At 33.4% G+C, this 72,089-nt stretch overlaps 5 protein-coding genes across 7 annotated transcripts; 3 read left to right on the forward strand and 2 right to left on the reverse strand.

Annotated features, from left to right (window-relative positions):
- Positions 1-1,253: 1,253 nt before the first annotated feature.
- LOC133289311 (heat stress transcription factor B-4-like) lies at positions 1,254-2,510 on the forward strand. Its single transcript, XM_061487226.1, has 2 exons — positions 1,254-1,502; positions 1,649-2,510. The coding sequence occupies exons 1-2, from the start codon at positions 1,254-1,256 to the stop codon at positions 2,501-2,503; spliced, it is 1,104 nt and encodes a 367-aa protein (XP_061343210.1). The 3' UTR covers positions 2,504-2,510.
- A 16,711-nt stretch (positions 2,511-19,221) lies between these two features.
- On the forward strand, positions 19,222-19,998 carry LOC133289328 (transcription factor HEC2-like). The gene has a single exon (XM_061487244.1). It carries the CDS (start codon positions 19,222-19,224, stop codon positions 19,996-19,998), a length of 777 nt encoding a protein of 258 aa, XP_061343228.1.
- Positions 19,999-39,528: 19,530 nt separating this feature from the next.
- On the reverse strand, positions 39,529-44,269 carry LOC133289309 (uncharacterized). 2 transcript variants are annotated; one of them, XR_009748474.1, is made up of 9 exons: positions 43,912-44,269; positions 43,588-43,726; positions 43,396-43,488; positions 42,657-43,304; positions 41,823-42,186; positions 41,206-41,287; positions 40,486-40,720; positions 39,950-40,083; positions 39,529-39,659 (listed from the first exon to the last, which is right to left on the reverse strand). XR_009748474.1 is itself a non-coding variant. In XM_061487224.1 (8 exons), the coding sequence occupies exons 1-7, from the start codon at positions 44,092-44,094 to the stop codon at positions 40,514-40,516; spliced, it is 1,716 nt and encodes a 571-aa protein (XP_061343208.1). In that variant the 5' UTR covers positions 44,095-44,269; the 3' UTR covers positions 39,746-40,083; positions 40,486-40,513. The 2 variants fall into 2 exon arrangements, 1 of the variants encoding a protein (XP_061343208.1); XM_061487224.1 differs by lacking the exon at positions 39,529-39,659 and having other exon boundaries at positions 39,746-40,083.
- Positions 44,270-50,819: 6,550 nt separating this feature from the next.
- Positions 50,820-56,255, forward strand: LOC133289289 (THO complex subunit 5B). Its single transcript, XM_061487191.1, has 8 exons — positions 50,820-51,117; positions 51,304-51,594; positions 52,571-52,907; positions 53,372-53,709; positions 53,822-54,072; positions 54,398-54,971; positions 55,054-55,188; positions 55,522-56,255. The coding sequence occupies exons 1-8, from the start codon at positions 50,875-50,877 to the stop codon at positions 55,783-55,785; spliced, it is 2,433 nt and encodes an 810-aa protein (XP_061343175.1). The 5' UTR covers positions 50,820-50,874; the 3' UTR covers positions 55,786-56,255.
- A 524-nt stretch (positions 56,256-56,779) lies between these two features.
- On the reverse strand, positions 56,780-62,159 carry LOC133289327 (bZIP transcription factor 46-like). 2 transcript variants are annotated; one of them, XR_009748477.1, is made up of 5 exons: positions 60,370-62,159; positions 59,756-59,852; positions 59,435-59,506; positions 59,276-59,305; positions 57,188-57,223 (listed from the first exon to the last, which is right to left on the reverse strand). XR_009748477.1 is itself a non-coding variant. In XM_061487243.1 (4 exons), exons 1-4 carry the CDS (start codon positions 61,507-61,509, stop codon positions 57,149-57,151), a joined length of 1,317 nt encoding a protein of 438 aa, XP_061343227.1. In that variant the 5' UTR covers positions 61,510-62,159; the 3' UTR covers positions 56,780-57,148. The 2 variants fall into 2 exon arrangements, 1 of the variants encoding a protein (XP_061343227.1); XM_061487243.1 differs by lacking the exon at positions 59,756-59,852 and having other exon boundaries at positions 56,780-57,223.
- Between the last annotated feature and the right edge of the window lie 9,930 nt (positions 62,160-72,089).

The raw sequence follows: 72,089 nt of genomic DNA on the forward strand, positions 1-72,089 counted from the left end.
ACCTTCTTCACATTTCTCTTCTCACTTCAATCCAATAATTTATTAGGAGAAGAAGAAAAATGAAACGTCAATACCCAAAATCCTTATTGTAACGGCCGATTAATTATTTTAAACATTTAAACAGTTGAGCAAAAAAATAAATTTTATATTTAACATTTTTTTACGTAAAATTTGTTAAAGCTTATAACGTGAATAATATATAAAATCACCTTATCTTATACTAATAAGAATCAAATTTTATATCGCATAATCATAAATCATATGATATTCTACCGTTAACCAATTATGTCAAAATCTTAAAGTCGTGATACAAATCACACGAATTTTGTATTTAAAAACAGTTTCTGAGAAATCAGATCAATTATCCCATTTAACTAGATTTCTTTACCTTTTTGAATTGGAAATAGAAATAACTTTGATGGCATAATCATTAATTCCAATCTAATGACCATATAACCACTTCGCATATTATCCTCAGAGGCACTGAAAATGGAATTATTACAATCCCGTTAACACAAAAATATTAAAACTTTTTTAATCTGCCCACAAAATTTAAAATGCATGGGGAAATAATGATAATTGGAAAAGAGTCTAAGATTGGACATGTTTGACTGATTGCTACTAATGGAATCGGTATAAGTAAAAGAAATATAAAAAGGGTTGAGTTGAGGAAGGGTTGAACGGTCAATTTGCAAAAGATGACAGCACCGCTCTGCGCTTTCTTCCTCTTGTGCGTGATTTTAAGTGGGTGTGCGCGGGATCAATGTCAGAAACTCAGAAGGCTCTCTGTATCAAAAACATATACGCACACACGTAGAAGGTCAGAGAGAGAGTCACGGGTTTGTCTTGAAAGGCCCTTATTTCACAGTCCTAGACAGACAGACACATATTCTCTCTCACTACATAACCGATGAGGGAAACAAAAATATAATGCCCCCTACCAGACACTATCCTTTCAACTAAAACAACACCTGAATTATTTTAATTTTAAACACACATATATAACAAAAAATAAAATAAAAAATAAGAAAGACATAAGTATAAACAAACCGCATTACACAGTAACAAACGCTAGTACTACAGTACATATTCTATGCCCCCTCACTTTCTCTCTCTCTCTCTCTCTCCTCTCCTCTAAACATTTTTATCCCTCATCACCATTCTTCATCCTCACTCACTTCCACATTTTTACACTCATAGACTCTCTCTCTCTCTCTCTCTCTATCTCTCTCTGTTTCTGATCTTACTGTGAAATGGCTCTTCTGCTAGACAACTGTGAAGGCATTTTACTCTCTTTAGAGTCGCATAAATCGGTGCCGGCACCGTTCCTCACGAAGACATACCAACTGGTAGATGATCCCAACACAGATCACATAGTATCTTGGGGCGAAGATGACAGCACCTTTGTTGTTTGGCGTCCTCCCGAGTTTGCTAGGGATCTTCTCCCTAATTACTTCAAGCACAACAATTTCTCAAGCTTCGTTCGCCAGCTCAACACTTATGTACATTTTCGATACACACGCCATCTCTAGTGAAATTAATTTCTATTTATATTTTATATATTCGTCAAGTTGTTGTCTTTTTTTATATTCTTCTAACTTTGTGTTTTTTTTTTTTATTGTGGATGCTTTTCAAACACATAAACTAGGGTTTTAGAAAGATTGTGCCAGAAAGATGGGAGTTTGCTAATGAATTCTTCAAGAAGGGAGAGAAACACTTGTTGTGCGAGATCCATAGAAGAAAAACGGCACATCCTCAACAAATAGGGATGAATCATCATCATCACCACCACCATTCTCCAATGGGAGTCAACGTTCCAAGTTTCTTTCCGTTCTCCAGTACTAGCAGCAGAGTCAGCATCTCTCCGCCCAATGACTCTGACGAACAAGCCAATTGGTGTGACTCTCCGCCACTCACTTCACCAATTAGAGGAGCCACTTCCGTCATGAACAACGGAGCCAACTACAACAGTTCCGTCACTGCGCTTTCTGAGGACAACGAAAGACTCAGGCGAAGCAACAACATGCTCATGTCCGAGCTTGCCCACATGAAGAAGCTATATAACGACATAATCTACTTCGTTCAGAACCACGTCAAGCCAGTGGCTCCAAGCAACTCTTACTCTTCTTCTTTGCTACTCTGCAATACGCCACAAGCGTCCACTGCAACTCCCATAAGTACTAGTAATGTTTCAACGATGCAAAGGCCAATGAACCAGCTTCTGGGGTATTATTCTAATAACCCTAAGCAAGCCACTCAACCTCAACCTCAAACCCATGCTGTGAACTCTCCCACCAACACATCAAGGAGCTCTATAACGTTTGTTGAAGGACCAAGCAGTAACAGCAGCAAGACTAAGCTTTTTGGGGTCTCGCTACAGTCCAAGAAAAGGGTGCACCCTGAGTACGGATCTAATCCCACGAATTTGGAGATGAATAAGGCTCGTTTGGTTTTGGAAAAGGATGACTTGGGCTTGAATCTAATGCCTCCTTCCAGTTGTTAGTTCCACTGTTTCTCTGAAAATCCCAAACTTGTTAGCTACTTTCTTTTACTTGCTTGATTTCTTTTCTTTTTTTCTATTATTATTATTATTTTTAAAATTTTTAAATCCCTCAAGTTTTGAGTACTCTTCGAGAAGGTAGATGATATTGATGGAAACATGTTATGCGTGCGTGAGTGCGTGACTGTTTGTGATTCTGTGTACATACAACTTAGTGCCGATATTATCTTTGTTCTCCCCCACCCCATCATGTATTGATGTAGGTGAGTTTTGGTTAGATTAAAGACCAAATTAAAGCAAACTATTAAATGTTCAACGCCTCTTTCGGGTTGAGTTTTTATCATTTTCATTGGTGCAATTTATTGCCCTCGATTGTGTGGGATCGTTTTCTTTTCGTCCTGTTCATCATCTCTTTTGCTGATTTTGATATCTGTCTGCATGCTTGACTTACATTAATGCCTGCTCAAGAGAGAGAGAGAGAGAGAGAGAGTTAATGATAAAGAATTCCTTACAGTTTCATTGGCTAAAAAGCTGAGGAACTGAGAATGTAACAGGCTGGCTGGCCTAAAGACAAATTTCTAAGTCTTTCTTGATGAAGCCCCATTAATGGTTTCCATGTACGAAGCAAAGAACACAAAATACTTTGCATCTCAATTCAAAAACCGATGCAAAGTCGAGCCATATTACAAAAGATTCATACTAATAAAGGAGCTGACAGCAAATGACAGATTCGTTCATCAAAAACTTATTATTACAAGTACGATTTTTCGTTTAATTAAATAATATATGGTGATTAATAATTATTAATCTTATTATTTTATTTTATTTTTTGTGGAGATAGAGTATAGTACTATGACTTATGGAAAAAGAAGGTTATCATAGCGTCTCATCGAGCGAGGTATATAATTCTACTTCTCGTATTTATGACTTGTCAGTTGAGCAGAGAAGGAAACCCGCTCTAAGGAGAAATAGAGAGATATGATAATGGGAATAAAATATTCAAAATCGTGTTGAAGATTTATAAGAAAAGAACAAGGAAGTGAATTGTTCAATGAAAGGGAAATGTCAGGGAAACTTGACTAAAAATGTTATTTGAAATGTTTCTATCAAAGCTTCTTCTATACTTCTTAGGACCAGAAACCTTTGCCTTTCCCCACTTTTAAGTAGTCATCTGATTAACGTTTTCACGGCACTCTTCGGATTCCACTTTCTTCTTATTCCCCCAATTTCACTCTGGGGTCTTTTTATTTTTCACGCTTTTGCTTCTTACAGAGAGAAGAACACGAGCACGGTGAAAGAGAGTAGTGCCTTGACCGGTGAATAAACATTGAATAATATATGATGCGCCTTTGCCCCAAGTTCATGACTCTTGCTCTTTTGAGTTGAGTCTTCATTTCTTAACGCATTGTCCTACTCCTACATTACTATACGGGTAAAGTGTCCCATAAAGTTTAATTTGTCTTTGCATTTTAACAGGCTATTGCTTTCTTTGACTCCAGAGTTGAGTCTTTTCATAAATATACCACATATTATATTCCTAGGCATTCTTTAATTTCATATACATATATATAGTATATTCCTGCGGACTGCGGAGTATTAAAATCTCAAACAGAGAAACTCTGAGAGATATCAGAGAAAGCATGATAAGAAATATCTAAACATATGGTTGAAGTTAAGAAGAATATAAATTTTCCACCAAAAGAAAAAAAAATATAAAATAATATAAAACCGGTATGATTTCATCTCATAAGAACCAAAAAGTGTAAAAATAATAAAAAGACCGAATCGAAAGATGAAAAACCCTAACCCTAGTTCAGATAAGTCTATGTTTCCTTGTATCTTTAATTTAATTTTTGGGTTCCTTTTAGGTGAGTGTCGCACGTGATAAATGTTTGCACGCGTAGAAGCAAGCAGGTAGGACTAGAGAATGCAGATTAGTGAGATGGAGTCGGACTTTGAAGAAGATAAAAGTGGGTGACGGGTTTCAAAAGTGGATACCGATGAAGAGGGTAAAGAAGCTTTGGATTTAAGACTTTTTAAGTGCATTTGAGCTGTTCGAACCACTCACTAAAAGGAGTATTCATAGCATTATAAAACCCAAAATTAATAAATAAAAACTTAAAAAGAACATTTGTGGTTATGACAAAAAATAATTATACACACGTTGAGTTACGCTTTGCTTTGTCACCAGCTTGTCCCCTTGATATGCACCTAGTTTTTTATACATCCCTCCAATCAAAATCAAACAACAAATATCAATGCTGACATGTAATAAAAAAAGTGAGGTTTCAAATACATATATTAGATTTTAAATGAAAGTAATATGTATTACTGATGTGGTACAATAATGAGGCAAAGGCCCCAGGAACAGCAAAAACAAAAAGAAAAACAGCAGAAAAAACAGAAACCAGAGAATCAGAAAAGAAAAACAGCAGCAGCTCCCAATCAGTCAGGGTTCCTCTCGAAAGAACTGCTGGGCTGCACATAGAAAAGTACCAAAATCCGGGTTAGCATATATTTACATGGGCCAAGAAGAACCATCACAATCATGCATGCAGCCCAGTTGTATCTAAACTAACCTGGAATATTGGGCCTGCTTCAACCAGTTCTCTCTTAGTTCCACTCAAAACGATTCCTCTGGCAACAGACCAAAAACCAATATGATAAGTAAGCCCGCTATTTTTCAGGCCCATAACATCTAACAACCCGAATTTGTTTGCAAATAATGAGTCATAAAGTTTGTGTAACTATAGCTAACCCGGTTTGACTTATCAAGTTGAGAATCACTTTGCCCCCTATAATTTCCATATTTAGCATAAAACTATCCTGTTGTTTTATTTATCTAGTTTTTAAAGAAATACACATATTAGAGTTTAGAAATTTGTTATCAACCAAACCTCAATCTGTGATTGTGCATGTTTTGTAAAAAAAAGTGAACCTCAATCTGTAATTTATTTATTAATTTTTCCACAATTCCTTGTTATGGGAATTTATTTATTTTCTATATTTTCTGCTAATGGAACGTTTAATATTCTCTACATAAGTTTCTAAGTCATTTATGAAGTTATTTTAATTACTCTAACATATGTTTTTCCGTTAAAAATTGAAGAAATTTTTTGTAGAGTACTTGTATGATGACAGAAAAAATTATAAACATACAAAGTTGCACTGTTTGAATCACAAAGCAAAATAATTTTCAGTCAAACGGGGTAAAATGTAGAGGTGGGTAACGGTAACTTGCCCTACATTAGTCCGGCCCATAATTAGATGATAACAAACTCAGTTAGATTGGGTTGGCCTACGTTTTGAATAGGTTACCAAAAATGTCAACCGAGACCCAACTAGCTTTTTTTCTAGAATTTTGTTTACTCTATTTAAATACTTTGGCTATTGGATTTTTTTGAACTTAGATGTTTTTTTATTTCTTTTATTGAGAAAGCAAATATTTAAAATTATTAAAATAATATTTCTAAGAAAGAAACATTTAATAATTACTCACGGGTTAAACAAATCAATAGGTACAATTAAATGCATCTCTGAAAATCATGATTTAATACTAACCAACAAAAATTACACGTTCAATTGGTTGGTGATGTGCCTCTAGCAGATGTGATTTTTCAAGTTGAAATTGATAAGACATGAGTCATTAAAGAGCAATTTAAATACATATTTGCTAATTATATTGATTCTTTCTATGTCAAAGATATTTCTCACCTATTGTCGTGTTTATATAGGTAAAAGAAGAAAAAAAAATATGGAAATTATGGAAGCCTTATGATCTACACCACTCTACTAGAATTTCAATGATGCATAAAAGTCGTGAGCCAAATGGCAGAGAATTGGCGCGTACTAGCGCCAAAATGGCGCAAACTGGCGCTGGAATTTCACGCACGAGGCAGTGGCACGGCGCCTAGTGGCGCCAACTAGCGCCAAACTCATGGCCAAACCATGGCGCCTAGTGGCGCCAAAGATTAGAGGAAGAATGGCGCCAAGTGGCGCCCAAAAAGTAGAAGGATGGCGCCAACCGGCGCCAGTTTACGTATAACCGGTTTCGACTTTTCAATTCTAACAGAAGCGTGGCGCGAAGTGGCGCCGGTTTGCGGGAAGGAGTACCGTGTTTTCTCAAGGGTATTTTTGGAAGAAAGAAGCGAGATTATAAATAGGATCCTTATGACAGATTAGGGATCCAGACCTATTCTATTGAAGTGAGACGACGGTGGAGCTCCGAGAGGATTCTGAAGAGCAAGTTCTTCTTCTTCATCTTCTCTTTTACTTTATGTTTTTATGAATATTGGATTTTTAGCCATGATTATGCTTGGCTAGTTTACTTTTTATTGTAGTTAGGGTCACAAACCCTATGTGAACCCTTGTTACGACGGATTGGTTTATTTTTACTTGTTTATATAAATTGTCTTTATCTCTATCCTGTGCGTATTTATATTCTCTTTATTAGAATTGATCAATCTGATAGTTGAGGATAGTTTGAGGGTTAGAACCCTAGATAGGAATATTGGGGTTTTCATCCTGAAAGGGGGTAGGATAACGGTTCGTATGCATGCTAGGAATAGATGTGTATTGAATTGCAGATGCTTGAATTATCGTGTTCATTGCTTAATTCTCATGAGGGGTTACTAAGGGATTAGGGTTAAATTGCCAAGGAATTGAAATTTAATTAATTAATTCTAGAAGATAATTATCTGAGCATTTATATAAATAAGTATTTTTAAATCAATCCAAAGTAAGAAGTGAGGATCATAAGATGAGTGCGCTCTAGCTACAATGCTTTTCTCACATTTACAAAAATCAATTCTCAGTTTATTGTTCTATTTCTTATAAACAAAATTACAAAAACAAGTCTTTATTTTTAGTTCTCACTTTTACACAAATCGACAATATTTGTCACAAACCTTTTTGAACTCTTTCATTCTTAAAAGGAACAATTAATTGCTATACGATCACAATCCCTGTGGAGACGATACTCTACTTACTTTCTATATTACTTGTGCGATTGGTATACTTGCCGGAGAGCATCAATTTGTTGTCAAGGAAGCACAAGTTGCAAGAATATCAAACGGTGACACTCACTGAGGAGTGTAGTGTTATTATTACAAAGAAGTTCCCGCCTAAGCGTCATAATCCAGGGAGCTTCAATATTTCTGTTGAAATTGGTAACACAAAAATTGGCAGGGCATTATGTGATCTAGGGGCTAGCATTAATTTGATGCCCCTTTCTGTTTGTAATTCCTTGGGGATCACCGAGTTGAAGCCTACTTTGGCATCTCTTCAACTTGCTAATAACTCTGTAAGGAAGCCTAGTGGAATAATAGAAGATGTTCTTGTGAAGGTGGACAAGTTCATCTTCCCTGCTGATTTTGTGGTGTTGGACATGGAAGGGGGAGCTGAGATGCCTCTTTTGCTGGGTAGACTTTTCTTAGCTACATCTCGTGCACTGATTGATGTTGAAAGCGGGAAGCTCCAGCTAAGAATTAATGATGAAACCGTTACTACTCATGTCTTTGATTCTTTAAAACAGTCTTCTCACAAAGACGATTGTTTTAGTCTTGAAGTCTTAAAGGAAGAAAAAGATGTAGCGGTTGAGGTTACTGAAAAAGCAGATGATTATAAAGAAGATGGAACCTCAAAAGTGGAATTGAAGGACCTTCCTCAAACTCTAAAAGATGATGTCAAAGAGGTGAGGACGCTTCAAAGGAGGCGTAATCCTACAAAGAAGAAGGCAATGAGAAAGGAAGTGGTGAAACTCTTTGATACGAGTTGGAAGAGACACCGGGAGCTGAAGTTTGACAAGAGACACCGAGACTCCATCTCTCGGAAAATCAATGCTTCAAAAAGTTCTTAACATGGCTTCATGGTTTGGAACAAATCTGGAAATGGTGGTCTCATACACCAAGGCATCTAGTACCACCAGACCCTCCATTTGCTGAGTCATCCCACACTGCTGAGAGGGATGACATGAAGGGTTGATTATATCTCCTTGCTGACGGAGATTTTGTATATTAGTTTTTCTGTCTCGTATTATTTTTTTTAGTTACTTTATGTTGGTAGATCTCTCTCTGATGTTTTAATGTGCGCATTATAGTTTATTCTATATGCCACTGTTTGTTCCGTTGTGCAGGTTTTTCTTCCTTCTTGTGGTTTAATTATAGCTGAGAACAACAATTCTCTAAATCTGGGAATGGTAGGCTTGCATCTTAGAACTGCTGCAATTCTTCTATCAAGGGAGGTATTCTAACTCTTTTAATTTTCTTAGTTATTTTTATAGTTATTTTGTGTGCTTTATATCTTAAAAAAAATGATTGATCTGTTTTTCAAGAAATTCTCAGGTTTAAATGTGTTTATCTAGTTAATGTGCTTGACTGAATTCTTAGAAGTATATTGTATGACTTTCTGGCATAACTTTGCATAGGTATAATTAGATTACATGATTGCTCGTTTGTCTGAACTGATGTTGTGAAATTCTGATAATGTCTGAGGTCAATTTTCTTGAGTCTATATTGATACCATAGCTGTGAGGTTTGAGCTTAAACACTGAATTTTCTTGTTGAGAGACCTCACTATTGTAACATTCTAGAACTTGATCTGTTTCTCTGTTATGCATGCATTGGTTGAAGTGATAAAGGCATTTTGTTCTTGTTAGCTTTTGGCAAAAAATAATCCACCTGTATGAAATTTTTCCATTGCTAGCCTCCTTGAGCCTGAACTTATTTTGTTGATAAATGACCTGTGGCCTGATTGATGGCTTAGCCTATATTCAAGTGTCTTACCTTAATTGAGATTGGATTACTGATGTGTTGAAAATAAAACAAAGAAATTGAGGTAAGCTCCACAGAGGTCAAGTAATTAGGGGAGGTAAAATTTCATTTGTGACCTTAAAACAAAGAGAGAAAAAAAAGAAAAAAAGCAAGAAAAAGAAAAAGGGTGAATGTAAATAAAAGGTGGCTGAAAAGACTTAATTCCTGAAATTTTGTGGGAATGTTAGTGGAGCAAAACCATTGAGTTGAATGTGTTAAAGAGAAATAATATCAGTTTTCAACCTCATTGTTGTTTGAGCTACTATCCATATATTCCTACCCCTCAATTCAGCCAAGTTACAACCTATGAAGTCCTTTTGATCAACTGGTGCGTGTGTTTGATTCTTCATTTTTAAGAATTTATGAGAATATGATCAAGCCTATGGTAGTGTTATAGCTGTGATTGATTGAGTGCTCATGATACCCTTAAACACTGAGTGTTGAGTGGACATTATTTATCTGTGTAAGGGGTAATCAATGTAGACTTATATGTTTAAGAAGCTGATGACATTGTTGGAAGCTTATGATATTAGGTCAGTCATGCATGGCATAGTGTGTCTGAGAGTGTCTATGAATTGTTATGTTGGATTAATTGTATATTTCCTGGATTTAGTCTTGTACATTGCTGGGGACAACAACGTTTAAATCTGGGAATGATTTGATGTGCCTCTAGCCGATGTGGTTTTTCAAGTTGAAATTGATAAGAATTAAGTCATTAAAGAGCAATTTAAATACATATTTGCTAATTATATTAATTCTTTCTATGTCAAAGATATTTCTCACCTATTGTTGTGTTTATATAGGTAAAAGAAGAAAAAATATGGAAATTATGGAAGCCTTATGATCTACACCACTCTGCTAGAATTTCAATGATGCATAAAAGTCGTGAGCCAAATGGCAGAGAATTGGCGCGTACTAGCGCCAAAATGGCGCAAACTGGCGCCAAAATTTCACGCACAAGGCAGTTGCACGGCGCCTAGTGGCGCCAAAATGGCGCCAACTAGCGCCAAACTCATGGCCAAACCATGGCGCCTAGTGGCGCCCAAGATGAGAGGAAGAATGACGCCAAGTGGCGCCCAAAAAGTAGAAGGATGGCGCCAACTGGCGCCAGTTTACTTATAACCGGTTCTGACTTTTCAACTCTAACAGAAGCGTGGCGCGAAGTGGCTCTGGTTTGCGGGAAGGAGTACCGTGTTTTCTCAAGGGTATTTTTGGAAGAAAGAAGTGAGATTATAAATAGGATCCTTATGACAGAATTAGGGATCCAGACCTATTCTATTGAAGTGAGACGACAGTGGAGCTCCGAGAGGATTCTGAAAAGCAAGTTCTTCTTCTTCATCTTTTCTTTTACTTTATGTTTTTATGAATATTGGATTTTTAGCCATGATTATGCTTGGCTAGTTTACTTTTTATTGTAGTTAGGGTCACAAACCCTATGTGAACCCTTGTTACGACGGATTGGTTTATTTTTACTCGTTTATATAAATTGTCTTTATCTCTATCCTGTGCGTATTTATATTCTCTTTATTAAAATTAATCAATCTGATAGTTGAGGATAGTTTGAGGGTTAGAACCCTAGATAAAATTATTGGGGTTTTCATCCTGAAAGGGGGTAGGATAACGGTTCGTATGCATGCTAGGAATAGATGTGTATTGAATTGCAGATGCTTGAATTATCGTGTTCATTGCTTAATTCTCATTAGGGGTTACTAAGGGATTAGGATTCCAATTGAGAATAAAGGGTTAAATTGCCAAGGGATTGGAATTTAAATAATTAATTCTAGAAGATAATTATCTGAGTATTTATATAAATAAGTATTTTTAAATCAATCCAAAGTAAGAAGTGGGGATCATAAGGTGAGTGCGCTCTAGCTACAATGCCTTTTCTCACATTTACAAAAATCAATTCTCAGTTTATTGTTCTATTTCTTATAAACAAAATTACAAAAACAAGTCTTTATTTTTAGTTCTCACTTTTACACAAATCGACAATATTTGTCACAAACTTTTTGAACTCTTTCATTCTTAAAAGGAACAATTAATTGATATACGATCACAATCCCTGTGGAGACGATACTCTACTTACTTTCTATATTACTTGTGCGATCGGTATACTTGCCGGAGAGCATCAGTTCATCTGCATTCTACAACATATTACAATCCATTTATCAATCTCTAATAATATGTAACTTATACTTGTTCAACAATAGCAATTTATTTCATTCACACACACACACAAAATTCTAGTCTTTTTCTAATGTAGCTCTAAGAAAACTTTATAACTTTTCATAAACAAGATCATCTGAAAATTTGGAAGGTTATATATTGGGACTGAACACAAACTCATAAACAATCCCAAAGTAAAAGAGAGAAATGGAAGAAAACACAGACACATCTCCTGATTCATCCAATGTGAGTTACATCCAACAATATTCATTCTAATCTACTCACCACACTCGTTACAAGTCACTCAATTTAAAACGAAAAATAAATAGGCTTAGAACCAAAAGCAACAATAATTATTCATGATTTTAAGCCCAAATTACTAAAAAAGAAAAATAAAATAAATACTAGAACCACAATAGTATCTCGTCTCCGTTGACTTTCTCTGTATTCTACCAATAAGAGCATGGATACAAAATATAATTCATTTAACTATAAACATGTGATGCGATGTGTTAGTAAATACTACATGAGGTTAGATTTTATATGGATCTAATTAATGAATCCTATGTTCATGAGAATGAATCCTCTATATCTTTCTAATATTTTCACGTCATATGTGAAATCTCTATCATTTATTAAATTATCAAAGCTTAACAATTAAAATGATAATTTTTATTTTTTCGTAATGCAAGTTTTGTCATTAAAATAAAGGAAAAAGTGTTTGTCATTTTTTATGTCCTTTTTAATGAAACTACATCGTTTTGGTGTATATTTACATTTTCTTTTCTCCACTTTTTTTTATTCCTAATTTTATAAAAAAGAGAAAATGTAAAAAAACACATGCAAAAATGACGTAGTTTTATTAAAAATGACACAAAGTTGTGTCATTTAAAATGACAAATATTTCCTCCTAAAATTATAATTGTTAATCTGTAAATGAATATCTGAGATTTAACTGGTAATATTATCATATTATAAAGATACTTGAAAAAATTCATTCTCCATATATCATAGTTATACCAAAAAATAAAATAAAAAAGTGAAAATTCACTACTCGTCCATGTTAGACTTCAAAAAAAATAAAAATAACGTAATAAATCTCCTAGTCATACCTAAAAAAGAAAAATAAATTGCTACAGATCTTAGTTCTACCTAAATTATAAAATAGAGTTATCAGGTTTCCATTAATCATCATTTGCATATATATTGTTTTGTGCTCCTTTGACGAGAACTCGTGAAACATCATCGTTTAGCCAACAAAAACAACTTTCGTGCGCCCTAAATTTTATTCCCCACTACAAGTCCCTGTTGTTTGCCTAAATTCTTCTGAATAAGCTTGGCTTTAATCTCTGCTAACCACTAAATAGTAGATTGTGACAACGTTGCGGTCTTTGCTGTGTTTGCTCAAATATTTCGGTCTTTCACTTCAAGATAAAGGATGTTGCCATTTATTTCATATCTCCGTGTCTAGAAAAGATCTAATTGTAGGTATGCAGCGTATGCTTGCAGCTTACCAAACGTTTCTCTAATGCTCAACATAAAAGAACATGGTCCAACATTATATTGTTAGAGAAATATAATATAAAATTATTAAAGACTTGTTATTTGCAAGTTTCAGTTTTTGGGTTGAGATAGTTATTTATTATAGTATCATTAAGTTAGTGTAAAGTAGAACAAAAAAATAGGTCTGTGAAAAATTCATGCTTCAAATCCAAATAACTCTTGCGTGAGGGGGGTATTAGAGAGATATAATATAAAAATCTATCACTTACTATCTTAAGTTTTTGAGTTGAAATGGTTAATTATCAAACATCATCATATATATTATATTTAAAGGAGGTGTACGAGGAGGGGAAAGGTAGGCTAAAAGGAAGACAAAGTAGCCTCAATGAAATTTAAACCAGTTATTATCAAGAAAGCACATGATATTGAAGTAATAACAAATAATCGTAATACTAATACATATATATAAGGGAAAAACATCTATCCTTTTAATGGATATAAGTTTATATCTTTTTAGATCCTAACCGTTGATTTCCATCCATCAACGGTTATAATCTATTGGGTCAAACTTAATGGGCCAAATTTATTATTAATTAATTAATAATTTTAATCCAATAAATTATAACCGTTGATGGACGGAAATCAACGATTAGGATCTAAAAGGATATAAATTTATATCCTTTAAAAGGATAGATGTTATTCCCTATATGGGTAATAATGACTAGGCTACAAGAGACGACATAATTCATGACCTATATGCATACACTTGGGGGCAGCAATAAGTTGTTGCGGCTGGAGGGTAGGTTTCTTTTGATTGAATTCTGAACGTAAGGGATAATAATTCAATTTCGTCACGTGATTGGATCAAGTTAGTGCATTTAGCTTGCAGCACAACAGCAGAAAAATGTTAAGACTCAAGAACTAATCACTGCTCTTATTGCTCAGCAAAGCAATTTTCCATTGGTGGGGGGGAAAAAAAGATAAATAAAGGGAATGCTTTATTACCTCTTTTGTATTTCGAAAAATACTAATTAAAATGACATAAGTATAGATGGAATGGGAACAGTAAACTTTCCATTGGTTGTATGGGTGAAACAACTTGTCAATTTTGTTTATTTAAAATTGTCGCTGTAATCGGCTAAGGAAGTTATTTGAGCTAGTTGCAGCTTTAAGAAGAAAGATGCTGAATTGGGGAATGGGGAATTCCTGTCAACAACCAACTTGTGAGATCAGCATGACATTATGACACAAACCACCATACACATGCAGCGAAGAAAGCAATAAACTCTCTTCTACCAAACTCCATTGTATATATATGTAAACGCACTTTCTTTTTCTTTCTTTTCTTTTTCCCCCCGTCTTACAGTACTGGACTTGATGTACCATGAAAATGAGCTAACAGAATGTTGAATCCAAACAACTGTTGGATTCTTGGAGTGTATGATTTGCGTAATTGGGCAACCAGAAAATGATCCACATCTTGCGAGTGATGAAAATCATGCACCCTCAAACGCGCATGCTTATACTGTTGCAGCAGGCACACTGTTTTACAGTGATACAGACCTGGGACCATTAAAGATTGTGTATAACCATATCATTAGTGTTCCTTTTTCTTTCTTTTCCCCCCTGCTTAAATATTATATAAATAATATAGTCTGATAGGAGCCAGCCTGCGTTTCCCGATAGAAGGGAGAGATTGAAGAGTGAGAAAAAATATTAAATAAAAGGAGAGAATTGATGATGTAGTATGTATCATGCATAATGTTATGTTTGTTTAAATGTCCTTTAATAATAATAATAATAATAACATATTCCTTCAGTATCATTGTTAAACAAATGGGATGTGGGGGAGAGAAGATAAGTTGGTGACGGGGTGATAGTGCAAAAGCAAAGTAAAAATAGCACACACCAACAACAAAATCTTTCCCCTTTGGATTCATTTTATCCTATCGAACTTATCATGGCAGAGAATTGTCTCCCTTCCCTTATTATATTCATGTCTTTTTTATTTTTAAATCCCATATTGTGTTCTATATATCTGTGTAGGGGCCTGAATGATTTAGGTTTTCACTTAAACAGATCAGGTTTTTTTAAAATATTTTGAGATTAGTCTAGTCTATTAGTCAAAGATAGGTTAATTCATAACCCTAATTTGGTCTGTTTTCTTAAAATACAAGGTTTAAGCTAATTTATTAATCTGTTTAAGTCTTCTACGCAGGTGTTCAAATGGATATTTTTTTATTTTAATATTTAAAAAACAATATAATATAATAAAAAAGTTATAAAATAGCATTAATATAAGTATTAATATCAGAGTTCAGATGGGATTAAAACCGGGGAGATAAAGATATAGTTGCTATCATGAATTGAGAGTTTAGCCAAGATGCTGCTTTCTGCGTAAGACTTCAGACTAGTGGTTCCTCCATTATTATACAGGCTTCCAATCCACGAATAATTTGCTCGCCTAGTAGTCCTAATTTAATTTATTCTGTTTAACACAAATTATTTCAGAATATAATAAATTTTGGATAGATTAATCTTTATTTCGTAATTTTTCCAATTGCTTAAAGAGAAAATCATTAACAAGCATTAGTAATCAGAAAGCTTTACAATAGTTAACAATTAACAGGGCTACCTGTGATAAAAGTAATTAAATGTGCAACAAAAGTACTAATATTAGGTTTGCCAGACCAATGAAAACAAATGGTCTGGTACGATATTGAATCGTGTCCCTTCAGGACTGATTATGCTAACATGTCCCCTTATCAACGTCTACATCACATTATTATGTGCCGTGATCGGTCCACACATACGGGTCGGAGCGCAAATAATGGCCAATAAATATCCAAATCTAAAACACGCAAGCACACGTTCATGCATCATTGTTTTTCCTTCGACTTGTGGAATCTTGTGATTTGATTTCTTATCTTTATCCTGCAAGTACTGAGTAATTAAGGCTAATGCATTAAGTCAGTTATATATATAACTGTAGATGCTATACTATATAAATGAAGTATTTTATAATTCTCATTCAACAAGAGAATTGAAATCTTCCTACACATCTTTTGATTTTCGTGCTGACATGAGTCCTACGTATAATTTTTTTTAACATATAAGTCCCACATAATTTTTGTCTCTACAATATAAAATTTTAATTCTTATACAACTTGAGAATTATAAAACCCATAAAAGAATAATGCTAATATAAACTCGAGTTAAAAACTTTGTACTGTTTTTGGGGTTACCACTGATTTTACATTTTAAGAGACAAAATGATTAATTAACAATGACTTACAGTTTACAAAGAGAAATGAGAATGATTTCAAATTGTCGATGCGGTTCATTAGAAAAAAATATAAAAACAGTGGAAGCTTGAGAGGGCAACAATGTTATTGCTTGAATTAATTCAACCTAAAAATTTATTAAGTGAGGTTACCTTATGATTTACACTTCTCTAACACGTTATTTCACAAGAGAATCCATTAGGCTTGAAATGCACAAGCCCATCTACCTGTGCTAAGAAACTCCACAAGACTTAATTAATTATTAATTAAATGAGGACGGTGATGATCGAATCCATGACACTGAGACTCTGATACCATGTAAAGAGTCAATTCAACCAAAAAATTTAAGCTATTGCATGAGGTTACCTTAACGGTTTTATACTTCTCTAACACTTTCTTTAAAAAATTTAAAATTAAAAAATTACCTAGTACCAACTTAAAAAAGTTCACATATGCAACTCTGCGCACAGTAGTTTCAAGGCTTGCAATCACAAGGTGTGTGCATGATAATATTTTTAAAAATATTTTTTGGGAATTGAAGTCATTAAGAATTACGTTGGATAAAATCGATTCATTTTTCTATTTCAAGAATAAACAAAAATTAAAAACAAACTATCTTCTTCGTTCAAAAAAAAGTTATTTATCTCGCAAATTAAGGCCGTAAAACATATATTGATACACACCAAAAGCAACCATAACGCAATTACTTGGGTAACCCTTTATGAAATATATTTAGACATAGGTAAATCAATTGTTTTCAGCTATAATTTTCCAGTTAACGGCACATTTACCATGTGTATTATATGCAATGCATGCATTATATTGTCTAGAATGAATATATATTATGAATTGACAAGCTATAGAATCTTCATTCTATAAAGAAGGAAGCTTTGAGAACTGAAACGTGTACAACTAAGTACTATGCAAACTTTACAAAATGAGTTATAATATATATATTAAGGTATAATGAGTGTTCTTCTAAAGGATACAAGTTATATCCATTTAACAATTTTAATTATGCATTTCATGTCTGCTGACGTGAAAAATGAAAAAAAAAATACAAATTTATTATTTTATGTATTTCCAGAAATGCATAATTAAAATTTGTTAAAGAATATAAATTTGTGTTCTTTAAAAGTCACTCATTTTTTTTCCAATATATTATTATAATAATATGTGAAACCTGGACGGTGAATTAAAATTAAACTCTTCTTTCAACAAAAAATAAAAAATAAACTCTTCGTAAATCTACCCAACGAGGAAGGCAAATCAAGTTGGTGAATGGTGAATGGTAAAAGTGAAAACTATAACAATTCACTGGCTTTCCCGCAAAGGGCTGGGACTCAAAAATAAAGCAAGGTATTTCAGTGTGGCTGCATGGTAAGTTCGTTAACAAATCCGGCACATGAAGCAGGTTTCCATCAGAGCCTGATCCATCTCGAAAAGCGTTCCGTTTTCAATGAGAGGGGTAAGATATTTTACTCTGTAGCTGCGGGACATAAGGGACAATAGAGTGCACTGAATCATTTAGCGAAAAATGAATAATGCACTACCCTTTCCCATCTGATGGCAGCCACGTGTTCAACTCATTTGCATCCGACGGCAAGGCATTTCCCACCCTCAACTAGGAAGCTATATTCCGACCTAGTCATTTAAAAGAGTCTGGTAAGATTTCTGACACCAGGCACGTGCGTGGGGCTTCAGGGTTCTTAAAATCAAAGTAATTTTAGGGCAAAGTTAGCCTTCTCACACTTCCACTCAATGTATTCTAACCTAAAAAAATTTGCAAAGGAAAATGATTCATGCACCGAAGAAAAGGCACTTATTCCAGCAATTCATTCAATTTTAGGTGTGCATCTAAACCCCTTAATGGGTGGAGCCTCTTACATCTCATAAACCCAAATTCTCACGCTTAAACCCCCCTAGGCGACACGTTTGTTTCTTTAAGCAATCATTGCTTATAAATAATATATATTATTTTGGTAAAGGCCTTATAATTGATAATATTGTTTAGAGGAAGTAAGTATTCTTTTTATATAGTTCTAGCTAGTACCACTAATAAAAACAAAATTTTCATAAAACTTGCAAGAAGTAATGATAGAGCTTGCTTGATTAAATCCAGAGAAGACTAACGCATCCCAACAACATTTAATGTATATATGCCAACAAAAGATAATGATAATCTTTTTATATAAATATATTTTATAGTTGATATACTCATCAATCAAACATATGGCCTTCAAGGTCAATGGCACATAGCATCTGCCTAATGCTCTTTGACATGTGTCAATTATCATTCAATACCATAATTTTTTCAATTTCAAATCTGTACTCTTTCCTAAATAGGAAATCTAAACTAATAACAAGAAGTTAAAAGCTCAACAACTTTGTGGAATGATCATAAAGGAAACGAAAGAATAATTGAAGCTTTTCACTAATAGCTTCTTCTTTTTTCTACTATTTAGGGGGTGTTTCAATTAGTTTTCGTGTTTTCAATTATTCTACTCACCTAATTTAGTCAAAAGGTAAACCATGTACGTTAGGTCAATGAAGTTTACAAAGATATTCTTAATTGATTGACATAATTATGATTACGCTTGATTAATAATTTATACCAATAATATAATATAGCTATTACTGAACCACCTGTTATATATATGAGAGGTATAAACGTATAGGGAGTCACCGCCTCTAAGGTGTTAATACTTTGCTGAAGTGTGTTCCCGATATCACTATTTTATTGATTTTTCACTATTGTTCCTTCTTTCTCGCCAGTCTAACAGGCCTTCACACACTGCACATTCTGAAAGTACTCCTATTTCACCACTATTCTCTTTTCCCTTTCCTTTTCCCTTTCCCATCCCTCTGCCCATCCTTTTCTCTTTTCCCTCTCACGTTTTTTTGTTTCTCTGATTTTAACTTTACTTTTCTTCCCCCTCTCCCATCCAACAACCCATAAATGGACACTATTGACCAGTTAAAGTCGTCGTCCCCTTCATCGGAGGATCAGATGGACATGATGACTATGATGATGATGCACCTCCCTGAATATTCTGCATCTTACGGTGACGACGCCGTGGAGGGATTTCCACCGCCGGAGGAGTTACATGGCGCTTCTAACAACATACGCAGATCTATGCCACTAACAGATTTAATTGGTAACCCTCCTATGCCTTGGTCATCGACGTCATTCACACAGTTACCATCAACAACAATCTCTTTCGGTAATAACCCTACACCGATCCTTCAAGAACAAGAACAAACCTTTTTGTCAAACCCTCAAGCTACGTATACGGCTCCCTCAGAGAAGCGGAACTCGATGGCGGCGATGAGGGAGATGATATTCAGGATAGCGGCGATGCAACCAATACACATAGACCCTGAATCAGTGAAGCCACCAAAGAGAAGGAACGTGAAGATTTCAAAGGATCCTCAGAGTGTGGCTGCTCGGCACCGTAGAGAAAGGATAAGCGAGAGAATAAGGATACTGCAGAGATTGGTGCCAGGAGGAACTAAGATGGACACTGCTTCCATGTTAGATGAAGCCATTCACTATGTCAAGTTTCTCAAGACACAGGTTCAGTCACTTGAACGTGCTTCAGTTAACAATACTAGGCCAGGGATAGGGTTCCCTGTTGCAATGTCTAGTCGGAGTACTCCTGTCACTGTCACACCTCATCTTCCTCTTCCTAAACCTTACCAAGCTCGAAATGTTGAGTATTATGGAGACGCATGATAAATAAATATGATTAAGGTTTAGCATGTATAACTAGCTAGCTTATCAATTTAATACTCCTATATTTTTAGGGATAATATATTGATTATATATATATATATATATATATATATATATATATATATTTATATATATATATATATGTATGGTGTTTTTCATGCATGGCTATCATTCATTAACCCTGTTCATCTTGATTCAATTCAGGCTTCTAGTTTGAAATCCCAGCTGTATTAATGTGTTATCAATAAAATAAATTATGGCGAGAAATTTCAATTGTTATTTCCCGACCTAAGTACTGTCGTTCGTATGGAATCTCTAATATTTCTCTCCTTCCTCTTTGGGAAGTGTGAATTTTTTGTCGTCCAATTTCATACTCATTTTAAGGGCAATTAAAACTTGGCCAATTAGTTGTTTGCAGATTAGAATATGGGAGCAAATGTGGGCGTATGCGTAGACGGGGACAAAATAAATAAATAAGGACAGAGGAATAGAGGATAGCTCGATCTTGTTGATATTAATTAATTATATTGAGCGTAAGTGTTTTAAAACCTCACTCCGTCTCTGGGTTAACTCAGATCAACCCTGACCCCTCTCCTCTGAGGGTTGGGGTCACAAGTTGAACCCTATATGCATATCAACCACACCGACTCCCAAAACCCAGCCGAGTTTCAGTGACTCCCGGGTCAGATGGATCAAGGAGTCACTGCATGTTTTTTATTTTAAAAAAAAATACATGAAATAATATCATTTTATTCAAAAAATAAAATAAAAATGCTTGCAAACCTAAATCTAATCGTTCTCTTCTCTCCTAGCGACCTAGACGTTTTCAATATTCACCTCGCTGCCGTGAATCTTCTAGAAAATGTAAGAATTTTACCCATTCAAATGAAATTCTTACGGTCGTCGACGGAAATTAAACAAAATCTCATTCTTATTATTTCCTTTAATTTTTTTTTGTCAGGGAACTTCTCAAAAGAGATAGAACCGGGTCAACGTAATGACCCCATTAGAATATAAGTTTTGTATTTTGGTATCTTGATACTTTAATAGGTTGTGTAATATTGACTTGTAGTTGTAATTGGTGAATTATGTTAAGTATATTTTGAATCTTTGATAATTGGTGTGATTTGTTTTTTAATATTTTCATATAGGATATATATATATATATATATATTTTTAATAGATAAAACCGGGTCAGCGTAGTGACCCCATGACCCCTCGATTGAATCTGTGACCCTTTGACCCTTGACTTCGGCCGGGTCGATGGCCGGGTCGGGTTTTTAAACAGGGGACAATTTTTCATATATTTTTAGACTGATGTATTTCATGATTAATTATTTTTTTATAAAATTAATCTAATGACACAAATAATTTCAATTTCACGTATTATATGTTTTGATTAACTTATTTCTTGCAGAAGAGGGTTCAGTGTGAAAGATGGATGCACCAAAAAATTATGCTCCTGCAATTTGGGACACATGTACGGCCATAATGGGAGACTCGCTGGTCTGGGTTTCCGAGGCTCGAGAAAGTTGAAGACGACAAATAGTGGACACGGTGGATATAGTTGTAAAAGAGGGTGTAACGAGCTGTAAGGTGCAGCCCTATATATTCAATCTTGTTTATAGAATTTACATTAAAAAGTTCTTATAAAAATTTAAATATACTTTATAATATTGTATTATATATTTTTATTTCCTCCAAATACAACATAATAGGCCATGACAACTTCCCTGCAAAAGTGTGAACGTGAGGTGTTTCTGCGCTAGAGATAAAGTGCATATACTTGTGTGTGAGTGTAGCAACAAGTAGCAAGAAATGGATTGAGTACAGGGATTGAGGATAGAGGATTGAGGATGCATGAGAAATCCACGTGATTATCTGACAAGATTGCGGTGGTTGCGTTTACGATCGGGCACTGTGATGACGTCGTTCCTCGTCAACACCCTGACACGTGATCTCCATCTGCTTGGTCAACCATTTCATCTTACGTGGTTCTCCACGTCGGATATTCAATACTGTTGTTTATATAGTGATGTATCGTATTATTTCTGTAGTTTTTTTAGTTATTTTTTTAAAAAAAAGAGTGTATCAGAATATGCGATTTTTTTTTTTGAAATTAAAAGTTGGTACAACTTAGTAATTTTTATTTAAATTTTAAATTATTTTAAAAAATAATTACTCATTTTTGTTGGAAATAATCAAGTATGAGTTATAAAGAAGTACCACGTAGACTAGACATAGATCAAGTGATGACCATATAAGTGTGAAAGACCCATAAACCTGCAGCCTTAAGGTTTTGGGTTAAGATGTGGTGTCGGCCCACTTATTATGGTTTGTCATTTGGCCCATTGGTGGATGTACCTTTTGCAAAGGGTTTTGGGCTCCCTCGTTCCATTCTCAACAGTGGTATCAGAGCGTTCTTTTAAGGGTTTTGGGCTCCCTCGTTCCATGTGCTGCACTAAAGTTGTTTGATGAGTCTTAACGGTATCATAATGGGTCAGTTTTGGGTAGTATAATGAGTCATTAAGTTAGAGTTTATTTGGGTGTAATGTGTCTCTTCATGTTATGTTTTTCAGTTTTAGTTTCTGATTTATATTAAGTTTGAGTCAGTTTATGAAATTTGTATTCCCTCTTCAAACATTGTGAGTTATATTTCTGCATCTTAATTTTTCTCTATCAATTTTCTCTCTTATGATTTATATTGTTTGTGTCTTTCTCTCACTTAAAATGACATAATTTTATATCATTTAAAAGGACAAACTAAACCCTTAAAAGTATAATAAAATGAAGAAAAAATAATATTGTATTATTCATTCATTAATTCTTTCTTTATTATTATGATGATGATTTTGTTAACGTGTGATTTAAGAATCATTTTAGGAAATAAAAATAGCATTTATTATTCAATCTAACTACTTAAAGAAGGTGTCAGCTGAATCTTTTGCGGATATAAGAACATGATGTCAAAGCGCACGACTTTATCCCATATTTTCTAAATCATTTATTGAGCTTAAAAAAGCTATTTAAGAATCAAATATTAATTTTTTTAAAAAAAATTAATATACTAAATATTTGTAAAAAAATTTAACCATTTTGAGATGTCGGTTTCTATGAAAATTGAACTAGGAATGACACAGTCTTTGAAAAATTTAATATAATTTGAGATCGTAGGTCCAAATCAAATTATTTATAATGGAGTAAATAGAGTAAACAGTGCATGTCCATAGTTAGTTGATTTTATTTTATTTAATTTTTTTTTTAATCAAGGAAGTAATATAATATGTTAATATATTATATGTTAATATAAGATATAATATGTTATATCTTATAATATGTTATATCTATTTTAATCAAGGATATAATATGTTAATATAAGAGTGAATCAACGAAGTAGTAGTATGAACTAAAATTCCACAACGGATTCACCGTGTGTTGGAGACACTAATGGAGATAAATTAGGGGATTTGATTTTTTGTAATCATGTGTTAAATATAATCCATAAAGAGGGTAATAAGTCATCTGATTGCTTTGATTGTAAGCAAAATAATTTGGCCCTATAATTATATATTGAAGGGAACCCCTCTTCCTTAACCATCATTGAGAAGGGGAGAACATTATCAGTATGAACGTAGGATTAATGGTTGAATCACGATAAATCATGCATCTCTTTTTTAATCTTAATACCATGTAAGATTTCATGCACGCGCTGAGAATTAGGGAGAGGTGAAGGATATAGGTAGGGGTGTGCAAAAAAACTGGTTCACTTGCCCTGCCCTTGACCCGACCTTGACCTGACCCATAAATACTTATATTTTTTGAACTGGTTTAAATACTGACCCACTTTTATTTGGTCAGTTTTAGACCCGACTTGTTTTAATATTGACCCATTGACCCAAAACTTGACTCATACCATTATGTGAAAAAAAAGAAAATAACAATTACATTAAAAGAAAAGTTTTAACGTAAAACAATTACGTCCAATTTTTTTACGAAAAATATTTCCATAAAAAATTTTCACAATTTTTTGACGAAAAATATTTTCATCAAAAATTGTGACTAAAAGCATTTCTGTAAAAAAATTTGACGGAATATTTTTTTTGTGAAATTTTTTTACGGAATTTAAATTTCGTCAAAATATTTCACAACAAAATATATTCATCAAAAATTTCGACGAAACACATTTCTATCGAAATTTTTTGACGAAAAAAATTTTCATCAAAATTCTTTACAGATTTCGAATTTCGACGAAAACATTTTCATTAAACTTTTTGACCAAAAAAATTTTTGTCGAAATTTTTAGCGAAACTCATTTCTATCGAAAATTTTCGACTAAATATTTTGTCAAGATTTTTGATAAAACATATTTCCATCAAATTTTTCAACGGAACACATTTCTGTAAAATAATTTCGTAAAAATTTTTGACAAAAAATATTTCGATAAAAGTTTTGACGGAAAAAATATTCTGTCAAAATTCTTTAGAGAATCTAAATTTCGTCGAAGGTTTCGAATGAAACATTTTCCTCAAAGCAATTTTCATCGAAAATTTGGACGAAACACATTTCCATCAAAAAAATTTCATCAAAATTCTTTACAGATTTCAAATTTCGGCGAAAGTTTTTGACGGAAAAATTTTCGTTAAACTTTTTGACAAAAAAAAAAAGTTTTCGTCGAAATTTTTAGCGAAACACATTTTCTTTGAAAATTTTCAACTAAATATTTTCGTCAAGTTTTTTGATAAAAAATATTTCCATCAAAAATTTCTATGGAACACATTTCTGTAAAAAAAAAATTCGATAAAAAATTTTGACGGAAAAAATATTCTGTCAAAATTCTTTAGATAATCTAAATTTCGTCGAAAGTTTGAATGAAACATTTTTCTCGAAACAATTTCCGTTGAAATTTTCGTCAGAACACATTCTCATCGAAATTTTGAACGAAAAACATTCCGTCAAAATTTTTGATAGAATTTTTTTTCGTTTAAAACATTTGATGGAAGAAATCATTTTCGTTAAACTTTTGACGGAAACTAAATTTCGATAGAAAATTTATTTTTGTAAAAATTTTCATTAGAGAAAAATTTTCGTTGCTTTTCGACAAAAAGTATTTCGACGAAAAAATAATTTTGTGACGAAATTCTCGTCATTTGCAATGTAGAAATTTCGACGAAATTTTGTGAGAAAACCAAGTCAAAAACGGGTCAGGTCAGATTTGACCCACTTCAGGAACCAAGTCAGACCCACTTCAAAAACCAAATCAGGTCAGATCCGATCCAGTTCTGAACTAGTTCAACAAAATCCAAACCAAGTCAGACCTGACTTGGATCAAATTAAAGCGGGTCGGGTCAAAATACCTGACCTATAAAAACCAAGTTGGGTCGAGTCTGACAAAAACCTGACCCGACCTGACCCACGCAAAGCCCTAGATATAGGGACTCTGTGAGGCTATAATCCAGCAATAGAAAGTAGTGTGTAGGAGGTGCTCTGCAATGGAGGAGTGAAGTATTCATAAGAGAATGAGATCCTCTAGTGTGAGGCATCCTTGAGCTTAACTGTTTTATACTGTGAGCCTCGTTTTGGAATGAGATAGTGCACCCTCATCTATATGTGTGGCGCATTAGCGATGGATTAAATATGATGAGAGAATATTTATCTCATTTTGAAAATACAATTGTTTGACCTCCGTATTTAGACCTGTGGCCAGTCGAGACAATTAGGCCTTGTGGAAGGCCTACAACGGTTCCTTATACAAACCGAGAATATATTAAACGTTAAGCCATAAACCAAGATCAAAGAGCTAGTCTTCCCTTTAGAAATATTCCAGCTACACCCGAAATTAATTAAGGATTCAAAGCTAGGGGAGAAGCATCCTGAAAAACTCTATTATAAGTTTGTAAATCTTTTAACTGCTACTTTACCAATGTCATCAACCGCAAAACTAGCATCTAGCCACATTGATTTTGCACTTCCACGTGGCTAAGACGCTAGAAAGTTTTTCAAGAGAAATTAGAAGAGCCCGCACACCACCTTCCTGCGGTTTATGATGCACCAATATCTATCGATCTTAGTCAATTCAACAAAGAATAAAGGGTGGGGCATATATATTGGTATCATTTATTGAAGACCTTTTGCAATGCCCATAGTTCAGCATTTTATTTTATTTTTGGTCAAGGGTTCTCCATGGAGCCTGATAAGCACAAAGAGCAATTTCTACTAAATTTTTCATAACCTATGTCCTTCGAATTAACTAATTTTCTTCGTACTTGTTGGGCATGGCCTAGACAACCCATACCCTCTGGTTTTATTGTACTATCTTGTATTGCCTTCCACGCTTTTAAGTTTAACGCAACTTTTTTTTAAAAGATTAGGCAAAAATTTCTTATATTAAACAATCATATTAACAAATTAAATCATGTAAATCATATGAAAAATACATATGTTTTTTAAATATAATTATATTTGTGTTATATATTGATTTGAATATCACGGGTAAGAAATTCTGTGGTCTTGGTACAAGAGTTTATAGTAACTTTTACTGCTCTTGTTTCTTTACATTTGATCGGCATTGTATAAAACAAAAATATTTTTTTACACATCAGAACACAAAATATGCCATGAATTAATGCATATTTTCTACTCAATAAATATGTTGGAGGAAGGGCCAGGTTATTTTCTAAGGTGTGCAGGGATAATAAGAAACTGTTTGTGCCTATACTTGAAGGGGTCGTGAACCATCCTTCTTATTGTTGAACAACATAAAAGCTCTCCGACAATATCAATGTATTATAATTAAGAGGTATCAGAGCCATTGGTACGTGGTGATAAGAGTATTTATTAGGCATAGAAGTCACTACTAGTTAATGTTAACTTTTACTGATAAGTTACTGTTAGTTTATTAGTTTACTTTACTGTCATTTCATAATTCAGTTAGTTAGTTACAGTATTAGTTAGTTATACTGTTAGCTTTCCCACTCCAATTATATCAGCTTCATATGTATAGCTGATGTATATATAAGTGAGCAATGTACATTTTCTCTTCATTGAATACAATGAGATATTCAGTTTTACTGCATTCTATGATGGTATCAGAGCTTTAATTGAGCTCTGGTATTCTGCAAACTCCCTTCTTGAATTCCTTTCTTGTTTCCTTCTTGCTTCCTTATCCTTCATCTTCTTTCTTGCTCATCTCTGTTCTTCTATTATTTCTTTTGCTATTATCATAGCAAACCCGATTCCAAATCTTCCAGAGTTCATAACAAACCCTTCCAATCACTACTACCTGCACCCAAACGAAAATCCTTCACTGATACTTGTATCTCCTTCTCTCAATGGAAGAAATTATCACACTTGGGTTAGAGGAATGAAAATGGCGCTGAAGTCTAAAAACAAGCTAACCATTGTTAATGGCAGCTTGGTAGTACCGGATGAAGAAGATCCTCTATTCCTGGCATGGGACAGGTGCAACACTATGGTCCTTTCTTGGATCCACAAATCAATAGACGAATCGATAGCTCAATCCATACTATGGATGGACAAGGCTGTTGATGTATAGAACAATCTCAAAAAAAGATTCTCACAGAATGACATATTCAGAATTTCTGATTTAAGAGATGATATCACCAAGATTCAACAGGGAGATTGATCTGTTTCTCAATACTTTACACACATCAAGACATTGTGGGATGAATTAGATAGCTTGCAACCTTTACCAGAATGTATCTGTGGTGCTGTCAATCCAGTCAAAGAAATCAGAGAACGAGACTATGTGATCAGATTCCTCAAGAGATTGAATGATCAATTTGAACATGTCAAGACACAGGTAATGCTCATAGAACCACTCCCAAATATTAACAAAACCTTTTCTTTGATAGTGCAGCAAGAAAGAAGATTAAATCTTGGAGTCACTCCAAATGAACCGATTGAAAACCAAGCTATCATTAATCTAGCTGAACAGCAAAGGCCCACATTTTGTTATCGGAATGATAGAATCAGTAATGAAAGATTCAATGGAGGTCGAGGCAGCAATGAAAGATTCAATGGAGGCAGATTCAGTAATTAAAGATTCAATGGAGGACGTGGTCGTGGTAACAAATTTTGTGTTCATTGCAAACGCACAAATCACACAGTGGACACCTGTTACATCAAGCATGGTTTTCCTCCAGGATATCAATCTTTTAGAGGACCACATGCTGGATCATATTCTGCCAATTTGATAAACCATGATTCTCAAGATGCTGACAATAGTTTCATTGAAAACCAAGAACAGTCATCTGACATAAAGATTACAAAGGAACAATATCATGATCTGATGAATTTTCTTAAAAGATCTAAAGAAGGATAGCAACCTGGCCACATGACCAATATGATACAAGCTTCAGCATTCAACACAGAAATTAAGCCAGGTAACATGACCAAAGGTTGGATTTTAGATTCGGGTGCCACAGATCATATCACTACTCTATGTCCAATATGTTTTCTATACACAAAATTGAACCAATACCTATTTCCCTACCAAATGGTACAAAAATATATGCCACTCAATCGGGTTCAGTTCTGTTATCTTCAGATATCACCTTGAAAAATGTCCTTTATGTACCTATCTTTCATGTCAACCTTATCTCTATCACTAAACTGATTCATGATTGTAATTGTGATGTTACATTTCATGAATTAACATGTTCAATTTTATAGAAACCATCCAAGAAGATGATTGGTTCAACTAGGCAATCCAATGGCTTATATGTTCTTCAAGACAATGGAAACTTTCCTAAAGACAATTCCTGCTATCACACAAAAACTGATGATTCCAAGTTATGACACTATAGACTCGGCCATCCATCCAATTCTGTAACAAAAGCTTTAGCTTCAAATTTTCCTTTCATTTCCTGTAAAGACATAAATCCATGTGATATTTGTCATTTTTCAAAACAGAAAAGACTTCCATTTCCCTCTAGTTCCTCTCAATGTAATAAACCTTTTGAAATGATACATGTTGATATTTGGGGGCCCTTTTCCATCACTTCTATTTAGGGCATCGTTATTTCCTTACTGTTGTAGATGATTATAGCAGATTTACTTGGGCCATTCTCATGAAAAATAAAAGTGAAACTCGACCCTTTATATAACAGTTTGTTCACATGGTTGAAAATCAGTTTCAAACTTCTATTAAAACAGTGAGAAATGATAAAGGTAAAGAGTTTATCATGACTGAATTCTTTAACAACAAGGGAATCATTCATCAAAGATCATGTGTAGAGTGTCCCCAACAAAATGGGAGAGTGGAAACAAAACATCAACATATCCTAAACACTGCCCGATCCTTATCCTTTCAAGCTCAATTACCTCCTAGCTTATGGTGCTATGCCATTGCCCATCTTGTCCATCTCATAAACAAAACACCTACTCCTGTCATAAATAATCAGACTCTATTTCATCTCATATACTGCAAGCCTCCCACATTTATGGACCTCAAAGTCTTTGGTTCTTTGGCATATGCAACCACTTAACCAAGTACCAGAAATAAGTTCTCTCCAAGAGCTCAAAAATGCATTTTCATTGGATACAAGAGTAATACCAAAGGTTACTTGTTATTTGATGTAAATACAAGAACCATTCTTATCTCACGAAATGTAATGTTCTATGAAAATAATTTCCCAGTTAAAAATACTGTATCATCACATTCATTACCAAATCCTCCCGTGTCCGAAACCTTATATGATTCCCCTACATTTTCTCCCTTACCATCTATCACACAGCATAATCCAGCCACAACAGAAAATAACTTAGACAATATCCAAATACAAACCAATCCTTCATCCTCACTTCCTCCTCGAAGATCAACAAGAATCTATTCTCGACCTAAGTATTTAGCATACTTCCATTGCTTGATGACAGATGCCAGCTGAACAAATCATCTTCAGGTACAACCACTCCTTACCCTTTATCCTCTGTATTGTCTTATGATAAATGCTCTCCATCTTTCAAACATTTTTGTTTAGCTGTTTCCACTCACAAAGAACCAACTAGCTATTCCCAAGCTGTCAAGCTTGAACCTTGGAAAAAAGCAATGCAGGTTCAGTTGGATGCACTCAAATCCACCAACACTTGGTCAATAGTTGATTTACCACCAGAAAAGCAAGCAATTGGATGTGAGTGAGTCTATAAAATTATATACAAAGCAGATGGATCAATTGAGAGGTACAAGGCTCGCTTGGTAGCCAAAAGGCAAAACCAACTTGAAGGTCTTGATTTCCTTGAAACCTTTTCTCTAGTTGTGAAGATTACCACTGTCAGAATACTGTTATCAATAGTTGTGGCCAAAGGCTGGTACTTAGAGCAATTTGATGTGAACAATGCATTTCTCCATGGTGACTTGGATGAAGATGTCTACATGCTTCTGCCTCCAGGAATCAATAGCAGCAAATCTAATCAAGTGTGCAAACTCAACAAATCTTTATATGGCCTTAAACAGGCTAGTAGACAATGGAATGCCAAATTGCTTTCATCTCTACATACTCTTGGCCATCATCAATCTGCAGCAGATCTATCTCTATTAATTAGGTCCTCTTCTCACTTTTTCACAGCATTGTTGATTTATGTTGATGATATTGTACTCACTGGGAATGACATCAATGAAATTGGTCGAGTAAAACACCATCTTGATGCTGCATTTCGAATAAAAGATCTGGGACATCTCAAATTCTTCCTTGGTTTTGAGGTTGCTAGATCCTCATCAGGCTTGATTATTAATCAAAGGAAGTACACATTGGAACTCATTGCTGATGTTGTCTTCTTGCTTCTAAGCCAGCTTCCACTCCTATGGATCCCTCAGTGAAGTTACAGAAAGAGCATGGTAATCCCTACTCAGACATTGTTGCATATCGAAGATTGGTTGGCAGATTGTTGCACCTCACCAATACAAGACCCGATCTCAATTTTGTTGTTCAACAGCTTACTCAATTTGTAGCTAAGCCTATGGAGACTCACTATCTGGCTGTTATTCGAATACTCAGATACCTCAAAGCTTCTCCATTGAAGGGACTATTTTTTCCTGTACAAAATGATCTCACTCCATCCGGTTTTGCTGATGCAGACTGGGCATGCTGCATTGACACAAGACGTTCTGTCTCTGGCTTAAGTGTATTCTTAGGTTCTTCTCCTGTCTCATGGAAGACTAAGAAACAAACAACAATTTCTAGATCATCCTCCAAAGCAGAATACCGAGCTTTAGCAAATTTGGCTTATGAACTTCAATGGATTTCTTTCCTTCTTCGTGACTTACAACTTCCGCTTACCAAATCAATCCCTATGTTTTGTGATAGCCAGTCAGCTATTTATCTTGCCCACAACCCCATATTCCATAAAAGAAGTAAGCATATTGACATTGATTGTCATGTCATTAGAGAACGTATTCAAGATGGCCTTATTCATCTTCTCCCAATCCGTTCTTCACTGCAAATTGCTGACTTCTTTACAAAGGCTTTGTCGATTCCCCAGTTTCAATTGTTGATTTCCAAGTTGGGTTTAAGAGATATATTACTCCCAACTTGAGGGGGGGTATTAGGCATAGAAGTAGGCATAGAAGTCACTGCTAGTTAATGTTAACTTTTACTAATAAGTTACTGTTAGTTTATTAGTTTACTTTACTGTCATTTCATAATTTAGTTAGTTAGTTACAGTATTAGTTAGTTATAATGTTAGCTTTCCCGCTCCAATTATATCAGCTTCATATGTATAGTTACTTTACTGTATTCTATGAGTATTTGAAGATATAAGAAGTCAATGTCTTAATGTGAAGCCAAACATTGATGAACCCCATGAATATTCAAAGAAGTTTCTCCTTGAGGGGGAAAGAAAGTGGGCTCTTATGCGATGACGCATGTTAAAGATATATAAAACGATTAATGTAGTCTTGCCCACTAGCTTAAACTTTTGGGCTGAATTGGTTCTTTATATGGGATAAGAGCATCATGTCATGGGTTCGATCATCACCACCTCACTTTCTCTCATGGAATTTTCTTAGCACAGGTAGGTGAGCCTATGTATTGTTCATCCTTAAAGTCCAGTGGGCTCTCATGTGTAAGAGTATTATAGAGAATGATATAAACCATTAAAAAACTTTAAATTGGTTCTTTATATATATATATATATATAAATCACTCCCCATTAAACCCGACTAGCAAGTGTAGGTGGAGCCGTGGAGGTAATCCTTGTACGCAATAATTGCAAAGATGCTGTTTTCTAAATTCGAACTCATGACCTTTCAGTTCTGGGTTGAGATGTAGTGTCATATTTATTTATTGTGAATTTGTCACCTAGACCTATTAATGCATGAATAGGATGATAGTCTTTCATATTTTGAGCTCTCCTGGTGTTAGTATTCGGGTTTGTAAATTGCTATCAAACAATCTTATCAAACCAAGATTTTCCCACTCTTAGTTGGTTTTGACTCCCCGACAGGCGTAACAATCAAAACTATCAATAAACATGCATTGAATCTCGCTCGAAGCACCTGCGGTGTGGAAAATGCCATCTGACGTACAAGAAAAATATCAGAATAGCCATGTGCACGTCTTTCCGTGAAGCCAACAACATCCCTCATCTTGTAAGGTTTTTTGTTTGCTTGATGGGAAGCCAAGTTGTCTGCAATTCTGAGGTATACAGTGTAAACCATTGCTTCTGACTCAGACATTTCTTTAATTAAATATCCAATTTCACATAAAATAAACACACGAAATCTCTGTAGTCGCTAGCCTTAGATTTCTTGGAGATAGTCTCATTTGATCCGCATAGAAGTCGCGTCGACTACTTCTATTTTTTTCCCCTGTGAAACAAGTTATACTAATTGCTCCAAAATAATCTCTGTGCCGATGAAACATGTATTTGAATTATTTGATCCATTAGTAAATTCATTTTCCAAACAGATGGATTTATTTCGCCGATGATCGTTACAATAATTGTTTTTGTGCGATTTGTTTCTGCACTCAATTAAATCACTCTGATTTTTTTATTTTTATCTCCTCGTATTCTTAAAGAATAATATAAATTATTAAAAGATTCTCATCTAACACCTTAAGGTTTTATATGTTGAAATACTTCTTTAATATGGTATCAAAGCGTGACTATCATTACCGCTCCTCATTCGTGAAATTAAATAAAAGGTAAACAAAAAAAATTAGACCTATATAATATCTATATTTTTAGTCCAAAGGGCTCTTGCATAGAAAATAATACAAACCATTAAAAAGATTTTAACCTAACACCTTAAAATTTTGTGTAGAAGTAATTCTTTACAAATATTAAGTGATGTAGGATGAAACAAATGCATATTAAATGATATACGAACAAAACAATATATTAAACAAGTACCAAATTTGACGCTAGAGGGTAATGGATTTGTTTATCGGTTGGGTCTTCATTGAATTTCTGAGGGATCACATTTTCAAAGAACTGGAATTGTAGAGAGACCAAAAATTAACTTTTTTTTGTAAAGGACAAAAGTGAAAATCGTATTTTTTGTTAGGAACCCAAGAGAAGCTTTATTCAAAAAAAAAAAATGGATTAGTGTTATCTGTAATTATTTTATGGGATAGGATATACTTATCACCAAAAAAAGTTTACCACTTTTACAACCAACCTAATCACCGTTGATTTCCGTCAATCTAACGGTTATAATTTGCTGGGAATAATAATTAATTAATAAATGTGACTCAATAATTTCTAATAAATTATAACTGTTAGATTGACGTAAATCAATGGTGATTAAGTTAGTTGTAAAGGTTATAAACTTTTTTAGTGATAAGTATATTCTTCTCCTTTATTTCATAATTGCAAAAGATCGCTTAACGTGTTTCATTATATTATTAAAAAAAATTCTAAACTGAAACTAAGTAAATTGAACATTGTTTTTTTTTTTAGTAAACCTAGGGTGTCCCCACATCCCTCTCCTATATATACATATAATGGCATTCATTTATTTGAAATTAATAATTAAATGATATAATTTAATAAAGTATAATCATTAGATAGATGAAAATCAACGAATAATACGAGGAATAAGACTTATACATACATATATATATATATATATATATATATAAAAGATAAACAAGTTTCTTATACACACAAAATAGGAGTGGGTCCCACATTTATTTTTTCTGTTTCCTCTTACATATGGATCTCACTTATAATTTTATTTCTATAACTTGAGACAACTATTTTCTTACAACATAAGATAAATATAACGCATATATATATATATATATATATGAGGTAGGATCCTTTGATACCGGTCAGTGGCGGACCCAGGAAAAAAAATTTATGTCCGCACAATCAGTGGCGGGGTTCGGGGGCAGCGCCCCCGAATTTTTTTTTTTATATAAAAGTTTAAATCAACGCTTGAACCCGCTCATAATCTAGTTGCTTCCATGACAAGCTGCAGACAATAGTTTGACCAATTATTTTCCCCCTAAATCTTATCAATCCTTCAAAACAAATATGAGAATATACTCCAGTACATCCATACATCATCATTCTATTTTGGGATATGTTATTTTACCTAATATTTTTCTGCCTACCTTTGCCTACCACTCTCCAATACCGTTAGATCAAAATCTCAAGAAGAGAGAAAAAGATAAATGTTAGTTAAGATTCTGATCTAACGGTGTTGGAGGGTGGAGGTAGGCAAAAAAATGGTAAGTAGAATAACCTATCCCTTCTATTTTATAGTGGTGAATAAAAAAGTTAACACTACCTGTACAGAAGTAAAACAAAATCACAGTGAAGGTCTCGTCTCTAGATATTAACTTATTTGAGAATGTCAGACCTACAATCAATCATCTCTTTTTATAAAAATAAAAAAGGAAACAAAGGATGAAGAGAACGTGGAAATGAGTACGTGACAAGGGAGGAAGAATAAGTTTTCTTTCTAATCAATGTGCGTTGTTGCGTTGTTTTAATCATCTTCGTACGTTGTTACGTTGCTAACTAATATAAGAATAAATATCCTTTTTAGTCCCTAAAAAAAATTTGGTCCTCACTTTAGTCCATTATAAAAAAAAAATTAGTCACCTGATCCCTATGGACCCACTTTGGTCTTTCTGTGGGACTAGTGTAGGTCTTTTTTGAATTTGTGATGGACCACGATTTTAATTAAATTGATCTACTTTAAATTTTTTAAGGACCTCGAGACTATTTTTTTTTTGTAAAGGACTAAATTGAGAATCATGTTTTTTGTTAGGGACTTAAAAAATTATTTACTCCTAATATATATATTGAATCAAGAGACAAATAACAATCTACACAAAAAAAAAAAAAAAAAAAAATTAAAATCAAAAAGTTTATGACCGCACTTGCGGGTATTTGCCCGCAAGTGGGTCCGCCAATGATACCGGTGTCAAATTTTAATTTTGACACCTCATCTGAGAGCCGTTATATCAAAAAAGATCAACGACTCTGATTTGCAAGCATGTGACGCCTTTGATCTTTTTTGATCTAACGGCTCTCAGATAAGATGTAAAAATTAAAATTTGACACCGATATCAAAAGATCCTATATATATATATACTCATGACTTGGAGGGAAAAGATTTTCACCACTAATTCTAAAATAATTCTTATAAAAATCGAACCTATGACTTTTGAGCCACCAAAGCACCAATCTTTATGAGTTGCACTTCGCTTAACAACTGGGCTACAAGTTAAGGTTATATAGATATTGGTTTAGTAACTTTAGTTCGTTACTTGGATTAGATTCTGTACCGTATCTTGGGAAAGGACATGGCACATTGACACAATCCAATCTTTTGGTCCAATGTTCATTCTTGCTTTGTCTCGTTGGATTTGTGAAATGTATTCGACCCCCAATACATTTATCCAATTTCTTTACGACGATGAAGAATTCAATGTTCACCAACAACTTATGCTCCGGAAGAAAATATGTTGTGTGGTGAAGAGAAACAGCAGAAAACATGTTCAAATCCTTAAGATAAGGTGATGACACGAGTCAAGTAAAACCAGAGCAGTATGGGAACCAGAAAATAATAATAAATCAGATCAGAAATCTTGTGGCTTATTCAACTTCTTTACCTTTCCAATCAAATGTATTCTATTTTGGCTCGCCTCGGTCTTTTCATTATATGATTCTTAAAAACAAAAAACGGCACATTGATGTGAATGATTCAATGAATACCCTTTACTTTTTTGATTGGCCTTGGCCCCCTTTACAAAAAAAAAAAAAAAAATACATTGAGAAGGTACAAGTTAACTTCCTTTGAAAATGAAATAAAAATAAAGATTGAATAGTTTTTCATTATTAGCTCATCAAATCCATCCATGGAACCAGAAGTTTCGTAAAAATTCATTTTAAAAGTATTGAAAATTATTGTTTAAATATAATATTTTTTCTGCTAAATTATGAAATTAAATTTGACTCAACATCAATATGTAATTCTAATTATTAATAAATAAAAGTACTATATCATTAGAGTAATTATAATATTTTAATTGTACAAAATGTATTTATTTTATTATTTAACATCAGATGACTTATTAATGATATGGTCATTTAATTTAAACCCATTCTATATGTAAATATGAGATATGATCATTTTATATCAAGATAAGAATATTAAGTTTTATGTTAGTCTTGATTGTAGATTTACTTATATTTAACTGTTCTAATTTATTATTCACATTAACAGTTAAGTGTATCCATAATCAACATTTAAGATTTAAATTATATGTTTACAAAAAAAATATTGAAATTATATATTACATGGGTGGGGTTAAAGGTGTCAGTTGGTCTAACAGGGGCCTACGGCTAGACCTATATCAGGGCAGATTCGGCATGTCACATAAAGTCAAGTCGAACAGGTTCAGACCTTAAAAAAAGCCTATTTAAAAAATAGGCCATAGAGTTGCTTTGATATGTCGGACCTATAAGCTTACAGGTCGACCTATATCATATTATTTATTTTAAAATAAAATAAATAAATTATTATTTTAATAATTTTGAATAATAAAATAATATTATTTTTATTATTATTAAATGTCGAATAGGATTAAATAGGCTAACAAATCTGACTCAAGACTTTTATTTTTTAAATATAAGACAAACCAGACATAATTTGAATCTCTACAAGTCTAAGAGACCATGTCAGGTTTAAAGTTTTTTACATAAATCTACCATCTATAAAACAAAGTCTAACCCATCTCAGTTTATTTATACTCCTAATTACATCAATATAAAAGATCTAACCAATATTTAAACCAAAAAAGAAAAAAATCTATCCCGTAAATATATAGTTGGTTTATCACATGGGCTGAAAATGACCAATTACTGGATTGTCATCCTTTATTGACTTCTACCCTGATGAGAGGATAAGATAAGTGGTCCACTAACTTATTTAAATCTCAGTGCATGACATCCACTGCGTTCTCTCCAACAAATACAAAATGTCATTAAACTTTTACAAATACTTAATGGGATCTATTTTGAATTTTTATTTTGGAATATTAGGACCGACTTGTTTGGATCTTCTATTTTTTAAACTAAAAATTACTTATAAGTTAAAGCTAAAAAAAAAAAGCTAAAAGCTATTTGATTACATGAAATTTTTAGTTTAAAAGTTACTTAAAAACATATATTTCAAGAAAATTATCTATCTCTATGTCTATAGCTCTTTATTTAAAAAAAAAATACACAATTCAAGAAAAGCTGATAAGAGCTTAAAAAACAGCTTTTATCTTTTAATTTTTTTCTTCATTATAAAAAAATGAGTTTTTCATTATAAGAGTTTTTCTTAAAACTTATGCTTATAAATAATTTCTAAAAAAAAGAATTCAAACAGACACTAAATTTGACGAAATATAAATTCTTGAAATGAGAGCAATCAGCTTGGTTTTAATCCATACCAGTAAAAGGTAGATAGAAATTTTGCTTGGCCTAGATTGTTAGGCTGTTAGCAACAATGTTATAAAAACTGGACTCACTCGGTCGGGTCGACCCGTAAATCGGTGAATCGATCATGTAATCGGTCTGGTTTTCATATTGAACCGGTCATGTTACAGAATCGATGTGACCCGGAGCGACCCGACCGATTTTCGTAAAAATCCGTGACCCGGTCGGTTCCATCGTTGACCCAGCCCGGTCTATAAAAAAATTAATTAATTTTCATAAATTAATGTCTTTTTTTTTTTACTCTCAAACACAAATGATTTGTTTTCTTTTGAAATATTTGAGTGATTTGTAGCTTATTAACTTACATAGATTATGTACCTACAACACTAATATTATCTTGATTGTGCAATATGCAGGAAATTTTGATCTGATTTATAGTTAGATATGTCGTTTACTGAACTGAAAGAGTAGTATCACAAATATTATATGTTTGATTGATCTTTTGTTGGACAATGATGTGTAATTTATTATTTTCATATTAAAATATTTGAAATTTGTATATTTTTTTACAAGTATTTAAGTATATTTATAGTTTTTTAATATAAATTGTAGATTTACATATACTTATCGGATCATGCGATTGAACTAGTGATCTAATACCTCAACCGAGTCCGATCGGAATTTAATAACATGGGTCAGTAACATCAATAAACATAAAGACAAAGCAGGGTTCACCATCCAAAACGCTACTGGATTCCAAATGGTGGACCGGAAAAACAAAAATAAAAACAGACGTTATAGCCCAAATCTGCTTCTTCTTCTTTTAAGAAAATAAATTGTATTTAGCTGACGAAATAAAATATGCGCAAATGATTTCCCAACTAGTCAGTAGCCTAATAGTCATGCAATGCAAAATAATTGAACCGAATTGTATTTTTTAACTAACTTTATAAATTAATTTAAAAATTAAACCAAAGAATTGGATTTGAGAAGCCAATTCAGAATAAGTTCGAAACCTATTCAGAATTGATTTGCATATCCGAACAAAGTTCTCAACAGGTTTGGAACAGATTATAACTGATAAACTGATTTTAAAATATGAATCGGTTACAAATCAATTTAGAAAAAATAAAACCAATTTGTATTAAATAAAACAAGTCGAAGCTATTTAAATTTATTCAGCTTGGTTCATGAAAGAAAACTGGTTGAAATTAAACCATACACAACCTTAGTAATAATTAGAAAATTATTGATTGGTTGCCTTGGATATCAAATTCTTTTATATTTTTTAAAAAAGTTAAAATTAACAATACTACTTCAACAATAATACCATACCAATTGTAGTTTACCAAAAAAAAAATATCATATCAATTGTGAATTTCATCTGCATTCCAATTACTCCAACATAAATATTCCTCCTTTGGCACATGTGATAAAGAACCTTTGGCACATGTAGTAAAGAACCTGCGGTCGCTTAACCAGAGATTTCAAATTAATGGAAAAAAAGGATTTAGTATAACAACCCCCAAAAGTGCTCAATGAAGATAGTTTTCGATTACAAAGGATACTCTCGCCGCCGGAGGATACGTTTGAGATTACTCAAAAAAAAAAAAAAAAAAAAAACAAATCCAGGCCATCAAATGCTCAATTTTTCCTTTCGTAACCAATGGCATGCACCCATTTACCTTGTTCATGCATCCTTCCCGTATAACACAGTTGCTCGAGCTAATAAAATAGCAGTAGTTGCACGTCCCAAACGGAAACTAGTATCAGTTAGGCAAAATTAGCAAGAAATTGGAAAAGAAAAAATTATATGAAATGAAAGGAAAACGAAATTGAAGTACTGGCTTAAATTTTACGAAAAAATAGAGGTTACTTTTATCGTTCTACTATTGATAGATTACATTTGTTTTGAATGGCATACTGTCATGTAGGGAGAAAAAAAATACAAAAAGATCTTGTTCTATAGTTTGGCCTCCTTACATATATTGTTAACCATTGGATTCCAACACCCGAGGGTGAAGGAACAAGGAACTTAGATTTTATCTGATACCTTCAAAGAAGGAGCTGGTATTTCATGGACTGCAAAACCGCGACGACACCAATCAGGGTCAACGTGGTAAGCTGCTCACTGTTGTGCACCTTTCATTCATTGATATGTGTGGCTCATTTGAATCCTTCTGAAACCTGGTCAGGGATGTAAAAGACTTTTACCAAAATGCATAAGAATGAACAAGGATAACTCGTGGAAATTTTTCCCCAGTAAGTAGTGAAGGAAAAAATAAACTTCAGCCTATCAAAACTCAAAGAGAAGAAGCTAAAGCTTGAATGTTAGAGAAGTAAGCAACAGCATACAACTGTTTAAAATACGGAGGTAATGACTGAAACTACTCCTGTATAACAAGCAATCAAACCTTTTCACTCAACAGAAATCTTAGATACATTGAGGAAAATCATAACTTTTCAAATTCCAAAACAAGTAGACAATTGACATTGAAGAGCATGTTACTTTAAAAAATTTCAAAACCAAATTAATCCAAGACTTAAGAAGTGATGTCTAAACTAGGACAAGGTTTACAGATAACTTACCCAGTTTCACTGAAATAGAAAAGATTGCTTAAAAGGCATGGCAAGTGAAACAACCACTCAAAGAACGCATCTGGCTGGTTCTAAGAAAAGATGAAGCCTTGTGGGAAGTTCTTACATCTTGCTCGACTTGGTTGGGTAAAACTGATCTTCTCATCTCCTGAGCTTTTTTCTGAGCCAATCTAAGCTTGTTCATAATCTTATCCATAGAGGATGCTCGCCTCTTTTCCAACTTCATCTGAAATAGAAAAGGTAATAATCACAATCATGATCCATTTGTTTATGCTCTCTCTCCACTCTAATTTTTCTCCTCCTTTATTTATTTTTTAAAATCCTTCGACTCCAAATACAGAGTAATCCTTAAAGCATGTATGCAGTTAAATGAATTAACAAAAAAATATGATCCACATAATGCTTGATTTGTGCATCATAACAAAAAAAGGCATTTTACTCACATAAAAATTAGAGACATTCTTTAAGACTTCATAATGGACATTCAGCTAACTAAGGACAGCCAAAAGGATACTGAGGGTAAATATTTCAGCAACTCAAATTGAGGGTAGAGAAAGAAGGGAGAACTCCAAAAACAAAACTCTCAATGATAATATTTATGATAAAGGGACAATAACTCTAAATGATGCTGGTTATTTTGCTTCATAGTAAATATTTTTAATAAATTCCTTATATGGAACTCTCCAAATAAACAAATCACTAGGAAGTAACCTCTAGTTTCCGTATTGCTGCCTCAGCTTTTGCCTTTTGCAAGTTCTCCCATGCAGTGATTTTGGCTTCCTTACTTTTAGCCCTGGACAAATAAAAATAGCTGGCATCTTAGAAACAACATAAAGTTTGTGCATAAATTTCTTTGCCAGAAAATTATCGGAGTTTCCTCCCGAGATAAAAATGGTCAGATCTTACTAATTCAAACTTTTCAACTTCCTTAATTGAATTGTTTAGTACGAGTAATTTGAATCACAGTTGAAAGGTAATAAAGAGAGATTATTGACAACTCATGCACACTTGGCATTTTAATTGAATCATTTCTCGGACAAAAACATATAGTTAATCTAGTAAATCGATCATAATAAACCTCACAAACACCAATTATTGTTGCCCTAGCATGAACTACACAGGATCAACCTCATTTTCAGCGTAGCTCATAGCAATTGGATAAGGGCGGAATAAAAACAACTCAACTTTAAAGTGAAAACTTCACTTCTTAATATAACCCATTCACCCTATTAGTTTCAGATTTTCAGTGCAAACTTGTCCTGAATTAGTTTCTCTTTATTTTAATAGATAAATTGAACCGAATTGACACAATGCCAGAGTAAACATACTTTGAGACAGTTTTTGAGGTTTCAGAAATGTCCCAAGTTGAAGATTGAGCGCTTATTTCCTTCCTTTTCCAGCTTTCAACATTTTCTGAGCCTCTGCCAAAGAATAGGGCCCTATGTTTCTTGGACCACCTTGTCATGGTTACATGTTCATCCACCTGCACATCCCTGATATCCGCCTTAGAGAAAGAAACACTCCGCAATTCTGTCACAGGCAAGGCAGATGGAGTGGAGGCAGAGAAAGAAGGCCTCAAATTGGGAGAGGAGCATGAGCTACCCTGTGGGCTCATCTGGGTTGCCATGTCCCTCCTCGAAACAGCACGAGATACATCGGTTCCCACATCTTTTAAGCCATCAAACTTATCCTCTGTGAATTAGAACAAAAAAAAAAAAGAATGCAAGATCAGATGCCTACAAGCATTGAAGCATAGTTTCTTATCATATAAGAAGACCACAGTCTATACTTGTGATGACACCGTTATGCATAAAAATTGTTTATAACCTCACTTCATTTCAACTATCAACCAATCATTAGTGTCTAAAGAAATCATTTGTTTCATTTATACGACCTTTTAACAAGGGCAGAATACATGATCATAGTATGGGTAGTTTGCAGAATACATTGGGCGAATTCAAAGTCCGACAATTATAATTCATTTAAATTTTGCCCAAGTCAATCCCTTGCGGGTCGCCCTTTAAACATGCAATCTTCCATTGTCAAGTTTGCATAGATGAAGAGACTTTTAAGCATAAGTTCATAGATGAATAAGTTAAAATTGTATGTAATGGAAATCTAAAGGGAGTCTAGGTCCAAACAATGGATATAATAATAATAACCTTGGGCAGGCTTTGATGGTTGACTCTGCATCCCAGAGCAGCATCCATGAACACTAACTGAGCGGGCCATGCAAGGTTCTGTTCTCGTGGGAAGTACTCCACCATGGCCAGTGGAACTGGTTGTGAATCCATCAGCAGAGATAACACCAGCCGAAAATGGAGAAGCTGCCATAAAATTCCCTGCATTCCCCCTTTCAAACATTGGCATTGCTGGAGAATACAAGGAATAATAAGCAATACCAGGGGGTCCAAGTGGACCACTCTTGGACTTTGGCTTCCTCTGGGGTGGGGGAAGCGAAGCCCTCCCAATGCCATCTCCTGAAACAGGACTGAGAATCCATCTCTCAGCATCTTCCCATTTGGAAGGCAATGTTCTCCCGTTGTTGAATGGCAACAAAGCCGCACCCACGTGCTTCCGGGTAGCACTTGTATGCGAAGGAACTCGCTCGGAGCTCCATCCCTTTTGCATTGCAACACGATAATTGGGTGTCACGGGACTAGGGAAAGTGGCAGTGCCAGACCTTCGAGAAGAAAACGAACTCTTTTTTACAGTTCCAAGGCGCGGCGAAGATCCGGTGGCATTGTTCAGATCTAATGGAGCAGGTTTCTTCAACAAGGCTTCAGATCTTGATCTCTTGTCTTGACATTCTTTGTTTACAAAGAAAAGCAGGGATTAAAATAAAAATAAGCCATAAAGCGGACACTTTTTTTTTCAATTATTAGAGAGTGGCAGCGATACCTTTGAGGGCCAGAGAGAAAGAGTTTCTTGCTGAGTCCAATTCCAGTAGTTGATTTTCGTCTTCAATATCAACGTCGCTGTCCTCGTTTTGAACTGCGATGTGGATACGCTACAGGGTCAATTTTGAAATCGTCGAGCCCTCGTGGCGAATTAGTAATTTTTGCAACAAAACAAAAACAAAATGGTGTATACCTTTTGCCTTTTCTCCATTTCTGGCGAAACGACCGTGCTTCTTGTTGTTGCGTACTGCAGGTTTGTTTGGATTTGGATCTGGACCTGGACCACTACAGCTATCGTCGCGAGCAAAATCACCCTCATGCCCTGCCAAATGCTGCAACAGATTCCAGAAGGATTTAACACTGGGCCAACCTCAAATCTTTTCTAGCTTAGATTCGACCTTTCAGACATGCGTCATCTTAATTAGTACACTCAAAAAACAAAGCTCATTATTCCTAAACACGGATTATCATCATTCAGTGTTTGTGGTCGAAAAAATAGAGAGTATGAAGTACGAACCAGGGAGAATTCAGAGGCAAAAGCGTCGTGATCATGAGAGTCAGATGCAAATGAGCATCGATCAACGCTGGCAGAAGCAGAGGAGAAGAGACTCAAGTTGGATTCAAGAGTGAAGACGATGGACTCGGGGCTGCTTAACCCCAGCCTCCACGAGCTTCGTTCCTGAAACCCTAACTCCGCCATTGTCGACAAACTACCTTATCTTCTCCTCACACTCACAGTAAGCAGTACATGAGATTCGGTTTTTTCATTAACAAACAAGACAGTGACAATTTGGCGGTTGTTAGAAGAAAACAACGCCGAATGAACCATTTCCATTCAGGGAGAATGGTAAAAAGAATCGTGGACTGTAGAAAAAGACAAAAGACTTTTTGGATTTTAACTTTTAAGGAAGAAGGTCTACTAGTACAGTAGCTTGTAATACGGTAGTTTTTTAAGCTAAATCCTCGTTGCCTTGTTTTACACGCAATTTAGAAAAAAAAAATAAAAAAATCCATGCGTGGATTTGATTGGTTGCGAAATAATAACCATAGGGTGCATCTGTCCTTACTCGTTGACCAACAGAGATCAAATACGAACCACTGGACCAGATACATCCGTCCCGCCAAAATTGCCTTCATGCTTTCGAATTTGTTTTTTCTTCCAAATAAAAATTCAGCTCCCGGTTGACATATTTTTTTTTGGAGTTACTCAATCTTAATTATCCCTTTGAGATGAGTTGGCTCCTTCCGGTATTTCCACGAACTTCGACTCTTTGAACCGGCTGTGGAACTAATCCGGAGTGCGGAGAAACAGTGATGACTAAAGGTTCAGCCTCTCCCTAATTGACATATTTACACGCGGGAAAGAGGGAACATGTGTAATTAAAAAAAAGGTTTAATAATTGTTATTTTAATTTCTTGACATATATTAAAAGACAATTTAATCCTATTTTTTTATAAGAAAAATTAAAAACTGAATTGATGGCTATAAAAAAAATATGATAGAGAAAAATTTGATATTTTTGTAAACTGGGCATTAACCTTACCTACCCAGCCTTGAACTATCATTTATATGGCATACATTTATTTCTTGTGATTTTTATTCGAATCATAGTTTTAAATTTAAAAAAAAAAAAACATATTAATAGCACTTGTGGTTAGGTAGGTATGGTCCTTATCTACACTGAACTCACAACATATTTGTTAGCGCTTGGACTGAAACCTCACCGCTCATGAGTCATGGATGATTCCATTTGCCATATCAAAGCTTGAAAGCACGATAGATAAATAAGGGTTAATTTTAGCAAAAAAAAAAATATAGAATAAAAAATATAAAATTAACACAAAATACATTGACGGCATAAAAATAAAAACAAAAATAATAGTTGTGCACTATTGATTATACATTATTTTATAAAAATTTCATCGATCATGTTGCACGAGAAAAAATAAAGTTCCTCTAGACATAAAATTTTGTAAGATCCACTATTTTAATAAATAAAAAAAAAAATTGCACATTTTTCTATGAATCATTGATTGGATAACTTTTGTTTCCAGCAACATTATAGTTATATTTCTCTTATTATATATCAGTCAAATAGCATATATATACAATTAATAAATAACATGTATTATGTGATAAACAAAAATATTAATAATAACTCAGAGCAACTAAAGATACCTACAGATCCCATACTTTTATTACTCCGTTACACCTCTTGTGTCCGGGTGAGGAGCACGCTAATCGATTATTTATTTCTGGGTACCGAATTTACAACTTCTCCTCAAATAATTTATCTCAAAACCCTTTCACACTATAAAGAACAAAGTATTCTCAGCCAAATCATGATATACTCAAATATCATGCTTCTAGAATAAAGTATATCAAACTAACAAAAAGTCGAACAATACTTCTAGCAAGCGCACCACCGTGAACTGGCCATTGAGTAATCATTTTTATTTATTTATTTATTTTTTTGTAAATATCATTTTTATTTATTAGTAGGCACATCATTACTACGGAAGCCAATTCGATGCAACACTGAACATAATATATATACACAGAAACGAATATCTCGTATTTCAAACATTAAAAGGTAATTCGCACATGAACTAAAGCCTAAGGTTGTATTAATATATAGTCGATCTGTGCTGAGTTAGCTCGTTGACTTGCATAATTTTATAGTACGAAAAAAAACATATTTGAGTGTGCTGTGTTTGTTGACCGATGGGAAAAGGGGTTGGAAGGTGGGACTCAAATTTAATATTCTGTCAATCCTGATTTCTTAATAAAAATTAAATAAAAAAACACATCTCGATAAAATTCTTACTTATTTAGTTTTTGGAAAAATTATTAGTCTTTTTAAAGATATAATTTTGCTTCATCCAAAGAGAAATTACAGCGTTTTATTAGTGGTTTTTATATTTTTTCTCTGGGATAGATTATTTTGTCTATTTTATTTTATCTATTTCTCTTAACATTGTTAAATTACAATTTCATTTAACGATGGAGATTTGCATAATAAAATAAATTATTTTACATCATTCTCTCTCTCGTAGCCTCCTACTTTTTCTCTCTCCTCACATTTCTCTGCGTCGCATCATATCCTACCTGTGTCTAGGGGTGTTCATCAACCGATCCAAACCGATTCAAACCGCGAAAACCGAACCGAAAAACCGATAACCGAATAAACCGAAAACTGAAAAATTGGAAACCGAAAGAAAACCACAAATTTTAATTGGATTGGATCGGTTTTCGGATGAGTTGATGAAAACTGATCCAATCCAAACCGATCCAATATATTAATTATTCTCTACCTTCTTGTCCTTTCTCCAATCATAGCCCAAAATTTTCTAAACTCAAGACCCATTAACTCATCAAGTAAACCCAAAAAAAAACTTAGTCACGTCTCATCAACTATGGTATTGTTTACTGATATTTTTGTATTTCAATTTTTTTTTTACAAAGCCAATATATACAAAAGATGTTATTTGCACAATAATCATGAAACTTATTTTAGGATTTTCAAAAAATCGAAAACCGATCCAATCCAAACCGAAAAAAATTGGATTGGATCGGATCGGATTTGAAAAAAAATCTAAACCGAATGGATGATTACATGATCAAACCGAAGGGATTGGATCGGATGAGTTTTGCTTCCAAAACCGATCAAATCCAGACCGCGAACACCCCTACCTGTGTCCATGGAGAAAAAGAAAAAGAAAATTAAAAAAAAATAAAAATTAACCCACAAACTAAAAAATGAAAAGGGAGAAAAAATAAGAAGGAATTAAAAGAAAAAAGAATTAACCCACAAACTAAAGAATACTACCAAATCAAAACAGTGAGGAATGAAGTGAAATCAAACCTAAAAGACCAATCATATCAGCAAAACCCAGACAAGAGTGAAACGAGTCCAACTTCAAGAAGCTTCGCCAAGAGACAGATAAATCAAATGCAGGAATCATCAAATTTAAAAATTTAAAGAAGCAAATACAAAATTAAAAACAGAAAACCAATAATTTAGTTTGATCAGAACTTGAAACAAATCCCAGTATACCAATTGCAAATTTCTAGCTAGCACTCCATCCAAATGCAATCAACAATCTACCAACAATAAAAAAAGCGCCTGCTGCAAGCCAACAATTAGATTACCCTTATTTTTTAGGTAATCAACAATCAGAGAGTTTTTATTTTTTTTTTGTGTGGCAATCAAGGAACTTTGTGGTAATGGCTGATTTGTTTTATGGTAATCAACAATCATGGGATAGATTGCTCTTATTTTTTTGATAATCAACAATCACATATTTTTTTTTGGCAATCAACAATCTACAAAAAAAAAAAAAAAAAAAAAAACCTGCTACAAATCAACGAGTTGGATTACTTTTTTTTTTTGACAATCAACAATCAGAGGTTTTTTTTTTATGGGTTAATTTTTTATCTTTTTAATTCTTTTTTTTTCCCTCTTTCCAGGGACACAAGAAGAAATGATGCGATACAAAGAAAGGGTGAAAGGTAATAGAAAAGAGAAAGAGGTAAAATAACTTATTTTATCCGGCCAATTTCTATCGTTGAAAGAGAATATAATCTAATGGTATTAAGAGAAGTAGACAAAATAATTTATTTCTTGTTTTCCTCCATAATACTATCTATTTCTTTATCTTTCAAAAATTTAGAATGAGAGAGAATATAAAAAAAATCAAATATAATTTAAAATATAATTATTTCATTTAAAATGATACAAAATTGTGCCTATTTTCCTTATTTTTTAATTAAAAAATGAATAAAAGCAGAAAAACAAGATAAACGATGCAATGGCAAAGAGGTCTGTTGAATGAGAACATAGATGCATACACTACATTAGGGGTGTAAATATGTTAGGCTAGGCTAAGCTTTGACTTAAATAGGTCAGGTCTATATAAAAAATATTGGGTATGACATGACATGTTAGCTTGTGTAAGCCTCAAACTACAAATCTGGTATGAGGATGACCTATATTTGAAAAATAAAAGTCTAACCCTAGGTTTGTTAGCCTGTTTAAGCCTATTAAACATTCAACAATTAAAAGAATAACTAAAATAATATCATTTTATTATTCAATATTATTAAAAAAATAATTTTATTTATTTTATTTAAAATAAATAATATGATGTAGGTCGGCATTTAGGCATAAAGGTTCGACATGTACAAAAAAAGTCTTTGACATGTTTTCTAAATAAATTTTTTCAAAAATTTAGATCGGTTCTATTTTATTATTTATAATAGGTCAAATATGATCTAATATAGATTAGGTCATAGATAGGGTGAAAGTGGGTTGTGCTGGGTCAAGCTTTGCCCCGAAAAGCCCAAGCCTACGCCAAAAAATTTCAATTTGGCCTGGCTCAAGCCTATTACGAGTCTAACTGTTAGTCTGACTTGACCCGTTTATAAAAAAATAAATGGCCTGGCCCAGCCCATTAGCCTGTTAATTTTTAACTTCCAACCAGAATCATGAATCAACTTTACAGAATACTCAAATTTTGTTGCTAAACTAAAAATCATAATTTTAACATCCAAACAGAATCATGAATCACAACAAAACTCATACAATCTACATTTAAGTCACTTTCAAAAGCAAAATGCTCAAACTAAATAACACATATTCCATCATATCCAAACAAACAAATCCATACTATGTAAATTAAAATACAAACATCAATCCAATAAACAACATCATGATGTTTGTAGTAAGTATAACTTCTGCTAAAAACCTTTTAATATATTCATATACATAATTTAACATGATGAGATGTTGGTTCCTCCTATGTAAGAAATAAAGTTAGATTTTTATTAAAATATAATCAATATAATTAAGTTATAAATAATTACAATTGATTAAATTTATATCTTTTGTTTTTTCTTCAAGGCATTCTTTTTTTTTTATTTCATTTAAAATAAATAGTACAATATAGGCCGGCCTGTAGGCTTATAGGCCAAGCCTTCTGAAAGTGTGCGGCCTTTTTATTAAACAAGTTTTTTCAAAGTTCAAGTTCGGTCTATTTTACGAAATATACTAGATCAGGTCTGGCCTGACATAGGCCAAGCCGTAGGCCCCTGTGGGCCAGCCCGGCCCAGTTTAGACCCCTCTAAATCAACCTAATTCATTTACACCCCGTGCACTATGCTTTCAGGGCTCAAGCCCGAGGGAAACTCTCCAATACATGCAATCCAATTGGATAGGAGTAAGTCAAGTTGGCCTACTTTCTCGAAGAGAATGAATGAGAAATACAAGTCTCTCCATATCATGTGATTGCCCTAAGCGAAAATGGAGAGTGATGAGACTCTAGACAATCCATTTAAAACATGAGCAACTACTCTGACTCAACCCAAATTTGCATTGTTTCATGTAACCAAACTAACTGGAGCATACTGAAAATTGCCCCAAAGTTAACAAACCAACACATTGGCAGATACAACTTGCAAACAAACCCAAATAAATACTCAGGTCCGTCAGTTTGGTTTGAAAAACTTTAAATAAGTGGGTTCAGTTTGATAAATTAGACCCTACCGACGAATCAAATAAGTGGGTTCAGTTAGATTTTATTTTTTATTTTTTGTGTGTTTGTCAGAATATTATTCCACGTAACAAATAGAAAAAAATCACTAATAGAAATTACTTGTAAGCCTCAAATAGGAGTCTTTAATAAATAATTTTTTTTTGTATCCTTAATAAATAAATATTAAATAAATCATAACAAGTTCTTAAACTTATTTTTAATATGTCAAAAATTAATCCATTACATATGAATACATGAAAATTTCAAGTGAAATAAGGGTAAGAGAAAAACAATACCTTTTTTTTTATAGGAAGATTATACTTACAACCTATTTTTATTTATAATCTCTTACAATCATATCTTAACATTGTTGATTTTCGTCAATTGACAGTTATCATTTATTGTGAATTAATAATTAATTAATGAGCTTAATTTGAAAAAATAATAACCTTTGATTAACGGAAATCAACGATTAAGATATAATTGTAAGAGGTTGTAAATAAAAATAAAGTGTAATTATGTGAATTGAATTAAGTTGTCTGAATTAACAAAATCACAAGTTCACAACCCGTAACCTGTTTTATAGAAATTGAATATTTTCAAATTTAATCCTATTAGAACTTAAATTCAACCACCATTTGTATAATGGATTAAGTACTCATTTGTCCGATTTATTTTCAACTTTTCCTCAGAGAAGCCGGATAAGCATTTTATTAGAGATTTCTTTTTTATTAAATCAAGCTATAAGTTAATAAAAGTATAATCATCGAGTAGTTTTTGACCTTATTTTTTTAAGGAAATATTTCTAATTTTAACAGTAACTTTAAAATCTGAAGTGTTTTTTTTTCTTCTAATTGTTAAAAGGTAGGGAAGGGGAAGGGTTTAGGGGGAAGAAGAAGTAGTTTGGTTTGCTGATATCTCAAAAACAGAGAAGAGAGAAGAATCAATGGAAGACGGTGAGATAGAGGAAGGGTCACTCCCTGCGGTAGAAGAAGACGATCAAGGTTTTGCGCATTCCTCAGAGCACAGCAAGTTGGAGGAATCTCCCTACGAAACATTGCATCTCAGTAAGTCTTCTGTAGAGAACATTGTCGCCGAGATTCTCGCCGTTAAGAGAGAGGGTAAACCCAAACCATTCCTTCGAGAGCTCGTTACTCAGATGTTCCTACACTTCGTCACTCTCCGCCAGGTCCCTATCCTACACTATACTCCTCAACTCCCAATCTCTAGGGTTTATAACTCACTTTATGCCTTAATTTCATAATTAACAATGCGTTGTCAATTGTCACAAATTTTAAGCGAAATATATTCAATTAAGGAGTTGATATCATCATTTTTTTTTTGAGTCATGTTGATCACCTTCATTTGTTTTCAGGCAAATCGCTCTATCTTGTTGGAGGAAGACCGCATCAAAATGGAAACGGAACGTGCCAAGGCACCGGTAGACTTCACAACCCTGCAGCTTCACAACCTGATGTATGAGAAAAGCCACTACGTTAAAGCTATAAAAGCTTGCAAAGACTTCAAGTCAAAATATCCTGACATTGACCTCGTGCCTGAGGAAGAATTTTTCCGCGACGCTCCCCAAGATATTAAGGATTCAGTTTTGTCAAATGACAATGCCCATAGTCTGATGCTGAAGAGGCTCAATTTTGAGCTATTCCAGGTGACAATGGGATATTCCAAGTCAAAAATCCTACCCAATCTATTCGATAATTTGCAATTGGGTGGATTAAAAAATTAAATAATAAAAGAGAAAGAAATGTGCATTCAATATATATTTTTAAAGAGAGTATGATAGTACCAAATGATGGTAGCTCACTTGTTGTCATGAACGCAGATGGGGTGAGAGCATGTGTTTTGATCCTTCCTATTACCGTCTTTGGGAAGGGTTTAAAGACTTAATTCCAGGACCTGTCCTGAATCGAATTAGTCGCGAAGCGATAAATCGATTGGAATATCTCAAAAAAAGAAAAGAAAAGAGCATGATAGTTGGGATATTGGTTTTTATCAAAAGTTTATATAGTGTGCCTCTTCTCTCGGCAGAAGTTTTGTATTGATAAGCTAGAAGTTGCTGCTCTATCCACTAGGGTTAGCCTAGTGGTGTGGGTGTGTAATAGGGTGGGTGTTAGTGTGAGTTGCTGTGTTCGATTCCTGTAACCTTCGAAAAAGAAGAAGTTGTTGCTCTAATAGTAAATAAGGATTGTAGCATAAACAGAAGGTAGACTGTATTAATGTGACTCTATTGGTTTGCATTTGATTCTCTATGTATCTAAGTTACTTACTTCATATTTTGTTGATATAGTTACAGAGAGCAACTTTTGTGTTGTGCTTACCTGTTAAATGAGTCTGGTCATATCAGTTTAGTCTTTTAATAAGCATCTAGTTGTACTATTTCAAAGTTGAAAATTTCATTCTAATTCATTCATCTTTTGTTATTGCATTAATAACCTGCCTTCTGAGTTTTATTTCAAATTGCACTACATATGCTTATGATTCTTATTTTAAGCATATATAGTGCAATTTGAAATAAAACTCAGAAGGCAGGTTATTAATGCTGTTGATGATGTTGATGCTTGGGATAAAGGTATTATTGATGTTGATGTTGAAGCTTATGATTCTTATTTGCAATTTTGTATCAGCGCAAAGAGCTCTGCAAACTTCACGAGAAACTGGAACAACAAAAGAAAATCCTTTTGGAGACTATTGCAAACCGAAAGAAGTTCCTGACAAGCCTCCCTTCACATCTCAAGTCTCTTAAGAAAGCATCCTTGCCTGTACAAAACCAACTAGGACTTCTGCATACAAAGAGACTAAAGCAGCATCATTCTGCAGAGTTGCTTCCACCAGCTCTTTATGTGATTTACTCACAGCTGTTGGCTCAAAAGGAGGCGTTTGGAGAACCCATTGATTTGGAGATTCTAGGAAGTTTGAAAGATGCTCAAGCTTCTGCTCGTCATCAAGCTCACAAGGAGACTGGTAATTTAGAGTTGTTGTGTCAATTTTAGCAGTCTTAGGATGGAATCTATTTTATGAGTACTATTGCAGGCGGTTTATCCACTGGTACTGGGTTATAAACATTATCATTTTTACGATTCAACTTCAAATTGGACCGTCACTCCAATGATATTATCCTGGACATTGTTAGCTCTAAAAAATTGTAGATTGTTTTAATACTAAAAACAGGATAACTTGTAAACAAAAGGAAGTTTATTATCTGCCATGCCATCAGTGCCATGTATATTAATGGTCTTCAGTTCATGTGTCCTTAGCTTAATTAAATGGATGATTGAATATTTGCAATCTTTCTATGCATGTACCTTACATGGCTTTGGAATTGCTTTAGCATTTGAATGTTTCAATATAGAATTACAATTCTGTTATTTTCAACTATCCAAAATAGAATATTTAGGGATTCACTATGATGTGGTTTTATTAATCAGGCACTTCCACCACCGTGGACAATTCCAAATTGGAAGATGATGCTCCTGATGATGAAGAAGATGGTCAGAGACGGAGAAAAAGGCCAAGAAGGGTTCAAGTCAAGGAGAGCCTTGACCAGGGAGGAATATTTCAAGTTCACCCACTTAAAATCATTATCCATGTGTATGAAGATGAGGCTTCTGATCCTAAGTCTGCAAAACTTATCACTCTTAGATTTGAGTACTTGGTGAAGTTGAATATTGTATGTGTTGGAATAGAAGGATCTAATAATGGTCCTGAGAGTGACATCTTATGCAATTTATTCCCCAATGATACAGGACTTGAGCTTCCTCACCAGGTTTGGATGTCTTCTTTACACATTGTTGGCACGTTCTTCATTTCTGCATGTTTCATTTTTACTCCAACTTATTGTTTGCATGCGATTTTTTTCTATTTGAATGGTGATGCAGTCAGCCAAACTCTTTGTTGGGGATGATATTACATTCAATACTCACATAACTTCACGTCCTTACAAATGGGCTCAGCACCTGGCAGGAATTGATTTCTTGCCTGAGGTTTCTCCCTTGCTTCTTACTGACAACAGTGAAGCAACCAAGAGTGAAGAAGTTATATCTGGTCTTTCACTATATCGCCAGCAGAACCGCGTACAGACAGTTCTGCAGAGAATTCGCTCAAGGAGAAAAGCTCAGCTGGCTCTTCTGTGAGTCGCTGCTCTAGTATGTTTACACTTTACGATTTTAGAATGTGAAGGATCCTTCTTGATATTCAAAAAAGATAAATAACATAATTTGATCAACTGAAAGTTTGCTTTCGTGCTTTGCTTTGGTTGTGTTGTTGTTAGTGACAACTTAGTATTCTTTCTTTGTTTGACTCTGCGTTGTGAATTCTTAGTGTGTATCCTGCGTATAAGATTATTGTTTTAGTATAATTCCATTCTGTTTTCTAGGATATCTTATTATCTTGCTTTTTGATGTGGTTGGACATGCTTAAGTTAAAATTTGTGGAATTCTTTCACTGGCATACAGGGAACAGCTAGAGTCTCTTACAAAGCTTGAGTGGCCTCTTCTGTCCTGCAAAAGTGTTCCATGGGCTTTGCACACTCCTTTGTGCAATTTGGATGGTTGGTCACCTGTAAGAGCCCTACCTGCACCTAGTGAGGCTTCATCTCTGGCTGTCACAGATAAAGAGGAGCATGTTCAGGGACCAATGGATGTTGATGTAATTGAACACTCTGGTGCCACAAAGGAAGAACTGGAGAGTATAACAGAAGATGGGGAGCTTCCAACTTTGCTTCCTAACATGTCTAAGTTTGACCGCTCCAAGCAACTAAGCTTAATTTCAAAAAGTATCATTCCTCCACTCAATAAAATTAGGTCACATAGTTTCAAAAAATTTGATGACAATTCTGATTTCTTGCTGGATACTGAAAGTGATCTTGATGAGCCTGCACCAATTGAACTCGAACATGAAAATACAGTATCCAATTACTGTGCCAGAAAGTCTGTCTCATGGATGGATTATGGGGTCAAGGAATTTTCCCTTGTTCTTAGCAGAAAAATCAGTGCAGATGAGAGAAATGTGAATTTATTAGAAGCCAAGGTAAAGAAGCCTCCCCTTTTATCTGCTGAATTGCCTTCAGGGATCTATTGTCAGTTCCACCTAGATTTTATTTTTTTGACAGATCAAAATCAGTGTGGAATATCCTCTAAGGCCTCCCCTTTTTTCATTGAATCTTCGTTGTGTATCTTCTGGGGAAAACCATTACGAGAATGATGGATTGGATTGGTACAATGAGCTTCGAGCAATGGAAGCAGAGGTGAGTAACTGATGGCTCAAGATGTTACTGTAGTAAAATCATTAGACAGTATCTTGTGATATGATTCTGAGGAATGGGAATAATGGGATGGTAATGCATAGCAATAATTTGGCTTCTTAGAATCACAGGTCACTGTATGTTCTTGATATGTGACCCAACACACACACGGCTTCTTAGAATCACAGGTCACTGTATGTTCTTGATATGTGACCAAACACACCACAAAAAAAAATAAAAATTCCGAACAAATAAATGATAGTAAGTAAAATAGAGAAGAGAAGAAAACAACATAATATTCCTACACCAATTTATGCTTCCCTTTCTAAATTGTAGGTCAATCTACACATGCTAAAGATGCTACCATTCAATCAACTAAATTACGTATTGGCTCATCAAGTGAGTTGTCTAGCTATGTTGTTCGACTATTATTTGGATGAGGCTGCCCCATCATCTGAAAGGACAAATTGCACTTCCGTGGTTGATGTCGGCTTATGCAAGCCTGTTAGTGGCAGGTTCCTGGGTAGATCTTTTAGAGGAAGGGATCGCAGAAAGATGATCTCCTGGAAAGACATGAAATTCACTTCTAGCTTTCCCTAATAGTGGTAGGTTCCTGGCTAGACCTTTTAGAGGAAGGGATCGCTGAAATATGATCTCCTTGAAAGACATTAAATTAATGTTCAGCCCTGGAGGTGACAAATGGGTGCTATAGAATATGATGCTTATCTTGACTATTGTAAGGATAAGGAAATTGTATTTCTGTAATATGCATTCTGCCAACCATGGGACAACATTGTACTTGACTTTGCAGCCCAAAAACTAACTGGGATACTATGGTAGATTTTGAAGGGGTTATTTCAGCCGTTGATTATTTGTTATTCTGTTTTAATATCTGGCAATTGCAGTTACACGGGTTTCAGGATACGAGCAGTCATCATGAGTAGAACTTCTAAGGATTGTACTTGCTTAGTTTCCTGGATAGTGGCTGTAATAATTTTTTTTATTGGTTATACTTGATTCTATCCTTCCGAATCCGAGATTCCCATGTAAAGACGAGATTTTTTCCTATAACTGGAATTTTTTAAAGAAAAGAGGGCATTGTTGCAACTAATTGGTTGTATTGAGTGTTAATTGTAATATATCTTTGTGTTCTAGTATTTCCTTGTAGACAATTTATTGTCCAAGGGCCCATAACTTGAGAGTTTGATTGTATTTATAGCGTAATTGATTGCCTGAGGAGTGCAAGCTTGCTATTTAATACAGCCATGAAGGATTTGTTGCATCTTATTAAACCTCAACCCCGACGTTGAGTTGCCTCAGTTGATTATGCTGGGATGCGGGATGTAATGTGCATATTATTAGAACATGCTATAATATCTGATTTTTTTATTGTAGATTTTTATCTGATTAGGTTACCACTACAAGCAGTACATGTTTGTTTATTGATCTCTAGCAGAGCAGCTTGGTTTACATAACGAATCCCCCTGGTGAAATGTAAGATACACCCTCCACGAAATTTGAAAAGGAGTCTGAATCTTAATTTTCATTCTATTGTTTACTAAAAACTGTTTTACTAGATAACGTATTGATGAAAATGACAAAATGGGCGATCAAATAACTCGAAACCACTAGTTCAAACTCTCATGAATAGTGCAAGAAAGTAAAGTGCATACATTGGACACAAAACACTACAGTCTCTCACCGAATCAAATTCAGTGAAAGTGATCCTGCACAAGAAGATTGTCTAACCAATGGTGGCAAGAAAATGGACACGTGCTGAAACATATTCTCGTGGTATTGTCACTAAACTCCCTAACTACAACATGGTGTTCAAAAGAGAAGCAAGACATCAAAGTTTTCAAGTGTGCTAACCTAAAAACTACAAGAGCCTCAATCTACAGCAGAATACGTTTTTATATATGTACATATATTTTAACGGTGGCATCATAATCCAATTTTCAATCTACCATGGACCAGTTTGTGTTCGTCTTAAGCATCTTCTCTTGACTTCTCGATGCAAATTCATCATTTCCTTAACCTGCGACATTACCAAACGCCAGATAATTCAGTACTAAGTTTGCATGAATTGGTAACCCCTTACATGAAATACTTTTGAGCCAGTAATTATGCATTAAGGGGAGCCACGAGGTAGTGAGTTTTAAAATTAGTGCTAGCATATTACAGTACCAACTGGTGCAGCCTATAAAATTGAAGTATCGTGCTCTTTAAGTGTTACATTTCTTTACAGGAAGAAAGGGGATACAATCTGATGCATTATAGGTTTATATTTAAAGAAGCAACAGAAGTACAATATCCAATAGCAGAAAACTTTACACAAAATCTATTGAAATGTAAGTAGTGAATTTGAGTTTGACACATCCTATGTTTCTGCTTCACATGATGTGGAACGAGTGTACATGTCCTAACATATATTAACACAACAGAGCAGATACGAAAAAACTCATCATGAAGAATTTGCCAACATCACATGCTAGTTCGTAATCACTTGCACTGTGCTCAAGCAGCAGAATTCCAAATTGGACAACTAAAATTATGTGATTGTTGGCTAAAAATATCCAACAAAAAATATAAAACAAAGTACATGCGCTACTCTAAATTGGGATTTCTTGAGAAGAGAAATCCTAGACTCTTAGAGCTCGTTTGGTGGACAGGATAGGATAAAGGTAGGATATGATATAGGGCTGATAAGCCTATATCATGTCCTGTGTTTGATGAGCACCTGATTAGTAATCTGATAAAATTATGTAAAAAGAGAAAGGAGAGAGAAAAAATAAAATATAATGCAATAAATACAAATATATTGGGTAGCGTTGGAATATATTGGGCATCCAATATTGGTATCCTATCATATTGAATCCTAACCCAGCTCCCCCCATAGGATAAGAAATCATGTATTGAATAGGATAAAATGAGACAATAGGATAAACTAATCATATCCTATTGACCCACCAAACAAGAGATAAAAGTAGGATATGATAAGTTATCCTATTCTATCTTCTTTATCAGGTGCTCCAAACAGGCCCTTAAGTTCTGAAAACTTTGAAAGCATTCATCCAAAAACTAGTTACAACGACCCAAAAAAAAAAAAAATCAACCAAAATTTTCCAGAAAAAAGCAATCACAACCAGTAAGAGGTAAGACCCAAAAATTTTCGGCATAATGGGAACTGGTTTATGAACTACTTTTTTTAAAAAAAAGTAGTGGACCCTACTATATGCAACATAAGATCTAATAGATCCCCTAATTTATATGGTTAAAAACCAATGAGCTCAAGAAAGCATCTGCTGTATCCGAAAATGAAAAAAAAGAAAGAAAGCATCTGCAAGCATTGGCTTGCTACTGCCTTTATCTCTTTCATAGTCTTTCATGTGATACTAATGTAAGATAGATACTTAATTGTCGAACAGGGTTTTCAAATCAGTAACATGCTATTACATTAAAGCATACTTCTTACTAGCTTTACGTAAAATGATCACCAGATCAATTCAACAACCATCAAGGAAAATACAAGACAGAAGAACAAACATGTCAAAGGCTCATACCTAGAGAAAAGTACTATATTGCCCATCCTCACAAAAAATACATCAATCGATATTTAATAAAAAGATTGAATTGAAACATTTATTTTAATAATTGATTGCATGATATAACTAACGGAAGAACCTAAATTTGCGGTAGTTCAAAGCAGGTATATCATTATACCACCCTTTCGCACCAAACCAACCTTCTTATTCGTCATATGGTGAACATGACAAGCACACCAACTTATGCTGATTAACACAGCGTGTCACCAAATGTCCCCTCACAACGACCTTTGTCAAATCCTCCATTGCTCTTAATTGAGGATTGACAAAATAGCAAGTTAGAATATGAAGAAAGCTAAAACCATGATTCAAGATATCTTTACCAATTAGTCATGAAATGGGGCATAAGGTCATGGCTCTCAATCTTAGAAAAAATTGTGACTTTTATTGTTAAGGTCAATTCAAATACATGCAATGACCGAAAATAAAAAAGGAGGGAAAAGAACCCAGTGTAAGAAAGAAACTCAACCAAAAGCCTGACTTACTTGCTTTTTCTGAATCTCCATGATTTCTGCCTGCAGTACCCAAATAATTATTGATTAGGGAAAATTTTAATGTAAGCGAACTTAAGCCATAAATTCATGTACATATGCGTGCCTACATCTCAGCATCTGTACGTGCCATGCGAAAATAGCCAAAATTACCTGCTTTTTCTGAAGTTCTTGGTTGTCCTCTTTTAACTTTGCAACTTCTGCTTCCAATTCCATGGTATAAGCCTGAAATAAATGAAAATAAAAATGCAAGACTGAACTTACAGCAGATATCTTAATACATTTTACAAAATTTCCTACTGCAATACATGCCCACGTTATGTCCCCACTAAAACCCATTTTCAGGTAATAAATATTTACTTACTATTTGTATGTTCATATAAAAAATCAAATCAACTCAAAAGCTTAAAATAGGTCACATTAATGATTTTATATCATACTTCTCTAACAATTTCCCAATCACTGTTCCATTACCTTGAAATAACTTGATCTTTATAACTTCTCATTATTGTAACTTCTCAAAAACTTTCCACGTTTCATCAGGTCAGATCGCAATCATATTACCATTCTGCTGCATAATCATTCATGGGATACAGCATGTTCACAGAGGATAAAAGCAGACTGTCAACGGTCTGGTAGAATTACTAATAGTAAAGCAATAACACGACACGACGCAAACCGTCAACATATTCTTTTGATTTTGAAATGATTGCATAAGTCATTATACCCTATTAGTAGTAAATTATCTGGTATGTTTTTATGATAAAGTTTACAAAATCTTTTCTGTCCCTTATGTTACTGGAAGTAAAATCTACATTCTGCAGCGGCAGGCATTTAATTGTCTACCAAAGACCAGTTACAAACAAGCACTGAGTTTTCATCCTCTTCGTAAAAGGAGACTAATGCAGGGTAAGATCAGTTGTATCAATCGTTTGATTTTCTTATGCTTTAACATAGAGAAATTAAATTTGTTTTCTAGCATCCAAGTAAGTGTTCACTTGGATAAGCAAAAGGCAGAGAACTCTGATTGCTAAATTTTATAATAATAATCATAATGACAGTAACAAGGTAATAGAACAAAAATTCACCTGCTTGCGAGCCCGCGACCTAGCAGCTGATTCTCTGTTCTTTATCATTCTTCTCTGCCTCCTCTCAATTACCTTCTCAACAGCTCCACCGTTCTTCCTCCCTCGCAGACCACCATTAAAGACATAAGGAACCGGTGATATGGAAGAAGTATCACCATTACTCTTTCCAATTTTATCACTGGATATCTGGTTAGCCGGTGACCCAGTAGCAACATGAACAGTCCCAGGTGCCAAACCAACCATACCAATCCCTCCACCTTGCACGAGATTACCATTCAGACCCTGATCCACACCAAGTCCCACAAGTCCACCCCTCATTCCTTGATTACTCGTCAGAGGCATCTGAGTTGCATAACTCATACCAGGCTGCTTAGGAAATATCTGCTGCTGCTGCTGATTCTGATGCTGCTGCTGATGATGTTGATGTTGATGTTGTTGTTGTTGTGAACTCTGCATCTGTTGCTGATTGGATGATCGAACCCCGTTAACGTTCAAGGGCAAATTGGAAGGAGACTGAAGACCCACCATTGGATCATTATTATTCAAAGGAATCCTGTTACCCATAAATCCTGAAACCTTGTTCAACTGCTGAAACCCCAATCCTAAACCGTTGTTATTCCCAGCACGAGACAGATCAACGAAGACTCCATCGTTTGGCCTTGCATTTGCATCTTCTCTGACAACACCGGCTCTTAATAAGAACTCCTCTAACGTCATCTCTCCCAACGTTGGCTGTCTCGGTGTCTGCGCCAAATTAGGACCTCCATGGCCACCATAATCCTTCGAAATATCCTTCCAAACCTCATCCACTGTCTTCTGGCTAAGAGTTCGCGGCAGTGTCAACGACCCTTGCCTCTGTAAATGGTTAATACCCACGGTACCCTCTTCGCCGGCGCCGGCGACGGCGACGCCGCTCCCTGGTGCCATGGTTTGAACCTCTTCGGCGGTCCAAATGTTCTTGAGCAACTCGTCCATGTTCATCGACCCAAAGTCCTTCCCTGAACCCCCCATGCTACTCATGAACTCGTCGAACGTCAGAGAGTACACCGACGGTTGCCGTGCCAGTGAATAATTCCCCGCCGGCCTCCCGCCGCCGTTATCGCCGGCCCCCGGCTCATTTCCTGAGCTCCTAAAATTCATTCTTCTAGTTCCCTATTTGGTCAAATCTGAAGGAAACACGATCACAACCTGATCCAAATCCAATTTTCACATCACAAATCTGAATTCCATCATCAGAAAGAAAAATCCGATTTTCAACTCTCTACTAAGTAATGAAGATATGATTGATTATGCTACAAAACTATTTACATCCAAATTAATTTCAAAAAAAAAAAAAAAAAAAATCTTAGAGAAGAGCTAAGTAAGCTAAGCTGAGCTTGAATGAATAATCAAAGTAGGAAAAAATAAATAAAAAATAAAAAAAAGCTGAATCTGTGAGTGTGGTAGAGTTATTGGAGTGTATTATAAACTAGACATTTAGTTGGTTGTGCTAACCAATTTCTACAGTGGTTGTACATGTAGAAATTTTGACTCCGACAGCACGCAGCATCGTAATAACATGATTCAAGATCCTAATTAAAATAGCCACAATCACAACGCTAGTGATAATCCAGAGCTAATGCTCACAGACAAGCATAAACTGTGTTTTTTTTTTTTTAAGGTAAAAAAAAAAAAAAAAAGAGTTGGAAAAAACTGGAAGAATGAAAGCAGAATAAGAATTAAACAACAAAAAGGGAAAGAAAAGAGGATTGGAAGGAAGTAGAAGAAGAGTAATCTGAAGAAAGAAGAGAGTAAAGAAGAATGCATTTACCTGTGCTATTTATTTGATGTTTCTATGTTTTATTGGTTTTCCTGATTTGGTATGTTTTTGGTGCGTTGGTTGGGTAAGTTCCTCCTTCCTTGGTTACAAGGGCTTGGTTCATACGCCAAGTGTCCAATGTCTGTCCACACTACAATCTTTTCTCGTTTTCCCTTTTCAACACATCATGGAACACAAGAGCCCTGCCATGTTTTTGCTTATACAAAAAAATAAAAATGTGTGCATTTATAGGATATTTTCTTATGTATTTTAATAGTGGTTACTGATTAGTCATTTTTAATAAAATTTTAAATATTTATTACAATGCTCATATTTAATAAGTATAAGACAACTCATTTAAGATATAGTATTCATTAGGACATCATAATAATATTTTATTCATATTACTTTGGTTTTTAGATTTATAAACTTTAGGAAACATATTTGATTAATGTATTCTTTTGTCAACTCTTTCTGGATGTTAAAGAGTTCGGTTTTACTTGTAAATTTTGTAAATTAGAAAAATGATTCAGATAGAACTTTGTCTTCAAAAGTGAGTTTACAAGGTCTCAAAATAATTTCTGAATACGGAAAGTATCAAATAAAAACAATTGATATTCTTTTTATTATAATTAAAAAACTGCCATCATATTTTCAATTTTTTTTAAATTGAAATAAAAATTACTGTTGTTTTCAGCTTTGATTATATTTTAAGAAGCGCTTCTTAAAAAATATTTTTATTAACGTATAAGCAACCACAATTATTTTATGACATACAATATATAAATAATGGTATGAATTTAATTTGTCCCCCGTTATAAAAGATTGAGTTATTTTTAGCAATTTTAAAATAATATTATTTTACGGTTTGATTTTTTTCCCTTAATATTATTACTATAAAATAATGGAAAAAAGCACTTCTTTTGTTATTAGAGAAGTGTTTTCGTGATATTTTAATTTTTGTGTCTTACTTTTTTTTTCACAAAAACAAAATGTGAACCCTACCATTTTTTTTATATAGAAAATTGAAAAGCTCTCATATAAGTTTAAATTTTATAGATGATAAGTTATTAGAATTAATTTAAGAGGTTTGCATTCATCAAGCAACATAAAAAAAAAAGTTTTCTCCACATATAATATTTTTTGAAGCAAAAAAAAAAATTAAGATACAAAAAATGAATCTCTATAATATGACATAATCACTTTTCCTACAACATGACTCTTATAAAAAAATTTAATTTAATAATAAAAAAATTATATTAAATTATGTATTCAATTCTCAAATTTTTTTTAAAAAAAATAGAGACGATAAAGGCTAAAAACAAAACAAACGACACGGCATTGAGATTATAAAATTTTAATGTTATTATTATGTAGAAGCATGAAATGATTAAAATATTATTTGGGAGTGATATATAATATAATATTAGGAGAAAGACATAATAATGGAGTCTGCATACTGCCGACCTTGAGACGTGTACCAATGAAAAAGGAGTGGGAAGGGTTTGATGTGACAGCAACCAATAACATTTTGCTTTCTGGTAGAATCACAGCCGTACACGTTTCTGTTAAAGATATGGTCAGAATTCCTGCTTTTTTCACCCTATCATTCAAATTTGAAAAAAAAAAAAAGTGCATTACCATACAGACTTTGTTTGGTTTCTCGAAAATAAATAAATGAATGTATAAATAAAAGTTATAATTTAATACCGAAGGGTCGCAACTCAATTAGCACTAAGGAGGATCTTTATTTGATTCAGATATATCACTTTTAATAGGAGATTAAATATCTCAATTATTCACCTACTTCGTACTTTGAATTTATCTCATAACTGATTTAAAGAGTCGAATCTTGTGAAAATACTAGAAGAATCAACTTGCCTCAAACGAATAATTAGAATTGTGTTAATTCAAAAAAAGGAAAAAAGTTATAATTTAATAAAAATTATTTCTCATCTTTTATTTAATTCCATCACGAAAAAATAAAATATATTTAAGTAATAAATAAATGAGTAAGTATATTTTTTGGTCCTCAGCAAATTTCACGATGCACGCTTTAGTTCCTAGTAAATAAAAAGGTCCATCATGGTCTCTAAGTAATTCAAAATGAACTTATTTTAATCCTTTTAGAGACTAATATGAGTTTTTTTTTGAATTTGTGAGGACTACGATTTTAATTAAATGGGACAATTGTGAATTTTTAAGGGACCACGATGAGCCTTTTTATTTACTAGGGACTAAAACGGGTGTAGTGAAATTTGCTGATGACCAAAAAGAATATTTAGTCTAAATAAATATTTGATGTAGCTGAGGAAAATACCTTCGTTCCAAAGTCAAGGAGCACAAAATTTATGAGCAATAGGTCCCAGGAAAATGTATTTATCAAAGTCTCTTCCAATTCTTTTTTCCGTTTTTTCTTTCCTTTATACTGTTAATTGGCATCCCAAACATGTTCTTTCGGTTTTTTTTTTTCTTTTTTATTTTACAAATTTGAGTAGAAGATAAAATCTCATCCTTATAAATTCTTTCCTTTTCAATGAGGAAGTGCTACCAAATAAGTAATATACTTTATCTCATTTCTTTCATTTTCTTTGCACTCTTGAAAGCATATACCAAACAAAGCATAATGCAAGGCGATGCGCATGTTGGTCCAAATACCCGTACCTCTGCGTTTGATGCATGTGCAAGCTTTTTCTTGAGCAAATATCTTTTTTATAAAAAACACAACACTCACAAAAGGCAACAGATTAAAGAGACTATTACTGTTCATGGCCGACATGAAAGATTGATATTTTACTTGTTTATTTTTATAATTATTATTTAAGATTAGTGTTTCTCATTTTAGAGGAGTAAAATTATGTCATTTTAGTTAAAATTATTGTACTTTATGGTGAGAAAAATAATTACAAATAAAAATCATAATAAAAGAAAGTGAGAGATTTTTTTGAATTAAATATTAAATAAAACATAATAGTTTTAACCAAAATAATTATCCTTTAAAATGATAAATATGTTTTTCTTATTATTATTATTTTATTAAAAATAAGCAACGTTCAAATCGATTCACGCTCATTTTAACTAATATACTTTGACAAAGATATCATGTATAATCTGACTTTAAAAAATTCGCATAATTATAATGTAAATATATAACTGTATATTTATTTATCCATTATATATTCGTCTATTATCAAACTAATCTTATAGTTGAACTCTTATTTTTTTTTTAAATAATAATAATAAACTTATATTAATATGTTATGTTTGGTGTAATTTAGGTTTAAGACTTGGAAAATTATAAAATACTTTAATAATTTTGCCCATCATGCTCATTTTGAAATAATTGTTTATTGAAGAAGGAGGATCTATAAATTTCAAACGTCTGCGATTATTTTCTTCAGTTCAAATTATTTTTTTGTGGAATGCTTCAATTCTGAAAATGATATATGGACCCCCTCGGTATTACGTGTCTAATTAGAGTTGTCCATTATCTTTATAGTTAGACATGGAACCAATTCAAACTTGAGACTAAAATGAAAAATGAATATGAATGGCCAACTATCAATTAGTGCAACGGTTTCTGTCTTTCATATGATTTGCCTTCTTTTCTTTTCTTTTTCTTTATCCGTTCCATTCCATGTAACATAATGTTACAAATTTATTTGAGGGGTTTTCATTTTTGTACCTACTTCCAGTACATGCTGATCGTGAAGACGCGAACCATCATGTGTCATTTACCACACATGTCCACTCCTCCCTATCCCTATTGTACTGAATTAGTTTCTGTACCTAAGAAGTGTTAATAACATATTTTTTTAATATATCTTATCATTAAATACAATTACAAGCTAATTAAATTTATAAAAAAATAGGTTCAAATTATTCAATGAGATGAACATAAATTTTTAGATGTGTCAAAATAATATAAAAAACTGTGTTACTTTCTTCTTTTAAGCGTTGATTAAAAGAAAGTAAGGAATGTCTCGCATTGTCTCGTTTACATATCAGGGTTCAACTTAATTAAATAAGGGTTTTATTAGTATAATGTTACATGATGTAAGAACATTTTTCTACCCTCACAATAAAGAAGAGAGAGAAGGTGGAATGATGAAAGAGAAAAAAAAAACATGTGGACCCCACCTCTTAATTGTGTGTGTAGAAAAATTTTCTTGGGTTATGTAACATGATAATAATAAAACCCATTAAATAATGATGTTTCCAATTTTCCAATTTTCTTTTCATTTATTAAACAATTCCTAATTAGTTTAATATCGTTGACCAGCGATATATTGCCTTTTAAAACTTCACAATAGTCTGCGCTGCGAATCAAATTTTGTGCCGCTGTTCCTAATTCTGCTTTAGATATTACTTTTAAAAAATAAAATTATATCCCCAAGGGTAGCTCAGTTGGCAGCTGAACTTCCAAGGGATTACTTGGTGCAGGGATCAAATCCTGCCTCAAACAGTTTCTTGAAAAATCTTTAGGGTGCCCGGAGAAGGTTGAATGGGGATACTTCCTGGCAATGTACCAAAAAAATCCAAAATAATGTTATTTTGAGACGAAAATTAAAGTATTTTTATAATTATAATACATTGCAGGTTATATTCAGTGGCAGAGCCACACCTATGCCAGCAGGTGCCTTGGCACCTGCTTGATTTTAAATTCTTTTACTTATTACATATAAATATATAATTAATTATGATTAACAAAGATTAAATTTATAATTTGGTACCACCTAAATAAATATAATTATATTTATGTTTTTCAATTAGAAAAATAAAACCCAATACCCAAACCCTTTTACCTAACCTATAAATTAAAATCACTTTCAAAACCCTAATTTGTGAATTACAATTGCAATCAAATTTTTTTGAAGCTTGAGCCTTGCTTCTTTTTTTGTCTCACTTGTTGCACAACTTGCTTGCTCCTGTGAGGCTTCAACTAAAATAGTAATGGCTGTGGTTGGCTACTTGGTTTCGGGCTTGGGCGCTTGCCTTGCAATTTGTATATCTATTAAAAATTTGTTTGGTGTTTTGTGCTTTTAAGAAAGTGATTGTGTTTTTTCTTTTTACCGGGAATGTTAGTGCATTTTTATATGTTTGTTTTGATATATAATCATTGACATTTATTCATTTGAATTTTCAATGTTATGTGACATTATTTAATACATAATTTAAATAACAGAAAAATATTTCTGCAGTTACTGCATATAAGTTATCTGCATTTATTCCCAAAACGACGTCGTTTTTAGATTGAAAGATTAAAATATTATGATTATAAAGACTATAATAACCTTGAAATAAATTAAAATTTCAAAAATAACATGATTTTTGCCTCAAAATAACATCGTATTGAACTTACTGCAGATAACTTATTTGCAGTAACTGCATAAAAAGCGAACTCTTTAAATAACTATGTTAGAATTCATAATATATTGTTTTCCTAATTAATTTATGTAATTATGATAAATATTTTGATAATTTGATATGTTAAAATTTTTTGGCACCACCTAAACTTTTCGTCTGACTCCGTCACTGGTTATATTAGTCTTTATCGTTATAATTTTTTAATCGTATAACCCCAAAATAACGTTATTTTGAACTCAATGAAGGTAATTTTATCTCCGGTGACTGGATAAATACTTTTATCCTTATAATAATATATATAACTCATATTTTAATCCCAAAATGTATAAGTGTTATTGGTTTGCCCGTTTAAAGAACCTTAATATCAATTTAATATTCAATAATAAAAATTACATTAAAATCGCTATATATATATATATATATATATATATATATATTTATATATGGGTCCCTTTTTCTTATGTTTTTGCAAAAACAATTTTTGCAACGATCAATTATAATTATATATTTTTGAGAATACATAATTATAATCTTAAAAAAAATAAAAATCTCTCTTCAGAAATTGTCTGCTGACGTGAAGACAAAAATAATCGATTATAAATATATATTTTTGAAATATATAATTATCATCGGTTGATGTAAAAAAAACTTAAATCTTTTACAGCAACATTTTCATATATATATATATATATAATCTGTAAATTAAGAGACTAAAATAATAATTTTTATGATTGAATGATTAAATAAATGTCAGATTTTTTTTAATGATCCAAATGTTTTTTTTATGACTACGGTAAAGGGTTTCTACTATATAACCGTGTGTCCTTTTAAAAAATATAAATTGTGTTCTTTTAGTTTTTATTCTATGTACTATCACTAGTATGAGAGTGGATCTTCTCGTACGGAAAAGTGGTTATATTATTTGATCACAATCACTCATTTAAAAATTATACAATTTTCTCTCTCTTATCTCATCATCAATGAGTCGTTGTGATCAAATAACATAATCACTTTTCCACATGAGAGGGTCTATTTCCCATTAATATATAGTTATAAGTTTATAACATACAATTTTTTTTTTCATTTTTTATATTAGCTAATATGATTGAAGAGAGAGAATTTTTTTTTTAATAATATAATTATGGGAAAAAAGACTATCATTTAAAAGGACACAACTTGTGTCATCATCAATGAGTCGTTGTGATCAAATAACATAATCACTTTTCCACATGACCGGTATTACTTTGTGTAAATTTGAAAAGCTGATTTTTTCTCTCTCTCCTCAATCACATCGATGATATGTAAAGTGAAAAAAGCAACTTTTCAGAATTACAAGGAATATGACCGGTCATACTCTGTGTAAGTCACTAAAAGGACACAACTTATGTCTTTTTGAATAACACACACTAAACCCTATAATTATGTGGGAAAAATGTGTATCATTTTAAAGTATGTAAAATTGTGTCATTTTAAGTGAGAGAGATAGATAAAGGAAGAGAGAAAGTGGACAAAAAAATATAAAGGTGTAGGTTCCACCTCTTTATGAGAGTGAAAGGATATAAATTGTGTCATTTAAAAGTACAAACACTTTTTTCTAATTATATACTACCAATATATAGAGTAAAAAACAAAACTAACTTACATCTTTTCAAACGGAGAATGATTTTCCCATAATTAATTATCTGGACACTCAGACCAACAAACCTATTTCTCAGCTAACATTAGCAGCAATGGGATAAGGATCCCCTGATTTTGATTGAAGCAGTCAAACAAACGATCCAATTAAAGGCAATAACCTCATCCGCACAAATATTTTATCCGATTCTATTGTTAGTCCACTCCAAAAGAGGGTTCTTTTCATACGTTTTTGCTTCTCACGTCTCCAAATCTACAATGCATAAATCTTGCTTGAATATATTAGGTAATCAAATCAAAATTATTTATCTATAAAGACCTTGTTTTAATAAGCGATTGGTTAGATGTACATGTATTTCTTGTTCTCATTTACCGGCTCTTGGCGCCTCTTGTCATGTTCCTTTAACACGAGTTATTGAATACTAACCAGGTCCACTGGTCCATGTATAAACAGATATCAGTTTTCCTCAAAAACTAAACATTGCCATCATAGTAATAAAGCAATTAATTAAAGGCATAGATGTCTTACATTAAATGAAGCATTACAGGTTGCTTGATTTCTATGTCCAAAAATAATTTTTGTCTTTTTTTTAATAAAAAAAATAACTTTTCATAAGGGTTATTTTGTGATAAGAAAAGAACTCTCAATAAAACTAAAATTAAAGAACAATCCCAAAATTATTTTTTGATTTATTATTTTTATTGTGACAATTTGATAATTATGAAAGTTCATTATTGATAATTTCATAAATAAATTAAACTTTTTACAACTTCAAATTATTTTACCGAGACAATTTATAATTGTGAAGGTTCTTTAATAACACTTTCCTAAATATATTCAAATTCTTTACCTTTAAATCCAAAGATATTCAAATAAATTTTCTCATTTTCTTAGTTTCAAAATCAGTTTTTAAAATTTATATTACAAAACAGATTTGAAGAGGGGGAAAATCCAAATATATCCGAGACTTTCCTTTCAATTTTCAGGACATGTCATACTAAATTAGCGAGCCCAGGTCAAAATAAGAGATTTGTAATCATGGAAGAGTTTGGGTAGCTCTGCCGCTAAGTGTTAATAACAGTACTACATAAACACGCCAAAATTAAATGTATTTAATAACGCCACAGTACAAATAGCACGAGATAACGTCGTTTTCAACGGAAGCTGACTAAAGTGACTCGTTGTAATCTTTATCTTCTGTAAAATAAAACAAGATGCATTAGAATTTGTAAATTTTTTTAGAAAGTTACAATTTATAAATGGGTTATGTTTATCTTATCTTATATTAGATAAATAACTTTTTTATACACATAAAATGATCGGGTCCTATCACTTTTTTTTCTCTCTTCTCTTATCTATGAGTACCACTTATAATTCTATTTCTATAACATGAGATAATTTTTTTTTTACGAAAAGTATTTCCCTTTATAAATTTACGAAGTGGATGGATACGTATAGATAGTAGAGTTTGCTTGAATTTGCAAAAAAGACAAGCACTTTTGCTATTTCCGCGTGAGCAAGGGCACTAATTAACACCAATATTTGGCTTCAAGCATGCAGTGGGGCTGGTTATGACTGAGTTGTGGCCTCAAACTATCAATTTCGTGGCCAAATTAACTCTTGATTTACACTCAAGACATACAAACGCAACGATTGCTGCGTTTTTTTTTTCATTTAATAGATATTCATAAATTTAAAATATATTGCTGAAAACACAGATTAAGATTATTTACTTTCTTCCTTCTAAATTAAGATTATTCACTCTATTTTTATATTAAACTGGGAACGGGTTCCTTGACTTATACTTTTCCTTCCATCACGCTACAAAGGAAACGGATATTTCGAAAAATGTTCTATTCCCTTTGTTTTTAAAAAAAGAATTTAACCTTGAACATGGCATCTTTTGATGATGGTATTGATTTTTTTGTTTTGGCCGTGAATTTCAAGCGAGTGTGATACCGAGGCACACTCAATAAGTTGACTCTTCTTAAGTATTTGTTTTTTTGTGCTACAAAAGTGAGACAAAATAGTTTTATAATTAAATAGCACTTAGTTCAATGCACCACGTTAGATTTAATTTTTAATTTGTTTCCATATTCATCCCTTTCTTTTTCAGCCTCTCTTATTTGAAAAAATTGATATTAAATTTTTATATATTTTACATAAAGTTCAACATTTACATGTAATCTATTTCATATCCCAAAACTGAGACACATGATCTCATCTCACATAAAATCAAATTAAGTACATGATTGTGGATCAAGTTACCTGATCACAAATTTGCCCACTCTAGAAAGGTCCAAACTTGTTAGGACACCTTAGCACATTTTTCCCCCAATGGCGAGAAAAGATAAGCACTCGACTACAAGAAGGGAACAGGTGTCTCATAGTGAAGGGAGGGACAGGCACTGTCAAATATAGTCCGTTTGCATTACCATTTCATAAAGGCACCAAAAAGTTATAATATAATGAAGATGACAGTTTGTTGGGGCCAACAAAATGGGAGCGCAAACACGTGTTCAACTCCAAAGTTTCCAACCCACACCACCTTGCCATTCTAAACATCAGCACATCGTCAGTCAGTACCGTTAATTTTTGTTTATTAGTTAATTCAAAAAATAAGGAATGGAATACATTTTTAGTGCATCAAAAAGTATCAAAATAGACACTTCTTTCTTTTTAAATATAAATAGAAGAAAAATATTTTTTTCATATGTTGCATGTGAATTTAATTCTGATGTTGTGACTCAACTAATGATGAACTCCACATTTATTAAAAAGATAAAAAAAAAAAAGATAAAAAAAAATTTGCACGCAAATTAAAAAGTCACAACATCAACATGAAAAAATCAAATCTCATAAATAAAAAATTTGGACATAAATAAAAATATAAATGAAAGAAAAAAATAAAGTGAAATA

This window comes from Gastrolobium bilobum, unplaced genomic scaffold (assembly GCF_033153095.1).
Source record: "Gastrolobium bilobum isolate Gb01-03AN ecotype WA unplaced genomic scaffold, APGP_CSIRO_Gbil_v1 utg9887, whole genome shotgun sequence".
NCBI lineage: Eukaryota > Viridiplantae > Streptophyta > Magnoliopsida > Fabales > Fabaceae > Gastrolobium > Gastrolobium bilobum.

Coding starts and splice junctions, on each gene's coding strand:
- LOC133289311 (XM_061487226.1), top strand. CDS start 1,254: ATGGCTCTTCTGCTAGACAACTGTGAAGGCATTTTACTCTCTTTAGAG. Junction 1,503..1,648: donor TTCGCCAGCTCAACACTTAT/GTACATTTTCGA, acceptor CACATAAACTAG/GGTTTTAGAAAGATTGTGCC.
- LOC133289328 (XM_061487244.1), top strand. CDS start 19,222: ATGGACACTATTGACCAGTTAAAGTCGTCGTCCCCTTCATCGGAGGAT.
- LOC133289309 (XM_061487224.1), bottom strand. CDS start 44,094: ATGGCGGAGTTAGGGTTTCAGGAACGAAGCTCGTGGAGGCTGGGGTTA. Junction 43,727..43,911: donor TTGCCTCTGAATTCTCCCTG/GTTCGTACTTCA, acceptor AATCTGTTGCAG/CATTTGGCAGGGCATGAGGG. Junction 42,187..42,656: donor ACCATCAAAGCCTGCCCAAG/GTTATTATTATT, acceptor TCTAATTCACAG/AGGATAAGTTTGATGGCTTA.
- LOC133289289 (XM_061487191.1), top strand. CDS start 50,875: ATGGAAGACGGTGAGATAGAGGAAGGGTCACTCCCTGCGGTAGAAGAA. Junction 54,073..54,397: donor AAAGCTCAGCTGGCTCTTCT/GTGAGTCGCTGC, acceptor ACTGGCATACAG/GGAACAGCTAGAGTCTCTTA. Junction 54,972..55,053: donor TGAATTTATTAGAAGCCAAG/GTAAAGAAGCCT, acceptor TTTTTTTGACAG/ATCAAAATCAGTGTGGAATA.
- LOC133289327 (XM_061487243.1), bottom strand. CDS start 61,509: ATGAATTTTAGGAGCTCAGGAAATGAGCCGGGGGCCGGCGATAACGGC. Junction 59,306..59,434: donor AAGAACTTCAGAAAAAGCAG/GTAATTTTGGCT, acceptor TGGGTACTGCAG/GCAGAAATCATGGAGATTCA. Junction 57,224..59,275: donor TGGAGATTCAGAAAAAGCAA/GTAAGTCAGGCT, acceptor GTAATGTCGCAG/GTTAAGGAAATGATGAATTT.